The sequence below is a fragment of the Melanerpes formicivorus genome, unplaced genomic scaffold (assembly GCF_026170545.1).
Source record: "Melanerpes formicivorus ecotype bairdi unplaced genomic scaffold, bMelFor1.0.p_v2 SCAF_11, whole genome shotgun sequence".
In the NCBI taxonomy this organism is placed as follows: Eukaryota; Metazoa; Chordata; class Aves; order Piciformes; family Picidae; genus Melanerpes; species Melanerpes formicivorus.
Window position 1 is genome coordinate 20899467 of NW_027142363.1, and position 71708 is coordinate 20971174.

Here is a 71708-nt window from a genome sequence, read left to right on the forward strand (position 1 = left end):
TACAAGTATCAGTGAGAACACAAATACCTGTCTGATGCTCTTAATCAGGCATCACAACAAAGTCTTACTCCTTTCAAAACTCACATGCATCTCAGAGTTCAGTCAAGCTGGATATGTGAGTCAACAGTGTGCCCAGGTTGCCAAGAAAGCCAATGGCATCCTGGCTTGGATTAGAAACACTGTGGCCAGCAGGGACAGGGAGGTGATTCTCGCCCAGTTCTCAGCACTGGTGAGGCCACACCTAGGGTACTGTGTTCATTTCTGGGCCCCTCACTACAGGAAGGAGATTTGAGGGGCTGAATCTTGTCCAGAGAAGGGCCACGAGGATGAGCAGAGGGGCTGGAGCTCCTCTCCTATGGAAACAGACTGAGAGAGTTGGGGTTGTTCAGTCTGGAGAAGAGAAGGCTCCAAGGAGACCTAATTGTGTCCTTCCAGTATCTGAAAGGGGGCCTACAAGAAAGCTGGGGAGGGACTTTTTATGGTGTCAGGTAGTGATAGGACTAGAGGGAATGGATCCAAGCTAGAGAAGGGGAGATTTAGACTGGATGTTAGGAAAAAGTTCTTCACCATGAGGGTGGTGAGACACTGGAAGAGGTTGCCCAGGGAGGTGGTAGAAGCCTCATCCCTGTACATATTTAAGGCCAGGCTGGATGTGGCTCTGAGCAACTTATCTAGTGTGTTGTGTCCCTGCCCACAGCAGAGGGGTTGGAACGAGATGATCCTTAAGGTCCCTTCCAACCCTGACAACTCCGTGCTTCTGTATTACATGGTTACTATACATACCTATACCACTGCATGATTATTACAGTCTATTACTGAAAGCATTCTAGTGTCTTTATTTTTGCTATCAAGAAATTGCATTCTGATGTTTCTATCAGGACACACACACTGGTACGAGTGAGGTGCATGGTCAATTCTCATGACTTAACCACTCACGCAGCCACCATCTGGAGAATTCAGCATGTACCAGCACTTGCTGTGCAACACTGCTTGATACAAGTTACTGAGAAATAGGCAAAGATTTGTGTACTTGAGTAATGAACCTTATACTTACATTGTAAATGAAATCTTTGTTGAAGCTCTAACTTGCTTTCCCACTAAGCCCCTAGGCTGGAGCTTGAAGCCTTACAGGTCCCTTCCAACCCTAACAATTCTATGATTCTGTGATGCTAAGGACCAGAAGAGCAGTAGACTGTTCTGCAGGGTTTTGTTGTGCAGCTTGAAGAAGGGAGACAGAGCTGAGCAACACATGATGAATCATCCAGATTGCTTCTTCAGTAGTGATGCCACTATCACTTGATGTTGTAAGAGAGGAGGGTAAGGGGGAAACATTTATTATTCAGTTTCTAGGAGGCAGAAATTGGCTTCATGTTTTTATTTGTTTAGTCTAGAGTAACACCCTTTTTGAGAGGCAAAGTCTGTATTTGGATTGTAAATATTTTCCCTTTCAAGATTTTAATTTCCATCAGTTACCTTTTCATTTTATTCTCACTATCCCACTACACTGTCCATGCAGCCAGCACATTGCTCTTCTCAAGCTCAACAGAATCTAGCAAAAATGAAGAGGGCACATATGATAGAGAGGCATGAGGCAAAACTGGAAGCAAGATGCGCTTTCCAGGACATAAACCTGTGTTTCTTTGGGGAGTACTCATTAGCCAGGGTGCCCTACTTCAGTTCCTTGTTACCAGAGCATTTCTCCAGGCTGGTTTTGCAACTTTACATTCCTTTGCTTGACATTTATTAAAACACATGGTGTCTGCTACCTTCAACTAGTGCTTTCATTCTATGAGCATTTTCTTCCAAGAAGTAACACCAAATCTGAAGCATACTTAATCCTGAAGTGCACACAGCAAACTCTAGGATGCATTTCAGGAGTCCTTCACAATCACTACCATTTTGATAGTTTCACAGAATTGTCAGAGTTGGAAGGGACCTCAAAGATCATCTAGTTCCAACCCCTCTGCCATGGGCAGGGACACCTTCACTAGATCAGGCTGCCCACAGCCACATCCAGCCTGGCTTTAAAAACTTCCAGGGATGGGGCTTCCACCACCTCCTTGTACAACCTGTTCCACTGTTTCCTCCAGTGATTCCTTATAAGTTTAACATGCGTTATCACCTACAACGTCTCAAAACTTGAAGTTATTTGATTTTGCACAACTCCTCCACACTCCATGGAAGAGGGCTATGGCTGCCATAGTTGCACCTTACAGAGTAGGAACTGAAGGAGCACAGAGTAGTGGTGAACAGACTGGCATCGCCTTTAAACTTTTTTTTTTGGCACAGCATTTGAAACTACCTCTCCAGTCTCTTTAAATTAGTACAATATGGTGCTGGCACAGGTAAAAACCCAATGCTTTAGCTTGCCTTGGTAGTTTTACAGATGAGAAAAATGTCACAGTTCTCAAATGTGACTGAATAGGTTCTCACTTCTGTATGTGTGTAACAATACCCAGCATTATACAGGTATAGAAACTGGATGTTACAAATAGGAGTAAGCTTGATGAACACCAAGGGATGGCAATTTCATCAACTGAAAAGCCTGAGGCTTCTGTAGCTTCTATTGCTACAGAAGAATGAGAACATGAAGCAGGTAAATTGTATGCCTGGTCCCAGGCATTATCTCTGGAGGATACTGGATGGTTTCTATCCACAGCAGATGCATAAATCTCCAATAGTTAAGGCACTGGAAAATTGCTAACCCTTCTAGTTGCTTTAATGGACTCTGCCCTGCTCTGAACAAGGCTGTAAATCTGAAAGCATAGATTCCTACACTGGTTTAACAAGTTGAGCAAAACATACATTCTTGTAATTGATTTGTACTGTGGGAAAAGTAAAAATCTCCACACTGCAAAGCTATGACAAAACTAAAACTGAGCAACTGTGATAGTATTTTAAGACCTGTAACTTCTGCAAAGTGCAGCTGGCTGATTATTTGGGTGTTACAGAATCACAGAGTGTTAGGAGTTGGAAGGGACCTTGAAAGATTATCCAGTCCAACCCCCCTGCCAGAACAGGAGCACCTAGAGCAGGTCACACAGGAACACATCCAGGCAGGTTTTGAATGTTTTCAGAGGAGACTCCACAACCCCCCTGGGCAGCCTGTTCCAGTGTTCTGTCACCCCCACAGTGAAAAAAATTTTCCTCATGTTTCCACGGAACTTCCTATGCCTCAACTTCCACCCATTGCCCCTTGTGCTATCATTGGGCATCACTGAACAGAGCCTGGCTCCATCCTCTTGGCACACATCCTTTAGATTTTTATCAACATAAGGTCACTCCCTTAAACATTTCTGTGGCTCTGTGCTGGACTCTTTCAAGCAGTTCCCTGAGGTCTTTCTTAATCTGAGTGGCACCAGGGCAGAATAGAGGGGGAGGAGAACCTCTCTTGACCTACTTGACCCACAGCCCTTCTAATTCACCCCAGAATGCCACTTGTCTTCTTGGGCACAAGGGCACATTGCTGGCTCACGGTCAATCTTCCATCCACTAGGACCCCCATACTGAGATTTCTTTGGCTGGAGTATTTAGTTTATCTAACTTATGCAGAGGTCAGCCTCACTCTCCTTGTTTTCATGGAACAGTACCCAGCTAAATTCCATCTCTTTCAGAAATCAGCTAAAACATTTCTAGTAAGATTGTTAATTGGATCAGCTCCCAACTTTAAGACTACAAAAAGCCATTAAATTAAAAGCTGTAGTTCAGCTACTGACTACATGACTCTTCTTAGTGTTTTGGATGATCTGTCAGGAGAAACAATGAAGGGAAAGCTATTACTTGACAGTAAGTCTTCCTGATTTCAATAAATGAATTGAGACTCAGCAGGAGAAGAAATGTATTTTTAAAAGGCTTTGCATTCTGAAATAGCTTCCTTATAGCAAGTTAGAATAAGTTATTGGTATCAAGGTGCCACTTGTGTAAGATGAAAAAATATAAATCCTTGCAAAACTACCTGTGAGGGCCAGAGGCATAAAGCAAATCCCATGGAACATCTCAGCTGACCAAGATACCCAACCGACTAGGACTCCATCCTGGGAATAAATTAGCTAGGAGAGCTTTCTGAGAGATGCACAATGACAGCAAATTCTTGCTTTCCAGGAGTGAAAATGAAGGCCATCAGGGAAAGCACTTAGGCTGTGCTTTTGTGGTGTCACCACTACGAACACAACCCCGTGCATTTTGTATGGCTTTGGCAATCTGGGAAGGTAAACACAAGAGGAATACACCAACCACCTTGGATTTTCTCCCCTGAGACTATGGAAGCTAAAGATGAGGGAAATACTTGGTTTCAGTTGGCATTGTGCACATTTTTTCCCAAAGAAAGGATGGTCAGAAGTCAGAAAGTCTCATCAACAGTACTTAAATACACATAAACACATGCATAAGATGCACAGCTCACCACAGGAGATAAAGATTCTCACATAGAAATAATTATATGGTTGGTGTAACTCAGATCTGTGAGATGAGCCACAGAAAAGCAAAAACCAACCAAGATGCCTGAGGACACACTGAAATAGGTATGGGAAAGGAGGCTGCTGGTTTAGGCCAAAGACATATCTGTCTGCTAAAATGAAACAGAGCAATGAAAGGGTTAACTGTTGAATCCATCTATCCCATTGGAAAACAATCATTGTTTCAGCACCCAGCTGACACTGAGCAACACTTATTCATAATACAGGAGAGCTGTTACCAAGGGTGGCATCACTGGGAGACAATCTGACAAACATCAGATACACAGCAGGAAGAGTATTGTTTCAGTTCCTCAGGTACTGCATAGCATCAAGTCTAGAAGGCATGGTGCTTAGGTCATCATGATGTTTAAGGCTAGCATTCATTCCAATGGATAGATGATTATAAAGAGTCATTGGGTACTTAAACAGATCATGATGAGGTTTATTTCTACCTGTAAACATCACCTACAGCACCTTCAGTGTAACTAAAGCACTGAGTGTAAAATTGGGACGTCATAAAATCATAGAATTGTTAGGGTTGGAAGGGACCTCAAGTTCCAACCCCCCTGCCATGGGCAGGGACACCTCACACTAGATCAGGTTGCTCAGAGCCACATCCAGCCTGGCCTTAGAAACATCCAGGGATGGGGCCTCTACCACCTCCCTGGGCAACCTGTTCCAGTGTCTTGCCACCCTCATGGTGAGGAATTTCTTCCTAACATCCAATCTAAATCTACCCATTTCTATTTTTGTTCTAATCCCCCTGGTCCCATCATTACCTGACACCCTAAAAAGTCCCTCCCCAACTTTCTTGTAGGCCCTCTTCAGATACCGGAAGGCCACAAGAAGGTCTTCTTGAAGCCTTCTCTCCAGACTGAAGAGCCCCAACTCTCTCAGTCTGTCTTCATAGGAGAAGTCAGATAGTCCTAAGGAAAATGAGGAACTAAAGCTGTCCTTACATATATCCCCTGCCCGCTTGTATTGCCTATTGATGGGGGTCAGCACAAGGGACACAGACACCAAGTCAAAGGAGTAAGCTCATCTTTTACTTATGTAGAAGAACAAGCAATATAATAATACAGCAAGGATAAAATAACACAGCAAGGATCAAATACAGCAAGGTAATGCACCTAACCATTACTTCAAAAGGCTAACTATAATGATTAAGAAAGATGCATCACTAATTGCTTTAATACTTTACCATCATCCAGATCCACAGTGGCTGAGGAGCCCTGGCTACAGCAGGGGTTTGGAGAACCTTTCCTGGCAACTGGGAGATCCTGCGCAGTGCGTCCACTCATAGGTGAGGTCTCCAAAGTCACTGCAAGAGGGTCCAGTTTTTTTATATTGTTTAATAAACAAGTTGACATGATTTCAAATGTGGAAACATCTGATTTCATTCTCCACTTGGATTTCCCCCACATCCTGTCCAGGGCTCAGGTAGAAATCAAGTCTTTATCTGTTTGGCTTTGATCACCACCACACCCCCTCCCTGCAAGGCCAGGTATGGAGTTCATGGCCTTGATGATTTACCTCTGATGAGGGCATTTCATCCTCACTATATTTTGTCTAAGCTCCATCTTTTACCAATAATCATCCATATCTCATTAATAATAAGATACTAGCAAAATACCCTAATGACAATACCAATTCCTCTAATGATTAGATACCAATATTAGATAATGTTTGGTTGGGAGATTCATCTAGAGGTCAGCTTTGGTTCAGGGCCTATTGCTCAAGCCTCAATACATTGCCTGTACCTTGAAAGAATGAAAATTTTGCACATGCCAAGAAAACTGCCTCAGACAAGAAAGCACTTTGATTGACAGATGACAGTGAACCATTAGTAAGACTCAATACTCACCTGGAGAACTGTGTCCATCTCTGAGGCCCCCAACACAAGAGAGGCATGGACCTGCTCCACCAAGCCAATCAGAGGGCTGCAAAACCTCTCCTATGGGGACAGGCTGAAAGAATTTGGGCTGTTCAGCCTAGAAAACAGAAGGCTCTAGGGAGACCATAGGGCTACATTTCAATATGTAAAGGGGACCTACAGGAAGGCAGGAAAAGGAGTGTTTAGAAGGGCTTGTAGTGACAGGACAAGGAGAAATGGTTTGAAATGGGAGCAGGGAGATCTAGGCTGTACATCAAGAAGTTGTTCTTTACAATGAGAGCAGTGAAATACTGGAACAGGTTGCCCAGGGATATGGTTGAGGCCCCATCCCTGGAGATCAGACTCAATGTACCCTGGGCAGCCTGATCTAGTTGGAGGTGTCCCTGCTCACTGCAGGGAGGCTGGACTAGATGATCTTTGAGGGTCCCTTCCAACTCAATACAATCTGTGAATGGGCTAAAGGCTGGGTGAGAGTTCCCATGTCCATGAGGATGTTACAAACTCAAAAGGTACAGCACTAATACAGAATTTATGCAATACAAAGAGCAACAGCCTTCTTCTCATATTATGAAGCTGATGGAAATAGGAAAGAAAAAAACCACCAAACACAACCCCCCAAACTGCAACAAAAGGAGGCTATCTATTAAGAATTTAAAGTCAACAAGGGTGAACAACTTACACCAAAGAATCTGGAAGCAATTAAGTGAAAAAAAAACCCTTTGCCAAACGAATGTCAGTTTCGTATCACACAAACCAAGTGAACAGAGATGACTGAGCTGCTGCCAAAAAAATAAGGCTGCATATTCCAGGAAAGTGAAGAATTTTGTATCACAACCAGAATTAAAATGTGAGAGCTGTACTTAGTAAAAGAATGGAATTATTGTTGGAGATTCCTAATCAACTTCAAAGGTCCTAACAAGTCAGTCAAGTCAGCCAGCGTAGCACTGTGGAAGAAAGTTATTGCCAAGAATACAACCTGGCTTGTAGAGATGGAAAATTGAGATGGTGAACAAAAATAATACTAAAAAACACTTACAGAGTGAAAATATTGATGCCATCTTCTCTTCCACTCTATCACTCTTACTTTGAACTAAAAAATGGAGACAAATTACAATTAAAGGAGGCCCTTCCTCCCATTACGCATAGCACTGGGACCAGCACTAAGCCCTCAACACAGGAAGGACATGGACCCGATGGAGTGAGTCCAGAGGAGACAAAAACAATCAGGGGGCAGGCTGAGGGAGCTCTTCAGTCTGGAGGAGGTTCTGGGGAGAACTTAGTACCTGAAGGGGATGTACAAGAAGGCTGCAGAGGGACTGTTTGCAAAGGCCTGCAGCAATAGGATGAGGGGCAATGGTTTGAAATCAGAGGAGATTTAGATTGGATGTTAGGAATAAGTTCTGCACCACAAGTGTTGTGGACCACTGCAACAGGTTGCCCAGGGGGGTAACTGAGGTCCCATCCCCGGAGATCTTCAAAGTCAGGCTTGACAAGCTCCCCGCCGGTGACTTCCCTTCTCCAGGCCTTATACCCCCAGCTCCCTCAGCCTATGCTCACAGCAGAGGTGCTCCAGCTCTTGCATCATCTTTGTGGCTCTCCTCTGGACTCACTCCAACAGCTCTGTGTCCTTCTTGTGACGGGGACATCAGAACTGGACACAGTATTGGAGGTGGGGGGTCTCACCAGAGTGGAGCAAAAGGGCAGAATCTCCTCTCTTGCTTTGGGGACGACACTCCTCTTGATGCAGCCCAGCACACGATCTGCCTTCTGCATGAGCACACTGCCAGCTCATGGTGAGCTTCTCAGCAGCAAGTATTTGAAGAGTTCCTTATCCGAGTAAACTCTCAAGTCCCGTAGAAAGTACTCCAGGTCCCCCACGCTTTCAGCATTACAAAGTTTTACACAGGAGTGTTTAAAGATGAAAAATATTTTATTTACACTTTTCTTTATACACATTTTATACATTTTGTTTCTGCCTTTCTTTTGTTTTCAGTTTAAAACCCGAACAAAGCGCATATGTGAGTCTGAGCATACTGTATCCATAGCTGGGGAAAATTACTTTATGCCAAAAGGGGAAAAAAAAAAGCAAAAAGACATGAGAAAAGGCTTCAAAACAGTTAAAAAGAGGCAATTCTTAAATTATTCAGAAGTTTATAGCAGCCCTGGGGTAATAATTAGACAGTTAATCCAAACAGATGTGTGAGGTCATATATATATAGAGATGATTTTAATTTTCAATAGGCAATTTCCAATTGATAGACACAAACACAGCACAATTTGAAAATAACTTCTCCTGTTAACTTATAAAATTTATCAAATACATTCTTTTCAGATACAAACAATCTGATATTGTACACTGGAACTGGGTGGGATAATACCGTAGTGGAACTGCAATCGCCAGCGTAATTTGTTTTATAAAGATCTACAAAAATAACAGTATCTAGGGGGAAAAAAAGAGAAATATGTGAAATAAAGACATAGCTCATTCTTCCCTTCACCTGCTCCCAGAACTGACTTAAAAGTTAGGTGGGTCCCACTGAGGTAAATAAAAGCCCTATACATATAGCTAACTTTACAGCCCTAGGGAACACTGCATTTTCTAGGCTTACAGTTAAGGTTTTCCACCAGACACAAATGAAAACTGCTGTCTGCACACAGAAGTGGTTTTCCCCTCATTACCGACTTAATATGAACCCAAAGGTGTTTGAAATTGATCTTTGAAAGCAATTTTTTAAAAAAACATAGACATTGGAATTTGAGGAAGTGAAAAACAAAGTAAAATCGTAGAGGGAAGTCCAGAAAAGCTGTGCTCCAAACACATCAGCTTTGCTGCCACGTGCCAACTACGTTCCATGACGTTTACCCCATGAATGGAAACGGCCAAGTTACCAACTTGCAAAAATCAAATACAGATGCAAAAGCAGTCACTAGTTTTTATTTTAAGCAGCTTCAGACTGGTTGTATTACAAGCATTAAACTGTCAAAATTTTCGCTACAGGACCCCAGCAAGCTTTGTTTTAAGTAGATTCCATGTGCTTTCCAGTTTTGTTCTTTCCCACTCTTCTTTCAGTGCGCCACACTTACTCAAGTAACTTCACCAGCTAGATTTTTATTAATGGAAGAATAGTAGGACACTTGAGCACAGGTTTCATAACAGTTGTGCTTTTAGGTTTTAAGTACCTTACAGTCTTCTGTTTTCTTTATACTGGACTGGTCACATACTTCAAGTACATATTTAAAGTGTTAAAAGAATGAGGAGCCTGATTCACTACTTTTTCTTTTCTATCTTTTGGGGGTGAGGAAAAATATAATAAAAGACAAAATAAGCCCTACAAATTCAAGTTTTTCTAAAAAGACTTTGTCATATAAACACTGACACAAGCTTGAAGTTTAAAGAGCCTTTAGCATGTCCCCATAACACTATTCCTCCCTTCACAAATCAATGAAGGTAATCATAGAACGGCTGAGGTTGCAAGGGATTGCAGAACTCATCTACTCCAACCTCCCCACCATGAGCAGGGAGACTTCTCAACTAGACTCAGCTGCTCAAGGCCTCATCTAACCTGGCCTTGAACATCCCCAGGGAGGAGGCATCCCTGGACAACCTATTCCAGAGTCTCACCACCATCATACTGAAGAATTTCTTCCTAAGATCCAGGCTAAACCTACTCTCCCTCAGCTTCAAACCATTCCCCCTTATCCTATTGCTAGACACCCTTATGAAAAGTACCTCTCCAGCCTTCCTTTAGAATCTCTTCAGCTACTGGAAGGCAGCTCTAAGGTCCCCCCAGAGCCTTCTCTTCTCTAGGCTGAACACCCCCAGCTCCCTCAGCCTATCCTCATAGCAGAGGTGTTCCAGCCATTAGATCATCTTTGTGGCCCTCCTCTAGACTCTCTCCATCAGCTCCAATAAGTTAAGCAATGTTTCTCTTCTTCAACCAATTTGAACTTGTACCTGCTGAATTTTATTCTTTGATTCCTGAGTGACAAGTGATGCTTCCACCCTGATGCAGGTAGTTACCACATATCAACATGGAAAAAAGCAGCACTTGGGTTTGTAAGGCAGGAGGTCCTCAAGAAAAAAAATATATTGTTGCAAATTTCAGAAACCAAAGAAATATTAGTCAGAAACCCTTGGAACTAGTTATAAGAGGACTGCTATCAGGCAGCAGAAAAAGTAGGGCATCCTCACTTTTCAAAAGAGAGTAACATAAAAGCAGGTTGCCAGGTAGCTCATATGCTGCCACTACCCCCTCTTGCTATCAGGGCTTTCTGAAATAGCGGAGTCTTTGTCAAATCAAGAACTGCCTTTCTCCAGCTGAATCAATGGGGGAGGGGGGAAAAAGTCTTTTTTTTTTTTTTTTTTTCTCCCCCACCTAATACCTCCCACTGTGAAACTATCACCACTGACACTTTGTAGGGGGAAAAAAATTAGGGTTTGTTTTTTTTTTTTGCTTTGAAACAAATCCTCTGTCCCCTAAAAAGAGATACAGCAGCATGTGGAATGGGAGCTGGCAGTTTCTAACCTCTTTACAGAAGCACCATTTTTTTTTTTTTTGTCCATTCTGGCTCATTTAAAAATAAAATTTGCTTCTAGAGCTTGCTGCTAAATCAAGACATGAAGCTGATACATTTACAAGGACAAGTGTGGAGTCGTGCTGCTGGGAAAGAACAACCCTGTGAACCAGTACAGGTGGGGAACTGACCTGTTGGAGAGCAGCATACGGGAACGGGACCTGGGAATCCTGGTGGACCAAAGACTGACCATGAGCCAGCAATGTGCCCTTGTGCCCAAGAAGGCCAATGACATCCTGAGGTGGGTTAGAAGGGCTGTGGTTAGAAGGTCCAGAGAGGTTTTCCTCCCCCTCTACTCTGCCCTGGTCAGGCCACAGCTGGAATATTGTGTCCAGTTCTGGGCTCCTCAGGTCAAAAAGAACCTCAGGGAACTGCTTGAAAGAGTCCAGCACAGAACCACAAAGATGCTGAAGGCATCTTCCTGCTGAGGAAAGGCTGAGGGAGCTGAGGCTCTTTAGCTTGGAGGAGACTGAAATGGTGACCTCATTGATGTTTATAAAGATGTAAAGGGAAGCGTCAGGAGGACAGAGCCAGGCCCTGCTCAGTGATGTCCAATGATAGGACAAGGGGCAATGGGTGCAAGCTGGAGCAGAGGAGGTTCCATGTGAACAGAAGGAAAAACATTTTCACTGTGCAGGTGCCAGAGCCCTGGAGCAGGCTGCCCAGAGAGGCTGCGGAGTCTCCTCCTCTGGAGACATTCCAAACCTGCCTGGATGCATTCCTATGTGACCTGCTCTAGATGCTCCTATTCTGGCAGGGGGGTTGGACTGGATGATCTCCTGAGCTCCCTAGCAATCTGTGATTCTGTGAAATGTGAAAAAAACAACCCCTAGACTGTAACTCAGTATGTCTGCCTTTTTAAGAAAAGCCAAGTACTTGCTGTTCAAAAGCAGGTCAGGTGTTAAATAGGAGGGTGAGATTAAGAGCTGCTGCTATTCCATTATGGTAGGGGTGGGAACAGAAGATGAACCCCCTCCAAATTTAATAATCAAAGATTCTAACTTACCTTTCTCTTGACAAATCAGAGACATTTAAATGTTTTTAATGCTCATTCAGAAGAGTCGAAATTTGACAGGAACAGGCATTTCTTATTAGCTGGCTTAGTTTTGTTTTAAACTAAACACTAAATGTTCTGGAGCTAAATACTAAAACCAAGCACAGACAATTATTGCCAATTAAAAAACAATAAAATCTCTCTCTGATACATAAAGTAACAAAAGAAATGCCTCGAAAGTTCCTCTGTAATGGAAAAGAGGAGGTAAGCTAATTGTGCATTTCATGTCCGTAACAATAAAAGCACAGTGGAAATGTAAAGTAACAAAATGTTCTTGCACACCCCTGCACTAAACCCAAGCAAATTCCAATCATTCCCAAAGCTCGGTTAAAGCCAGCTTCTAGATAGACACACATCTTCAGGGAAGCTGAAACCAACAGTTCAAGTTAGAATTTCACAGAGTTACAGTTACAGCCCTGAACAAGGTATTTCAGAACTGGGTGTCTGATGATACACAGACATTTAAAAAGAGAGCACCTGAACTGATCTGGTTCTTCATGTTTCAAGTGTCAATACTCACCAGTCACTGTAGTGGCTGTTGCTTTGCACAACAAAACTTCAGAAGGTGCTTAAATGCAGACCCAAAAATGTAACTTTTAGACACTTATCATTATTATATTCTTGAAAAAGTCCTGGCCATGTCTCCTTACTACACCTGAATCATGGGAGACCAGATATCCAGAACCACATCCACACCCTAGATAAAGTACTTCATACTGCATAGAACACACCCACAAAAGCCTACTCAAGCAGGATTAGTTTGGGCTACCCCATAAACTTATCAAGACATTAGCTGGTAACAAAAAGAATTAAAACAATTTAAAAAACAAACAAAACACCAGACTTGGGGTTTTTTTTTTTGTGCCCCAATATTCCATGAACTATATACAGGAGAACCTTTTAACTTGCAGAGAGTCAGAATCTACTAGAGGCAGTTCATCTCTGCACCCATGCAGGGCAACGTCACACACGAGTCTCACAGTGAAACTGAGGTAAGCCACGCTGGCTTGAAGTTATACTATTAACAAAGTAAATTAGATTTCTAATTCAGTAAACTGTATTTTGATTAAAATAGACTTAAATTTAACTGTAAGTTAGTCTCCATCAGAAGGCTGAATATCAACATTTGGTCCAGTCACTACTGGTGTAAATAACTTACCACTACAGCTATGATGGCAGGGATTCTCTCTCGCTGTTAAAACACGTGGAATGAAAACTTTCTATCAATAAACCATTTCTAATTTAAGAAGAAAAATAAAAACCCTGCCAACATGCCATATAGCTCCAAACCTTCACATCTCAACCCAGAATGGAATTACTACAAAAATATCAAAATACAAGTATGAGGAGTTTTACACTTTAACTTCTATCAATTATTTCAAACTCAGTTTAGACAAGCAGTTGTTAACATAGGAAACTTCAGGTTATTTTGGTCCCTTTTGGTCCCTTTTTAAGTGCATTCTTTCGAACTCCCTGAGTACTGTACATTCCTTTTCTACAGTGATTTCTGACTGGAAGATGCTGAATAAAGTGGTTTTGCATTGCTGCATATAAAGTAAAGTCTATTGCTTAAAGTGCAACACAACAGCATCAAGATTTTACAAAATATGCAGGTGCAATGTTTCAGCATTTTGCCCCTATGCATCTGAACTAAGTGTGAGCCTTCAGCTTCTCCACCTTTCTCCTTTAGATTCTACAAGTGGCTAATGTCACATCATTAAAGATGATCAGAACGTAACTACTATCATTGCTTAGGTCTTGGCAGACAATTCTTACCAAGCTATTTGTCAGTAATATCTGCAAGTCTACACAATGGAGTTATTCAAAGCCCTCCTGGACCGCACATCTTGATTCAGGCACTCTGAGGTCAGTAGCTATAGCTGTGCAGGTTTTGTTTGTAGAAGAAACATAAATGGTACTAACTATCCAACCACCTAACCCCACATGTCCAAAACACAGTAGTTCATAGCAGTTGATAATTACTTCAACACAAGCACAAAAGAACTTGTAATGAAGCAGGAGTACAAGCAGAGTACTGAAAACAGACTCTGGTACTATCCAGTTCTGAAAATGACTGTGCTGAGCTTTTGCTTATTGACATTTTCCATTTTCATTAAAAAACCCCAAACAAGACAACTGGGCAGCACATTCAAACACAGAAGGAACTCTGCTAAGTTGTTGTTTTGGTTTTTTTCAAAAGTAAAGACAGTTTCTCAGTGATTTGTTATGTAGCATCAATACAAAGAGTTTAATGTAACTGAATCAATCAGTATAGACTAAAGATATTTTGATACCAAATTAGGCTTCCAGTTATTTAAGAATTCTGAATTACTTAGCTCATTAAAGGACAGTACTATACTTCAAATTCAACAGGTCTGGATGAATCTGTGCACTAGTTAGAGGATTGTAACTGCACATAAAAAGGTGTATTTCTATATATATAGTTTTTACAGTGTATGCATATTTTTTACTCACCAACAAACACAATGCAGACAATAGAAGGCAGCAAAGAAATAGTGTTTTGAATATAAAATAAAAATGGTTTGTTTTCAATTTAGTAGAAAATGTGTAATTTGAATTTTGGCAGACTTACTGGTACTACTATACAAAAGTAGGAAAAAGAACATGCAAAGGGGTTAAGATTATTCTTCAACATATATAAGGGAAAACAAAACCACCTAGTAGATTCAAGAATATTTTGCAATGAATGGGAAAAGCATCCAAAAGACCACACAAATTACAGAAGTGGTTCAGTTTTGTTGTTTTAGACCTGGTGGTACTCTCGTACAGGTGATGAGTTTTATTTTGATGCTCAATAAAAAATGAAAACAAAGTCTTTTTTCTTTTCTTTTCACAAATATTTTGTCAAACTCAACTGATTTCAGAAGCACAGTTGCATAATGGCCATTTAAAAAAAAGAAGAAGAAAGCATTATGGATATCAAATGTTACCCAAAAAAGGAAAACAGGGAAAGAAAAAAGCACACTTGAGAATTTTTTCCCCCTTCTTAGAATTATATTTGTTAAAAAGAAACAAAGACTTTACAATATCAGACCAACTTATTGGCTCTTCTGATGAACTTGGTAAGTACACTCCCTGTACATCCTGTTTCTCTCAAGCTTTTAGCAGTTGTTCTCACACACAAGGTAATGTCTCTGAAAGAACTGTTTGTATTTTTTAAACAAACTGGGTATAGCTTTTTGCATTTCACTGAGTTGTTTATTTTAGCTGCAACGTCTGACATGCTCCAAAACATATTCAGGAAAATGCAAGCTGCAGACTTGTAAGCCATCCAGCTTGCATGGCATCCTTGGATATTCATCTTCTTTCCACTTGTTTTCCTCTGGATCAAAGGTGAGAATAGAATCGCTGTAGTGACCGTTGTAACAAAGGCCTCCAAGAACCATTATCTGTTTGTCCAGCACAGCTACGCCATGACCACTCCTACCAATTGGCATAGAAGCCAATATAGTCCATTGATCGGTATCTGGGTCATAAACCTCTGTAGAAGGACATCCTTGAGATTCAAAGGAGGCCCTCAGGATCACACAGACGCCACCAAAGACATAAAGCTTACCATTGTAAGAAATCATTTTGTGAAAGCATCTTGCATAATTCATTTTGCATTTGTTCTCCCAACAGTTAGTGACCACTTGAGTTCTCCTTGTCCGCTGCTCTACTGTCCCTTCTTTACTGGGATCAAATACACACACTTGCTTAGAAGTTGAAGATGATGTAATTCCACCAGTGATATACAGCTTGTTACCAAGCACGGTCCCTTCATGTCCATACTTATTGACGGGATAGGGATCCACAAACTCCCATTTATCTTCCGTAATATCATACCGCTCAGTTGAGTAAAAGGTTTCGTCCCTGGTCCTCCCAGCCACTGCATAAACATACCTCCCAATAACTCCAACAGCAAACTCTGAACGTGGAACAGACATGTCTGCCATTCGTAACCAAGTGTTCTGTCTTGGGTCATATCTAAACACTTTGGATGATGCATGAAACTCACCATCTGGGCCCAGTTCTTCCCCACCTAATAGGAACACAAAGTTATTCACAATGGCAAGGCAGTCTGGTCGTAAAGGTACTTGAGGACCCTCTAGTTCCCACCAGACCCTTGGTTTGTGCAAGAGAAGAATTTTACTGTTCACCATACTGTGTCCTATCATTCCTCTAAATACTGCAGTCTGGGGTTTGGCAGAGCGAATTTTGTTCGATTTCATTTCCATCAAAGGCTGCTGGTGAACGCTATGAAAGTAATTCATGGCTTGGTCAACCTCATGTCGCAGCTGCCGGGAGTATCGATAAAACTCTGATGTTTTTACCTATGAATACATTTAAAATACATTAAAATTCTGACCAAGAGAAATGATCTAAGACATCTAAATGACTATGTGTCATCAGAAGATTATGTTACTTCATTTCATTCAGGCAATCTTGACAGCAATTGCATTTGTGCACAGAGGCTTAAGCTAATATACTGTTACCCAAAATCCAGAAGGCAATTTAGTGATTAACAGCAGTGACTAATGTTTTCAGAATACTCACATGCAGAAATTAAGCCAGAATTAGACACAACTGAAATCCCCAAGTCTAAGAATCATTATTCCTTCCCTTAAAAAAGCTTTCGTTCAACATCTCCTTAATCCAGGAAGCACATAAATGACAAATGGACTATTTTCCTGGTTTCGAAAGCACTCTACACACCTCTGCTGCATTTAAAGATCTACTGTAGTCTAATTACTGCTGAATTACCACAATCAAACCCAAGCTAGTGCTCCTGAATGTTAGGCTTGCTCATAGGACAGTTTACTTGGGGTGGAGTGGGAAGGGAAAGTACCCAACCCCCTTCCTTCAGAGTGCATGATTGCACTAACCACTTGTCATGATGGTTACCCTCACGGCTTCCCCTCTGAGAGTCTCCACATGTTAACAAATGCCTTTAACATGTGAAGAAAACACAGCAACCTCTAATATTTTGGTTGTATGTTTATTTGGTAAACTGTGGAGGGAGGTAGCTTTGAACTTCCACTTTCCAAGAGAGTTACAACTTTTGAATTAGCACACAAAAGTGAAGTGCTCCTTCTTGGTATGATCTCAACTTGAAAAGTGTTCTCCCTGATCAGTTTTATTGGAGTTGTGGGGGCAGACTGCAAGAACTTACCTTTCCAAGATCCCCTCCTCTTATCTAAACCAATTTAAGTTCTTGAGGCTGGTCCTGAAACAATACCAAAACCACATCCCTGTCTTGAATAGTTTAATAAATCTAGCTCCAGGCAGCCCTTGAGTCGCTATGTGATTCTCTTCAAAGAGGCTTCACTCTTCCTGTACAGTCTGGTCTAAACCAGCATTCTGAATTACATTTCTAAAAAACAGTATTGCCAAATCCACAAATTCTCTTATCAGATTTGATCCACATAAACCTGGACTGCTTTCAAACACTCTGAATGCCTTTAGTTCCCACCAGCTCCAAAGAAAAGAAGCAATGTTCTGAAGAAATGTCAGGACACTGGCATTTCAAAGCAGCCACAAGATATTATCAGGAGCTACTATTTTTTCAGTATCTGTTCCTCCACCTTCTTCTATTCCCCGTCCCAAAAGACAAAAGCCTGTACCACCACTTGCCTAAAGAGTGGTAGTAGAAGTTTTCACAGATATGAAAAATAATTTGGAAATGAGTAGTTTTTATACCATGTGAACAAAGTAGTTTCTTGTTCCATAAACATGTATCAATCAAATTTTGTTAGCCTTCTGTTCATCATTTCACTTTCTTGTATAGCAATTAAGATATTCTGCTGTTAGATGAAACGGTATTATTGGATATGATTCACACAGATTGTGAGATTGGTTTACAGATCAGATTTTCCAACCCCCTTGAGTACTAACCTACCATCATAAAGCACTGTATAGCTCAAGAGTTACAGTGATATGATTTCATTTACACTTTTTCTTTCCCTTACTTTGTTTTCACAAGTTTGATTTATCTTTGTTTGGAAAAAAAGAGTATGGTCATGTGAAGATTGTACATATTGGGGCAATATTCAACTTCTCTACTGTTTTTTGGTAACTCTGGAGCTCTCAACACAGGAAGAACATGGACCTGATGGAGCAAGTCCAGAGGAGGGCCACCAAAGATGACCAGGGTGCTGGAGCACCTCTCCTATGAGGACAGGCTGAGGGAGCTGGGGTTGTTCAGCCTGGAGAAGGCCCTGGGGGAGACCTCATAGGGGCCTTGCTGTACCAGAGTACCTACATGAAATCTGCAGAGGGACTGTTTACAAAGGCCTGCAGTGATAGGATGAGAGGCAACAGTTTGAAATTAGGGTAGATTTAGACTGATGTTAGGAACAAGTTCTTTAGCATGAGGGTGGTAGAACGCTGCAACAGGCTGCCCAGGGAGGCAGTTGAGGCCCTATCCCTGAAGCTATTCAAGGTCAGCCTTGAGAAGACTCTGAGCAACCTGATCTAGTAGAAGATGTCCCTGCTGAGTGCAGGGGGGTTAGACTAGATGACCTTTGGTGGTCTGTTTCAAACCAAATCATTCTATGATTTTTTACCAGTTTGCCAAAGACACAGAAAGCTTTGCTTAGGTGCAGTGCTTTACAAAACACACAGAGCAAACCCAACTCTTCTGGGGAATAACAGATCTATTTTCTTATTGCAAACAAAGACTATATCATACAAACATTTCTTTCCTGACTGAAAAGACTGAACAGAAATTCCAGAAAATATGCTGGGGGAGGGATGGTGGCGAGAACAGCACAGAAAAATGTTAAAGAAAGCCTTAAATGTTAAAAAAATTGGAAAAAAAATAAAATCAGAAGTTAAAATAACAAAGAAGCTTAGATAGGTTACTTTTAAGGACAAAGTAACTTTCTAATTCTAAAAGATCAGGACTATTTCATGCATTCCCAAATTGGTGCTATCACTTTTGGAATGAAATAAAAAGGTAATTTTTGTTCCACCTACATGCATTTCAAGTTTTCTTGGATGATTATGGAAGACAACAGGATCAACATACTTACAATGTGAAGCATGCCAGAAAAGCCTGGCACAGATGGAAAATGTTTTTTCTTTCCCCTCAGCATTTACAACTCTGTCTTTAGATCTAGAAATTGAAATGCCAGCCAGAAACTAGAATTAACATAAGCCTTATATATCCTCAACACTCTACTCCTTCGCATAGCCTAAATCTCACCCCTTGAGAGCATGCAAAGGAAACAAGGAAGATCTCTAATTCCAGAGACAGTCTCAAGACTAGTACTTGATGAAGGCATTAACAGCAAAGCAAAACCTCAGTCTTACCTAAAGACATCAAGAAGCAAATGCAACTACCAGATATAAACAGCTCTTCAGACTAAAGTTTCTGGGGAAACCATCTTCAAGCGCAACCCTGAAGAGATGAACATGGCAACATGCTAGTACTAGAAATTCTTAGAACATTCAGGAAAAAACAAACCACCTCTGCTTTACAAGAGCAGTACCTCTTATGAGGCTCAAATAATGGTCTATGACAAATGTTAGGATATGCCTGTATGAAAGTACACATGCTTCTAGGGAAGAGGACAAAGCAAATGTAAGTCAGTTTGCTCATTTTCACACACACACAGTGTCTGAGGGAAAGTGTTCAAAGTCCTATTCAGCTCACAGTAGAGGAAAACCCACCAAACACCTACACCTTCTCAATAATTTTCATAGAGTCATTCAGGTTGGAAAAGACCCCTGGGTTCACAAAATCCAACCACTGACCCTATTCTACAAAGTCCACCCCCATATCATATCTCCAAAACCCACATCCAAATGACCTTTAAACACACCCAGGGTTGGTGACTCAACCACCTCCCTGGGCAGCACATTCCAATGCTTGACCACTCTTCCTATGAAAGAATTTTTCCTCATGTCCAGTCTAAACCTACTCTGCTGCAGTTTGAGGCCATTCCCTCTTGTTCTATCACTAATTACCTGTGAGAAGAGACCAGCACCAACCTCTCTACATTGTCGTTTCAGGTAGGTGTAGAGAGTGAGGAGGTCTCCCTGTAGCTTTCCTCTTCCTCAAACTAAACAGCCCCAGCTCCTTCAGTCACTCTTCTGAGTTCTCCAGGCCCTTCACCAGCTTTGCCATCCCACTCTGCACTCACTCTACCAAGTGTGTATAACAAAAGAGAAACATTAAAACTTAGGTTTAAATATTACAACACAACTGCAAGTTGTGCATATATTTTATTAAAGAGCCTGAGCAAGCCTTTTGTGGGGGCTTCTGTCTGACACCCAAAATACACTGAAGGAAATCCCTCAGCCTTCAAAAGTAGATTTCTGACATTTACCTGTAAGCAGAAAGAAGCAGCTAACCAAAAAATGTCTAAGTGCTTACCAACAGACCAACTTCAAATTAGACCAATTTCAATTAAGTTCAAACGGAGAGGCTCTAGAAGGAACATGCAACTCATTACCACCACCCTTAGCTAGAGAAAATACTCACAAGTTTCTGCAAAACACATAAAACTGATGGAAACTGTGATGAACCTTCAAGCAAACCAGAAGTGTATTCTGGAGAGTACATCAGCAACTCTAGAACTGATAAAAAAATATAAATGCTTCACAGCACTTTCCAAGTTTAAAACCCAGACTATTCTGTTACCTTGCTGAAGGGTCTCAAGGAAAGTTTAAGTTGGTCTTCATCAGTTTTATTTTGAAAAAGGATTTAATTCAAGTATAAAGCTGTTCTTATAATCTTTCTATCACTGCTCTTCAGTTTTCTAGACAAAATCTTCTTACAGAAATACAGCACTAATGTAAGAGCTCCCCAAAGGATTATCTCATGAGAACTGTCTCACTGCATCACTTACCATTTACAGTGGTTCACAATCAGACAGAGAACAGAATGAAATCAAATGTGTCATTTCATTAAAAAAAAGAAAGAAAGTAAAACAGAACATCCACTCACTGCCTAGGTAATCAACACCAAAAACATCAAGGCTTCACAAAAATCACCACCATTCCTCCAGCCATAGTAAATTTGAGCTTGAATGCATTTTCCTTTCTTCATTTTGAATCAGTGAAACACTCCATAAAAAGTGCTGACTTTCCAAATTAGTGTAGCTATTAATCATTGCTTTTTTTTGTTTTTTGCTGTATAGCAATGCATGCTCTTCTAGTTGCAGGAGCCATGCAAGCTTCAAAATTTTCCATCTATGAAAAAGTAAAGTTAAAAATGTAAGCCCCATTGGTTCTAATTTGAAAAGAGATCCTCACAATACACATGATGTATCCCATAGTAATGTCTGTCATCTTCCCACCCCCTTAAAACAGTAAAGCTGCAGGAAGAACAATGAAATGTAAGATAAATGTTCTACAAAACAAGTCAGACTTCAGTACATAGCTTTTTTTTGCCCCCTTTTTTTCCCCATCATACAAATATTTCCACCCATTGTATTTTTGTTGCTTGGGCATTTAGGAAAGAGCTTTCAAAACCATGAAGAAAAGCCCTTCCCCCCACCACCACCCCTTTTTTCTTCAGTGCCCAAACTAAACACCTACTATTTGTACACCTAGCAACTAAATTTCTATGAGGTATACATGTATATGTTAATAACTGGTTATTATATGGGGTAGATACTAACTTGGTTATTTCTGTAGAACTGGTTAAAAAAAATACACAGAAAAAACCCTGGGTGGCTCATAATATGACTCTATCCAAAAATCACAGCATCATAGATTGCTTTGAGTTGGAAGGGACCTCCAAAGGCCATCCAGTCCAATCCCCCCTGGCCATCAGCAGGGCCATCCTCCATTAGATCAGGTTGCTCAGAGTCCTGTTGAGCCTGACCGTGAGTATGTCCAGTGATGGGACCTCAATTACCTCCTTGGGCAACCTGTTTCAGCACTCCACTACTCTCATGGCAAAGAGCTTCCTCCTAACCTCCAACCTGAATCATTACCTTTAGCTACATAAGCAGAGAAATACATCAAAGGTTATAAAATCCTTATGATTTTCTAATATCCTTATTATTTTCACATCTGCTTCTCTCTGGCCATATTCTAAACACAATGATAAGCCTGTCAGCAAACATTGCCAAATTATTAACAAATATATTCCACATAAAAATTCAGTTAAATAGAAAAATACACACATATGTCTCTAAACCAGCAGCAATCAAAATGACTTTGCAACCAAACACAGCATTGGACGAGCTGCTGTACTCAACTTTCCCTTTTTCTAGCATGGGGCATTACTTAGATACATCTCCTGGCCACCACAAAAACTGGTCAGTACCAGCACAGAACTTTGAGAGACTTTTCTGCAAGTGCTACAAAACACTTGCTGTTCTTCAGACTAATGACAGAAAGTCAAGATGACATAGCCTCTGTGCAGTAAGGACAATGCCCTCAAACTGAGTATTTTACTGTTCCTTTTTAGAAACTGGCAACAGAAATTACCACATATCAATCTAACTCTAACCTCTCAAAGTGAAGCAAACAACTTACATGCTAGAATTGAGATGCTCAGCTTAAATGGTATATTAAAGGAAATCATGACATGGTTGCTCCCAGTAACAGAGAGATGAATTCAAATGATACAGGAGAAATGCCCTCTCACTATTATCTCCAGGACTTAGTGATCCATGGATATGTTTCAATAAAGTGTAAAATGGATAGTGGAACTTGTGCTTCTACCCATACACTTTGCTTTTATTTCGTAACTATTTCACAAATCCTTGCTTCATTCATCTTTCCATTTTCCCCTCATACATCTCTATTTATTTTAAGGGCTGAGGAACAAAAAGGAGTATATATATACCCATACTTCAGAAGCAGCTTTGCCAGAACAGTTCAGAGTAAGCAAACAGGCTACACCTTCACCTCTGCACTCCAAACACATATCAGCCTCAAGGTCTAAGTCTAGAGTCACCACCTCATTTTTAATAGGACAAAGCCACCCAACTCAAACTGTAAATCTCTTTTAAAAAATTACATAAGAGTGGCTTGAGAGGCCAAAAGTATTCTTACTGTAACTTAAAAGGTTATGTAAGTTATTCATATACTACAATGACAGGCATCTTAGAAATGTGTATTAGAAAGATTACATAAGAGTACATATGACAAGCCAGACAGTGTACAGTGAATACAGAGTTTGCTGAACCAGAAGAGTCAACCTCAGATTGTATTTGGTACATTCATGCAGGCCTTCAGTATGTGCTGGCTTCAGGAAAAGGGTAAATTCTGCTTGTGAATCTCATTAAAAACATGAAGAAACATCCCTCCCAAAAACACCCCAAACCGAAACAAACCCAAAAACTAACCAACCAAACAAATCCCACAAAACCCAACCAAACCATTTAACCAACATTCCCCCTCTACACACAAAAGAGACTTTCCCTCGAGTTGCTTACAGAAGAATTGATAAGCTTTTTTTTTCCAGACAAACTCCATAGTATTTTAATGTTAGCTCCAACTGCACTTGTCCTTTGTAACCTGTCATACTGGATTACTCAGTGCTGTCTAGCCAAGGCAAAACACAAATACATTCCTGGCTACAGCAATGAATGACAGAGTTATTTAGCTGTATTGTCCTGCTTCAGAATCTGCACTAGCTTCTCCCTAGTCCCACCTACCATTAACGGGAAAGTTGCTCACAGATAAAGCTTTCACATGTGGGTGTATGAACTGGGATGCTGAAAATTACTTCTCTCCTTAAATTGGACTTATCTGGTCATCTGGTATTTGCCCAGGTAAAATATGAGAAACACTGTGTGCAGAATTTATACAACTGATACCAAAACCAGCTCCAGAAGTTACACCTAAACATGCTGAAAACCAACATGTATTCTTCACTCGTGCTTACAGAAATGTAACTGAAGACAGCTTGATGCTTGAACTTTTATCCCAAAGGCTCAAAGAGCTGAAGCAGGCTCTTTCACACCAGTCTTAAAATACCAGACTGTCCTTAAGAATACTCTGAGAATGATAGAATGGCTTAGGGTTGAAGTGACCTTAGAGATAATCTACTCCAACACCCCTGCCATGGGTGCCTTGCTTGCCCAAGGCCTCATCCAACCTGACCTTGAACACCTCCAGGGTGGAGGCATCCACAACTTCTCTGGACAATATATTCCAGAGTCTCACTGCCCTTGTACTGAAAAACTTCTTCCTAAGATCCAATCTAAACCTATTCTCCCTCAGCTTCAAATCATTCCCCCTAGTCCTATGACACCCTTATGAAAAGTCCCTTGCCAGCCTTCCTGTAGGATCCCTTCAGGTACTGGAAGGCAGCAGTAAGGTCCCCCAAGTTAAATCTAACAGTTTAACTGCTGAAGGGCTTTAGAAGATGTAATAAGGCAACAAACATCACAAAAAGCAAGACACTACACATTATCTTGCAGAGTTCAGCTCTTACTAGTTGGAAACATTTTAACCCAAGACAAACATTACTTTCTAAAACATGTTGTGTATTTGTCTATAAGCTAACATAGAACCATAAATATGCTTCATGTATTACTTCTATACTCAACCACACACGATCCAAAATATAAAAGCTTGCTAGACTCTGAAGTAATAGCTTATATCATTTAAAATATGAATAAGTGCAAGCATTACCACTTAAATGATTCAGTAGCCCTTAAAAACACCAAGAACAATGCACCCTTATCTGTATATTCACTAGGTACCAAAGTAAAACTACACAGGAAAGTAATTTGTAAGAAGCCCCACCAAAATCTCAGGGCTTTGAATCCTATTAATTCATTGAGGGGTGAAAAATACACAAATTAAAAATGTACCTTGTCACACAAGATTAACATTGTTAAAATAGCAGTTTAATTCCTACCCTAAACACTCTTACTGTTACTAGCAGCTTACTAAGGTTTGTAATTCTTAACTCAATACTCAAGAGATTCTCAGGAACTAGAAAGCAATGTTGGTTTTTTTCTGTTCTTCAATGGAAGAGTAGAAAAGGCAAGTTCTCTTTCAGCTTCTTAATACATACAATGATCAGCTGAACTTCAGGTCATCAGTTACAAAGATTCCTCTGACACAATAAACCATTACATTTTACACCATCCAGTAACTTTTGATTGCATTGCGTGCCTTGTGTAGAACCAAATGCACGTGTAACTTTGCAGTATCAGGGCTTGTTTCCAAGTGTCATGTAACAGCACAAGCACTGAAAATACAACAACAAAAACACCCTGCAGATTTAACAGCAGATGCTAGTTTTCACCCGTACCTAAACCACGTAACATCTAGTCTCTGTTTTGAATGTATCAATAATTATCGTGGCATGTGCCCTAAATACTATATGCCGCTCTAAAAGCTCTGGAAAGCAAGAAGCAACTTGTTGAAAACGGGAAGAATGACTGAAAGAAAACTTGTTACCAGTGACCTTACTTTAAAATGTCCTTTCCATATGAAGTAATCTAAAAACATGTATTGTAAACCTACCTGTTCTCCAGCCACTGTACATACTATTGTCTAATAACCAGTTGACAATATTTTTAGATGCCTGTCTTCTACAGATTTATCAGAAAAATAAATGCTATCTTTTTGCTTCTCCTAATAGGTTTGGAAATCTTACCTATTTAATGGCATGCTGCCCTAGCTAAAGGATGAATCCTGTCTATTGTTTTTCAAATGCACCAACCTTCTCAAAAACACTGGATGGTGTCATCAAACAAAACCTGATGTTCTGAATGATGGTGTCCGTATGCCTCCAGCGTCTTCTATCGTGGCGCAGCCAGGCCTGAACAGCTTCATACAGCTCTATCTCTGGAAACCTGCTCAGATGATCATTATCCAAGTAAGACATGAGCTTCTCAAAGCTCAGATACGATAGGAAGTCAGGTCTGGACATGAGTGGCACAAAATTCTCTAGAAGAAAGGAGTCCAATTTTTCCCTGACTCCTTCGATGTTTACACCAAAATCATCCAGAAGTCTCATAATTTCTGCACAGTTTTCTAAGCAGATTTTAGCTAAGAGAAAAGAGCAGCAAAATTTTACCACCTCTATAAGCTGGACATACATGGCAGCCTGAAGTATTTCATGAACAGTGTTCATACTCAGTTCAATAGTTCCATAGTACATGAATTGGAGGACGTGACTGAAGCCTGTAGCTGTCAGACCTTTCAAATGGATTTTGTCCTGATCTCGTTCCCGCATATCAGCTGTGAACATAATCCTGAAGTAATCACTCTGGGTGGCAAGCAGTGCTTTATGAGCCTGAAATTGGTGGTCTTCAATGACAAGTGTGACATCAAGAAGCAATCCCTCCTCATACAGTGCTCTGAATCCAGCAGAGACACTAGTGTCATGGATGGAGGAGCTAAACCCTTCCACGTCCCCTGCCATGAATCACCTGGGGGGAAGAAAACATAAATAAAAATAAATATATTTTTTCTAATAACACATCACAAACCCTTCCTAATCAGGTAAGAATTCAAAGTCTTCACCATCCTTTTTGTTTACTTTTCAGCTGAAAAATCAGCTTAAGAACCAATGTAGAACAAACTTTAGATACTCCCCCCCACAAACACATTTTAATGAGCAAAAGTAACTATGTGAAACTGCCAAACTGATTTCTTATTGCAAGCTACTTACTGGTCAGATAATTAATATGCAATGCTAAAAGGTTGTTAGTTTTCTTCCTCTCTCCCCCTCAATCTTTCTAAAGAATTTCTCTCAGGGAGCAACAAAACACCTACTCTTAAATACCAAAGGTTTCAGAAAAGAACCTGAACTTCCTTAACTTCAAAACAAGCTCCAGTAGATCTGTACAAGTTATAACCTAAAAAGAAATAAAGTCTCTTTAAAATATTCATCAATTTACTCAAAAGTTATTTCTAGGAAACTCAGTATTTTCAGAAATATTGTTTATGTGTTTCACTTCTGTAACAGCATAGTTCCTTTCCCCTGCTGTTTCTTGCTTTAGGGATTAATTGCTGATGAGATTCGTGAAGTGCAAAATACTGAGGCAACAGGAAGCACTGACAAGATTAGGTCACAAAATAATATTCTGTACACTAGGTATAGTGAACCTTAATTGCTTATTAAGTATTTGAGCATTTACAGATGCAGCATTACTCACATGCAAGCTACAGTCAAGCTGCAGAAGAAATTAAAGACTGGCAGGATCCCTGTTAGAGTTAAGGAAGATAACTATTCAATAAAAATATGCACCAGAAACTTTACATAGAGTAATTAAGGTCCAACCGTCAAGCCAATACCACTATGATCACTAAACCCTGTCCTGAAGTGCCAGGTCTACCTCTAGGGATGGTAACTCCACCACCTCCCTGAGCTGCAGTCTGTTCCAATGCCTCACCACTCTCAGGAAAGAATTTTTTTCTTAATATCCAATCTAAACTTCCCCTGGTGCAACTTGAAGCCATTTCCTCTTGTCTTATCAATAGTTACTTGAGAGAAGAGACCAACATCCACCTCATTACAACCTCCTCTCAGTTCTAAAGAGCAGTAAGGTCTCCCCTCAGTCTCCTCTTCTCCAAAAGCCAGGAATTTCCCACAATCTTGCTCATCTTCCCAGAGTTTAGGTATGATAAAATTGTACAAGGCAGCTTGAAACAAATTAGTCAAAGGACAATGGCCCACTCCATTCTCCCTCTCTGTCTTCATATAGGATCTGAGAACCTTCTGCCTACTTTCAGCCATTTCTGGGGCTCATTGAACTGCTCTGGAAAGCAAATTCAACCCATGAAACTGATAAACTAAATCAAAGGCAGAGGGGATGACACACACCACCACTCCTCAGCAGGCACACGTAAAACTTCAAAACCAGAGAGCTTTCTGCTTATCAGCGAGCTGACTTCTGACTTGACACTGCAGGAGGTATGGCAGAAGAACCAACCCAATGAAGAGGGGACAAGACATCACATTTGAGCAGGAGCAAGGAAAAAGAATAACATCTTCCCCTTCCGGCATTTTGGTTTGCTTTATCCCTCCTCAAGTTACACTGCAACAGACATTCAGTTCTTTGTGCAATTACCTCTGAATTTCCTGTAACAAAGAAGGTTAACATTTTGGTACTGGTAACCTACACATCGTACCCACACATTCTGTAAAACCTGATTTTCCAGGTTACTTTACAGCAGTATATGAACCTAGAAGACTCTAGGTTAGCCCACGCCTCACAACATCAGAGGGTAGTTAAGTTACTCCCACTTCCTCAAGCACCACATCCTCGCTGCTACTGTAACTACAATCTATTGTATTAGACGCTATCAATAGTCACCTCCTCTCCTTAATTCAACACCACACATCCTGTAAAACAAAGTTGGAGATACTTTTTGGTCTATGCAAAACTAAAACCTTGAGTGGGTGTTTGTAGCCACACCTCATGGAATTAGTGCCACGCCCACAATGTTGAAGCCTTCTGACGGGTTCTGGGCACAATAGAGTCAATACTGGGAGTGTTCACATGACATTTAAGGCCCTATGACAAAATTCAAATTCCTGAAAGCAAGAGCAGCAGCAAGAGAACAAAGATGACAAGCCAGTCACTTTCTCACCAATATCCATGGATAGCACATTGCCCTCAATGTCACTGAAGAGAGAGGAAAAAATGCAAACTGCTCTGGAGCTTCATATTGTGTCTCTCTTATCCTGAACGCAGCACGTACCTACCAGAAAGAAAAATTACCACCAGACATTCTTCTCAGATGTTGTCAATTCTTACACAAAAGCAGGCATGCAAAGAATTACTTTACTAACTCTTCCCACCTCAAAAGAAGCAACAAACTGAAGAGAAGGCATAAAGCCTAACTTTACAGGATTTTGTTTGCAATTGCATTTCTGTTATGAAGTTAAAAGGTAAATTCTAATACTAGCTTTTATTACTCTTTCAGTAGGGCACTTACAACACAGAACCCCTTTTCCCCAGTTCTCTGAGGTTCAATAATAGTTGAGCTCATAGTTCACTCTTCCCTCTAAGAGATTAAATGGTCACTTGCCTTTAAATGGGCCAACCATTCTTTTAAAATACACAGCAACTTGAAAGAGCTCTCTCAAATTTGTTTGAAATTGGCCAAGATGTTTAAAGGCTACTAGGATTCTCAGACAGCACAACCATGCAAGTTACAGAGGCCTCTTTCTACCAACCAAGAGGCACAGCTCAGCCACTGACCAATGGAAAAAACAGGACAGGACACTAGGAATTTGCAAATGCAAGACATGAACAAGATAACACAAAATATATTGGGGGAACAAAAAAGGTCAGAAATGAAGCAACATGTATTAATCTAAAAATAATGGGATCTGCCATCATATAGGCTCATGAAGGCAACAATCTCTGGGAAAGAATCTCTGTAAAACAGTACATACATTACTGCACACATGAACAACATAGCCATAGCAGTAAGTTCCAAATACATTTTCCTTCAGTGTGAGAAAGATAATTACATTATAGGTATGCTTTAAAAGGCCTCTTTCACCACCCTTAAAGAAACAAAAAAGCAAAGGCTGACAAGTGAAGGTAAGCAGAGACAAATGCACCAAACCCAGAGAGGCATCTAAAGTCTTCTTTTTAAGGATCAAAACAAGTAATACACAACATCTCTCTAAAAAAGAAAATAAATTGCATCAGAGACAGTCCTGAGCAACCAGCTCTAGGTGGCCCTGCTGAGCATGGGGCCAAGTCCAAGTGACCTCCAAAAGTCCTTTCCGACCACCCCCAGTTTGTGATTCTGTTAGGAAGTCACTTTTTCCTTTCTGTTGTTGTTGTTTTCCCAACCATCCTTTTAACTGTGATTTAACAGAAATAAGACACAAACACACAAAATAAGACATAAAGGGCTATACTTTTAAGTCTATAAAAAAATAAAGTGGTAGTAATCATCAAAAAAACATTTTAACCCCCCTGCATTTAAGAGGCATGTTTTAGGGTTTCAGTTTTCATATCACCCTAAAAATGTGTATTTCATAACAATATATTAAAACCAGAAGTAAACCACACAACTCTGCAACAGTTACAAAGTGGTCAAAACTCTGAAGTTATTATTTCAGAATGCTTTTAAAATGGAGGGGTTTGTGTCACTTAATCCTTCTTTTCACATCCCTGATTACACTATTTTTAGCAAATCTACAGTTTTCATCTCAAATCATATTTTTCCTCCCAAACACCACACAGCATTTAATGGATTATGAGACAAAACCAGTAAAACTTCTCCATAACACCATCTAAAGAAGCTTCAGAATTCTGTCATAAAATCATTTTGGTTAAAAAAGACCTTTAAGATCGAGTGCAACCATTATCTGACTCTACCAGTCTGGTGCTGTGAGTGAAAAGCGAAGGATTACTTGTCTTCCTGCATGAAATAAAAGGAGTAAATACCCTTTTTTTTGGCATAGAGCCATTGACAGTGTCAGTAGAAATATTTTCCTTTACAACACAAAAATGTACTGGCCAGTCCAAATACACAAGAGGTTTAAAAAAAAAGCACAGAAACCATGAAAGGAGACTATTAAATACATCTGATGATCAAGTCTCGAAAAATCTTCATTTCTATAGCTAATATCCTCAGCCACAAGCAAATAGCAATGCAGTAGTTCAAATATTAAAAAGGTAATACAAAATACTCTCAAATGAAGTCATTTTTCTAAAGCATAGCTATGCCATTCCTCCTACACACACACACACTTGCAATCTTAGATGTAATTCTATGCACTATTCAAATGCTGCAGCTTATTTCCCAGAGGACAATAACGTAATGATTTTTTCCCCCCTCTATTTTCAATAAAAATGCACAATTCAGAGTTCGATTTTCCTCATGCATGCAAATCACAATAGCACACTTAATCCAAAGGAAGGCACGTAGCCTACAGTAGTCTGTAAGAAAACTGGAACAAAAAATCTCAATGTATAAAGATAAAAGGGGGGAAAAAATATTAGAAAAAATATCGAAGTTAACCTTCTGCATTGTTCTGCGCAGTATAATGCAGCACAGGAACTAACATTCTCTGCTGAAAAGCCGAAAGAGAAATACACTTAACCTTACTAGCTTTGTCCTGACATTTCTTCCTCTTTTAGCACATAATGCATTACAGAGTCTACTCTGCTGTGACTGTAAAAGCACTTACTTGGAACACTGATTTCTCATCTTTATTCTGCAGCTGTAATAAAAGTCTGAAAACGCTGTTCCAGACTGCTTTTTCCTGCTAAACAAGGAGAACCTTCTTTCCTCAGGGTGTCTGAGGCTCTTAGTCACAAGAAGAAGAAATGAAGTCCAAATGCACAATGCTATTAAGAAGGAACTTCTGGAATACCCTCTTTTGGGCTCATGCCTTGTTTGTTTTAAAAATCTCTACAAAAGCAGATCTTCCTGAAAAATTAGCCTTTAAATAGGTGTGCTGTTTATGTAATATGCAAGCTTATGTTGACTTTCCAGGCAGAGAAATGTATTATTCTAGACAAGTACTGACAATACCAACTTTAGCACACCAGTTGAAAGGCAGATCTCTGCTTTGCTGCTGTTCCTTAATAACTCATTTGAGATGCTAAGACAGAAGAAAGAACAAGCAAGTTCCTTTGTTTAGAGATTATGAAGTACTTGTTCATTCACCCTACCTCATAGAAATTCTGATAAAGCACCTATGTGAACACAGCTGAACAAGGAATTTTCACATAAAACACTCTATGAGTTCCATGAAAAGGTATTTCACCAGACATACAGAACCATACTTTTGTTACCAAGTACTGAAATAAAGCTTAAAATCCAATCTATCCTGTTCCTTGAATCCATCAAATGCACGTGTTTAAGTGGAAATTTTAAAGCCATTACCTATGTTTTATATAGTAAGGTACATAGCAAAGACTTCGTTGAGTTGAACTCACAGTATCACAGTATAACTAAGGTTGGAAGAGACCTCGAGGATCGAGTCCAACCTGTCACCACAGACCCCATGACTAGACCATGGCACCAAGTGCCACGTCCAATCTCCTCTTGAACACCTCCAGGGATGGTGACTCCACCACCTCCCTGGGCAGCACATTCCAATGGCGAATGACTCGCTCGGTGAAGAACTTTCTCCTCACCTCGAGTCTAAACCTCCCCTGGCGCAGCTTGAGACTGTGTCCCCTTGTTCTGGTGCTGGTTGCCTGGGAGAAGAGACCAACCCCTACCTGGCTACAATTGTAGAGGGCAATGAGGTCACCCCTGAGCCTCCTCTTCTCCAGGCTAAACAATCCCAGCTCCCTCAGCCTCTCCCCATAGGGCTTGTGTTCAAGGCCTCTCCCCAGCCTTGTTGCCCTTCTCTGGACACGTTCAAGTGTCTCAATGTCCTTCTTAAACTGAGGGGCCCAGAACTGGACACAGGACTCAAGGTGCGGCCTAACCAATGCAGAGTACAGGGGCACAATGACCTCTTCAACTCTAATTTTGTTGAAACACTTTCCTGCACAAAAGGGTATTTCACCATAGTAAAATGTTATACACGGGTATGAAAATACAATACATACAGGTGTTTGCACAGATATGTAAAACTTTCACAACTGTACATACTCATCACTAAAAGATGGGTCTTTGAATACAGTGTACTGAACGAGTGAGAATAGGAGTGCACAAACACACAGTGTGAATATTTTATCCCCAAAATGAAACCTTTGTTTACACGCTTGGACACCAAACCCATTAAATCTTGTAGCAACTTCCATTTCTCCTCATGATGCCCCACTGACATCAACAGAACAAATGAACTAAAAATAAGATAGATCGATAATGAGTGGATATCAAAACTATCCAGCTGTGAGTGAGCGAAACAAAGAAACGCATGAAGATCAAAACTATCCAATTGCTAATTGTGAGAAACAAAGAAACACACAGAGCTCATATGTATTTTATCTAAAATCCTTTGTAATTAATATGCTAAGTCAGGGAAACAATTTCTCTTAAACCCATCAGTAGCTTCACACTAAGGACTTCCTGCGATCCCTGCTGAGAATTACTGAATTGCTGGGTTACTTCAGACACAAGGAGGACCTTACCGATCAATGTCAAGTCAGGGGAATCAGACTGCTAGAACTCTTGAAATGAAAACTTGGGGACTCCTGAAAATTGTCCACGCTCCGTGAAAAAATTGATAGGGACATGCATCTGACCATGACAGCTCCTCTCACTCACTGCCCATGTTGCTACCTCTGTCTGCATCAGTTCATAACGAGTGGCACCTTTACAACACAATTGCTTCCAAGGTCATTATGGTTATGCTGGAAGCATTACTGGAACTTGCTATAACCAATCATACTGTAACTCAGTATGCATCATGTCTCAGCTCAGTATGTTTATATGTCATTCTCTTAAGTATGCTAGGACCTTACTGAGTAGTCTTTAGCCGCCTTCACAGAGTACAGTATGAAGAGAGAGTGTCCTGTTGCTTACTTTTGGATAAACCTCCAGTTCAAGCTGCAGTGTTGGTGCTCTCATATGCACATATTCATAATGGATAGTTTTTGCAGGTCATATTGCTCTCTATTCCTAAAAAATTATACTATAAACCAACTTAGTCTTTCCGCAAAGAAGGATGCAAACGTTACAAGAACATACACAAAAGGTCACAACAATGTTTTTAAAATCCTGTGGAAGAGTATAGCTCTCAATGTACTTGATGCAGATGATATCTGATATAGAGGATCACTAATCAATGATATAATACGTCAGAAACTTCCTTTTACAATACTAGCTACCAGAGGGAAAATATGCTCTCCAGCTCAGCCCATAAATCAAGCCTAGGATGACAATCAAAAAGATTTTAAGGCTGTCAGATACATTCATCTGCTGTAGTTACTTGACCAGTTTAACTTCACCTAACCGAATCCAAACTCAGTTTCTGTCTCATGAATTAACATCAATGAGATATTCATTAGTTTCTCATCATACAAGTCCATTTCTGTGGACAATGTAACAGCACTTCACAGACATGAAGATAAACTGGCTAAAAGATCATTGCAGCACCACATCTGTACAGAAAAACACACTCCTGAATGTAGAGCCAAGCTCAGATCAATGCTCTCCCAATTACACTTACTGATAACAGGCGCCCCGTATAAAATATTTTTCATATATCCATGAGAACTGTCTTTAGCTAGAAAAAATGGTATCACTAATACCTAAAAGTAAAATGACTGCAGTGGTGAAAAGCACCAAATTGCCACTGCTCTCAAAGTGGACAGGACTACACTGCCAACATTTCTTTCTTTGGTGGCTTCTAGAAGGATTAAATTTTCCAAAGGTAAGAAAAGGGTATTAATAACGAGTGAAGATATTTCTCAAGAAAGTCATGGCGTATTTATACAGAAAAGTAGGAGGTTAAGAATTTCCTGGTTGCAAAATTATATCCCTACTGGTTTTGACTTGTCACAAAGTTCTAGCATAAGAAAAAAAAAACAAAAAGCCATGATCTACAAGGAGTATTTGAACTATATCTGCAGAAATAATTTTCATCTCAATTAAGGTAGTTTAACTACCCCTTACAATTCTCTTTTTGTTATCTGTACATGTACTGCTAACTTAGTTAATACTTTTGGCATCTTCTGAAAAAAAAATTATTAATGAGATTGCCCCTTTGGTTCAAGACACAAAGCTTTTGATCTCATTGCCAAATGTCAGCTTCATTTGTCGGACAGACTGAAATCTCAAGCAAATTAAGTTTTTACAGTTTCCCCCAAATTGGCAGTAAAATAAATGAAAAAGATCCGGTGTCTCCAGTGTGAGCTCAAGAGTATCCATACTGCTTTGCTTGCTGAAAGGCAAATCAACACGTGTAGATTCTAACCAGCCATAGGCTATAATTAAGGAGAGTGAAAGGAGATGAGTGACAGTGGGAAAGTTTATAGGACATGGTAGAAATTAAACATGTTGGCTAGGTGTTGGAAGGACAATGACAGAAAGGAAGTTGATGCATGCTATGGGGTTCAGAATGTGAACTGGGGCAATGGTGGTGAAAAAGCTGGGTTATTATATTTGGGGCAAACAAGTCAACAGGAAGCCAGACTTCAGAAGTTCTGCCTTTTTCTGGAGTAATAGCTTTATAGTTCCCGTATTCTTCTAAAGGTAAAAAACCAAACAGCAACACAACAATCAAACGAAAGAGACCCAACCAAACCACAAAACCCCCACCATAAAGACAGCCCACCCCCGAAAAACGAGTAACTTTACATTTTTAAGGGATATGTAAGTATTTACCAAATTGGTCAACGCGCCAGTACCAGTCCTGGGCGGCAGCTTCACCCTTCAGCTCACAGACATTTTTTTCTCTCCCAATATCGCTCATCGCGAAATACCCATTTTCAGGGTAGGAACTCAGACGACCTACTTCAGCTTGTCGGTTTGACACGTTTAGCACTGCTCTGCCGTGAGAGCACACGGGCCGAGCTCCCCGGCGAATGGGGGAGGCGGACCCAGAGTTAGAGACGCACCGCCTCAGGAGACCGCGGCGCCCAGCTCTGGGCCGCAGCCGCCCCATCAGGGGCCTCCTTGTGACGGTCCGCCCCGCGGGCGCGCAAAGGCTGTCGCCGGTGCCCGCCCGCCGCAAAACGGCCGTGCCCGTCGCCGCCGCTTCCATTCCCGCCGCCGCGGTTTCCATTCCCGCCGCCCGTGGGCACCCGGCCCGCCATCCCCGCTGCTCCGGCCAGCACAGCCGGGGAAGGAGGATCCCCGAAGGCCAGGAGTAGATCCGGGCTGCCCTCAGTAGGGTACGCAGCGGCGTGAGGGCCCAGGGAACCCCGACGGAGGCTTCACCTACCTCTCGGCAGCGGCGGAGCTGAAGACGCGGCTCCTCCCGCTGGAACGGCGGAGAGGGGGGCCTCGGTGTAACATAAAGCCGGGGGCGGCGGCGGCAGAGGGAGGCGCCGGGGGGCTGAAGAGAGGGGCAATGGCTGAGGCAAAGCCGGGAGGAGGAGGCGGAGGAAGGGGGGGATCCTGGGCTCCCTCCTCCTCGCGGTCCGTGCTCTTGGGGAGGTTGGAAGCCGTACCGCGCCGCCCGGGCACCGGCGTTCCCGGCCCTGCCTGATCTGGCCTCGCCCCCGGGGTCCGTACCGCTCCCGCCCGCCCCCCGTCTTTCACACTTGTTTACCTTCTGCGATGCCTAGCACGGCCGCAGGCGCCATCTTCCCCCGCGACAGGCACCCCGCGCCGGCCGTCACTTCCGCCGCCACCTGCGGGCCCGGCCGGGGGGGGCTGCCCGGGGCGGCAAACTGCCACCGCCTCGCGGCGGCCCGGCCCCGCTCACCAGCCTCCGCCCCGCGCCCGCCAGCGTGCCCAGTCCCACCAGCACCTCCCTGCCCCTTGCTGTGTCAGCCAGGAGCAGGCTCGAGCCTACCGCCGCCAGCCCGCACCGGCACCCGCGGGACGACCAGGCACGCCCTGGGAGAGCAGTCCCTCACCGGTGCCTAGCGGAGGCCGCGCATGGCTGAGGCTTGAGAAGGAGACACCAAGAAGCATGGTCTGCGTCAGGGTCCTGAGGACGCTCATCCGCAGGCAGCCACTTTTGGTGGCTCAGAGCTGTGCCTTCCACTCCTCCGCATCCAGGCCGGGTCTCGGCCCGCAGGTGGTGCGGGCTGGTCCCAGCTCCCGACTCGCCACGGGCGGCCTTCCCAGCTAGCGTGGGAACCAGGTCAGGAGAGCCTAGCGGGTTAGGGCTGCCAGCCACGGGCGCTCAGTGAAGCTGCCCTCCAGCAGCAAACCGCAGGCAGTCCAGCGCAGGGTGTACAGATCTTTGCCTCTGCACAGACATCACCTCCTTGCTTTCTCTATCTTGCCTTTACCTGTGAAACTCTTACTTTAAGAAGTGAACTAAACTGCATGATCGTTGGGTTGCCATTACCACCCCACAACCATTTGTGGTTACGTACCTCCCCATCACCTTCTATGTCACTCACTGCTTTAAATAGCAGGCCACAGGCTGCCATCCTCTCCCCGTTAAAATGCTGTTCCCATCCCCTTCACTGCCTATTTTCAGACTCTCATTACCACCCCCACCATACTCCTGATTTATAAAACAGGAGTGTACATCCTCTATAGCTGCCACCTCCAAAGCTCAACATCTTTCCCACCTTGCACAGCTTCACACAATAATGAACCAGCTATTCCATGCATCCTCCACAAAAGACTTCCCACTGCTATTCTCACCCTGGCCCCTTACGGCTCCCACTTATTCCATGCTACAACCAACCTGCTCCCATTCACTCCCTCGTTCCAACAGCCTGGCCCCTCTCAACTTGGCAAACTATACACTATTCCACCGTACCGGCTCACACAGCAAATTTACCCTGTCTTCCCAGTCACTGTTTAAAAACCTGTTACTTGTGTACTTGGAGTGCAACAACCACCTCTCACATACGGACTCTGCCAAGACAGCTACAGTTCCTGCTGCCTAAGTCTCAAACTACAACGTCCTCTCCTTTATTTATAGGATATGTCTGCTGCTGCACAAGCACATACCCACTCACACGTCATGCTTCAGCAGAGAAGAAAACAAGTTTCTCATATACAGAAATGATCCAAACAAAACTCCTTCTGCTCTTTTCAGACTTTTAACTTTCATTGGCCAGCAAGAACAGAAGAAACTCAGCAGGACTGTTAGGACTGGTTTGGTTTTACCTGACTGTCATCTTGCTGTTTGCAGTTTGTGGCAAGCTGAGGCACAAGATGATCTTCAGGTCTCTCCTCCACACTGCCACAGAAGATGACCTCAAACCTGGCCAAAACAATGACAACAAAAAAGCCCAACAGCTTTGATATACTTATTCTCAACATATAAAAGCACACACCACCCCCTCCCTCCATCCCTTTCACACAGGGCAATTTGTCTATACAAAAAAAAAATACATTAAAAATCAAAATATCACAGAAATATTCAGGTTGGAAAAGACCCTCAGGATCACCAAGTCCAAGGGATAACCCTACTCTACAAGATTCACCCCTAAACCATATTCCCAAGCACCACATCCAAAATATGTTAATAATACCCCAGTTCCAATCTCCCAAATAAAAAATGTGAAACTGTTACATTTGGGGCCTCAGCAATGGCCAGCAGTATCAACATTACATCAGTTAACTTACAGAGAGATTTGGGGTGACCTATACAAAGCATCTCTACAAAGTTGGTTACTAAGTAGTACCCACTGGCATTGAGGCTTGCAATGAATAAAATTCGGGACATAGTGTTTTAATGTAACTCCAAAATGTTATTTACCATCGTATCGGAGTAATTTTAAACTTTAGTTCATTTATACTTGCATGCACTCAGCAACTCATGTAAATGTTTTGACCTACTTTAATTAGACATTTGCAGTCTTTCAACTCTTCTGGTTTTGCTTCATACTACAAATATTTCCAAATACAGTGACCAGACTATTTCAGAACATGTAAAATTTATCACCTCATTGTTAAAATAGAAGCAAGAGTTTGTGGTTTTGGTTTTTTTTCTTTTCAGATTCCTGACAGGGTTCTTGGCAAAGATTAAATCCTTTCTCAAGGCTGCTGCAAAAGTGACAACAAAAACTGTTTCCATAATTTTAAACTGCAATGCGTTCTTGCATAATTTAAATGGCTAACTAGAGAGTCTAGTATTTTCAGTTCATTTAAGAGTGATTATACATGCCTGGATGTCGAGGCAACCACAACCAAGTATTGCATCATGTTCCCACTACACTTGGTGTATCTCGGTCTATTATTTTTGCCAGAAGTGTGGTATTTTATACACAATGGAAAACATCACATGGCTGGATGGAAGATTAGATATGCAAATTTATCTTCCAGACTAATGTTCAAAAAATACTAGGTTGCAAAACAAAATGCATGCTGTCATTTGCAACACCATTATACATCCTGTAATGTTTCTCACCATGTTCCTGTTAATGTATTCAAAACGAGCACGTTGGGTATGTGTTTACTATAGGGATATTCAACAGAATTCACTAATTCTTCTATCAGGAAAGAATGGAAATAGTAGCATTTGTGAAAGTGAGGAGTTACTAGCATTGCTAAACCAAACACACCAGTTTCACAGATTTCCATCATTGGATTTCAATCATATTGTTGCCTGTGCCAAACCGGGTTTTTTTTGACTCAAGCAGTTTGCCAGGTAAGATCTGAAAACCATTGCTTTTTCCAGCAGACAAAGCCACTGCTGATGAATGTCCATGTATTTGACATAACTGGTTACTTAAACCTGCTTCTCTGATCCTAGAAGAAATCCTATTAGTAGCATCACAGTTTCCATGAGGAGAAGATAACTTGATTTCCCACAAAGAAGCGCTGTGAATTTGGCCTTTGGTCACATGTATGTTGTGCCCAGCTCTGTTTGGTGGAGTTTTTAAGCTGTTTGGTACAAAAGCTGTTCCTATCCTAGGGCATGGATTTATATCCACATAGTTTCCCTAACTAACTAAGCACTAAAACCCCTACAAAAGACAGGTTGAAATTCAAAATCTTATCAGACTGATGGGTAACAAAGATTACTAACATATATAGTGACATGCTACCGTTCAAGCAGGTAAGCTGATTAGGTATCAAGTTAGAGATGTCAATTGGAAGTAAGCACATACAAGCATTATCTTTTAATTTTACCCTAATCTTCCTTTCTGCATCACTCCCACTCTCTGCCACAAATAAGACTACAGTGCCTTGCTGTTAGACGCACATAAATCATAAACACAGGACCAGTCTTCCCTATTTGGCGTATCCCTGCACCAAACTAGGTCCCCGTGCTGATCCCCCTACGGAAGCCATGGTAGTATTTTACACAGGTAGTACGCACAGCACTCCTACACAGTAACCGCGGGCCCAGCCGGCTGTCGGAAAAAGACAATTCCCGTTCCACATGAACGCTCAAGAGCGCGGATTCCCCACACAATCGTTCCTGCAGCGGTAACTGACAGCTGTGTGTAAGACCACCCACACGGGCTCCCCAGCGGTAAGGTTTAACAGGCGCATCCTCCACCCCGGGACGCCCCTTCAGCAGCCCCTCACCACCCTCGGCCCTCGACCGTTACCCGCCAGCGGGCGCGAGGCGCAGGCGCACCGCGCGCTCCTGCCGCCGCCGCTCCGGCCCGCGCACGCGCACCGCGGTCACTTCCCTGGCGGCGCCGGCGCACGCGGAACGGCTCCTGCACCAGGCCCGGTTGCATCACCCGGCGTGAGGGCCACGAGGGTCCTTCTGTGGGCTGCCCCGCGACGTGCCTGAGCCGCACCTAGCCCTTCGGTGGGGCTGGTGGCGGCCTCGAGCCGCTCTGCGCGGCGAGTCCCCGAGCTGGACGTCTGCTCGCCCGCCGGCGAGTGCCGGGCTTCGCGCCAGGGCCGGCGGTGCCGAGCGGAGCCGGGGGTCAGGCGACCGCGCGGGCTTCCTCGCTTCCTCTTCGGGCCAAGATGGCGGGGGATGAGGCGGGAGTGACTCTGGGGCAGCCGCACCTCAGCCGGCAGGACCTTGCTACCTTGGTGAGACTCGCCCGCCGGGCGCCCAGTGGACGGGGGCAGGTGGCCGCGGGTGGGGGCGCCTAGAAGCAGTGGATGCGGGGGCCGGCTGGGCGGACCAGCCATTGAGGGATGGCGGGGGGGGAGGTGGTGGCGGCGGCGTCTGGAGGCAAAGGGGATCCGTGCCTTCCTCCATGCCCGCCGTGGCCGTTGGAGCTGGTGAGGTCTAAGACGCCGCTGAAGGCGGCGGTGCTTCCGGGGAGCTGGGTTGCAGCACGGCGGGGCTAAAGGAGAGCATAGATGGAGGTAGGCGCCGAGCAGAGCGGCGGCGCTGGGAGCAGGTTAGGCTGGTCGTAGCGTGTTTGAGTTGGCTGGATGAGGCGCTTGGCTTGTTAGTGAGGGGAGTCTGCGGCTCGATCGGCTGGCGTCCCGGCTTTTAGAGTAAAGCTTTTCTGTGACAGTGCCGGAGACAGGGAGTTTTCTCCTTGTAAGGGCTGTCTTGCTTAGTACTATTCAAGGCTCTTTCCGCTCCGAAGTAGAACCATTCATTGGCTTTCTGTTTCCCCAACAGCTTAGATGAGTTGGTTGCCACCCCTATCTTGTTTGGGCTACCAAGAAATTTTGATTACCCAGAAAAATCACTTGTCTTCCTGTGGTAGTCTTCCCTTTTAATGTCTCCCCTGGGCTGTCTCACTTATTACACATAGATGTAGACAAAACCAGTTGAAAATCCTATTCCTGCTTCCCTGGTGTTCACCAAACTAGATATTCTTGGGGTTTGAGCCCAAAAGTTCTTTTTGTGTAGCAGCTAAGCATGGTGATATTCACTGGTGAGGGACATTAGTGATTTCACAAAGTTTCCTTACTTGCTTTTATTGTTGACCATGGCATTAGCCAGTTGGAAAGAGATAAGCCTACTTGAGAGGTCGGTAGGAGTTGCCTTTTAAGGCCTATTTTGTAGTTTTTCAGTTGGCTCTTTAATGCATGGAATTTTATAGTTGAACTTAGCCTTATACCAATCTTGAGAGGAAAAATTGCATGTGTGCACAATTGTGTGCACCTGGAACAATCATCTTGATGACAGGAGCTGCATCATGCTTACATGCCTGTCACCCTGCTACAGGGTGCCATCTGCAGGTCGTTGACTCCGGTGCTTGTAGTAATTAAGATAAGTTAATTAAGATATAGAAGAAACAGAAATTGAATTGCCTGTGGAACAAAACCTGGGTTTGTATTGGATGTGAGCATTCTGTTCATGTAATGCTTCAGAATAGAACGTGTGAGCTTTCATTATTACAGAGATGAGTTTGATTGTCAATCTCAGTGCTTGTTATGGCATAAACAATACATGATTTAATGTACATTTGTGTCTGTGTGTTAGCTCTATATTAGCAAACTGTTTGTATCCTGTCCTGCACTTAGGACTCTGTAGTCATTATCTTCACTTGAACTGAGCAGCTCAGCCATATGATTTCAGTGCAGGATGAAAATCTCAGTGTGAATTGTTTCAAAAGCAGTGCAGAGGAGCATTTCAGTGGATTTCAACATTTGTCCAATAACTGGACAAACAGCTTTAGAAAAACACCAAAACAACTCTTCAAGTCCAGTATCTATGGTTGCAATAATGGTACTTGGGGAAAAAGTAGCTGCTAAAAAAAGAAGAAAAAGAAACACCACAAAACCAAACCCACAACCCTAAATTACATTCATGGCACTAATGAAAGCTCTTCACTTACTGACTCCAAAGTGTTAGCTGTAATTATGTATTGAATATAGTGGAACCTTATACAAATTAAACTACTGTTTATTGACAAGCCTTTGGGTTTGAAACATAGTTGCAGCTCACTCTGTAGCCCATGGAAAGTTCATTTGAATTTGCCTGTTACATGAAATTTAAAGTTAGGGGTAGGTAAGGAGTTTTGTGTGTGTGTGAGAGCTTCTTTTGAGGGTTTTTGGTTTGTTTACTTCCATCCTTCACACCTTGCAGCCTATACCACTTTACAATCAGTGTTTTGATTTGCAAGCTATGCTGATGTGCAATCACAATTTTATTCACTTTTTGTCCTATCTCATATACTTAAAAGACAGGAATGCACATCTATAATTATTTGATTGAGCTTAGTTGGATTCTGCTGAACAGAATTACTGGGTAATTGCTAAGAAAATATTTGTAGTGCTTTGTAAACATTTAGATGCAAGTTAATGATATTTTTTGTTGTCCCTCATACAGGATGTTACCAAGTTGACGCCTCTCTCACCAGAAGTCATCAGCAGACAAGCAACAATTAATATAGGTAAAAATAAACTCCTGAAAAAGAGGGGTGCATCAGTGTGCCTCTGGTGCTCATGCAGTAGCATATGGTGCCTACACAAGAACGTTTTAGATGCTTATTTTACTGAAACAGACAGTAACAATAGTGGGTTTACTACAAATTTTATCAAGGTAAGGGAATACTTAAGCTGGAGAGTTGGGCAGGGAGAAATTTAATGAAATTCAGCAAGGGCAAGTACAGAGTCTTGCACCTGGGAAAGAACAAACCCCTGGACCAGTATAGGTTGGAGACTGGCCTGTTGGAGAGCAGTGAAGGGCAAAGGGACCTGGGGGTCCTAGTGAATGGAAGGTTGACCATAAGCCAGCAATGTGCTCTTGTGGCCACAAAGGCTAATGGCATTCTGGGTTGGATTAGAACAGCTGTCATTAGTAGGTCAAGAGAGGTTCTCTTCCCACTCTACTCTGCCCTGGTAAGGCTGCAGCTGGAATATTGTGTCCAGTTCTGGGCCCCTCAGTTCACGAAGGACTTCAGGGAACTGCTTGAAAAAGTCCAGTGCAGAGTCACAAAAATGATTAAGGGAGTGGAATATCTTCCTTATGGGGAGAGACTGAGAGAGGTGAGGCTCTTCATCTTGGAGAGGAGGGGACTAAGGGTCCCATTCATGTTTATAAATATGTAAAGGGTGATGGAGTCAGGCTCTGCTTGGTGATGCCCAGTGACAGGACAAGGGACAATGGTTGGAAGTTGAGGCATAGGAAGTTCCATGGAAACATGAGGAGAAATTTTTCACTGTGAGGGTGCCAGAGCCCTGAAAGAGGCTGCCTGAATGCATTCCTGTGTGACCTACTCTAGGTGCTCCTGCTCTGGCAGGGGGATTGGACTGGATGATCATTTGAGGTCCCTTCCAACCCCTGTGATTCTGTGAAGAAACTTGTCAAAGCCTTTTAACTTGAAAAGCACCAATTTTACAACTTGAAGAACACTATTGAATGAAGTGGGGAATAGTTGCTAAAGCAAAGTTTATTTTACCTTAAACATTGAAATTGAAATGAGTTTGGTGAAATTGCAAAGATCTGTCCATTTGGAGCTCAATTTAGGATCTTGTTTGTTTAAACAAAAACGTTCATGAAACCCATGCACCCTTCTGGACTTTGTGTTTACAGAGAGTACTTGGGGTAATTAGGTGTTGATCTGATTGGAATGTTGCACAAAATGAAACAGTGGTTTATTGACAAATGCTTGCTTTTGAAACATAGGTACAATTGGTCATGTAGCCCATGGGAAGTCGACAGTAGTCAAAGCTATTTCTGGAGTTCACACTGTCAGATTTAAAAATGAACTGGAAAGAAATATCACAATCAAGCTGGGTTATGCTAATGCGAAGGTGAGTCATTACCAGAATCTAGCAAGTATGTTGTTAATGTATTTCAAGGTGCATGTGTAGCTTACAGGTCACTAATCCTTGCTGACTTAATTTTCTATTCTATTTTTTTCCCCTCAATTTGTAAAACTTACAGATTTACAAGTTGGATGACCCAAGCTGTTCCCGGCCAGAGTGTTACCGATCCTGTGGAAGTAGCACCCCAGATGAGTTCCCTACAGATATTCCTGGCACTAAAGGGAACTTTAAACTAGTCAGGTAACTGCTGTGAAATTAATGGTATAGTTGTGGGGGCTTTGAAACATCCTTTTACAAACTGAAGATAGTCAAAGCTGAGCTGTGAGCAGAACTATTGTTATGGCACCCCTGATCTAAGGTATCATCTAAACTGCCTTGGTGTTAGTTGCGACACACAGTCTGTGGCAGAGCACAGCTGTGTCTCCTGCCCTCTGGCATTTGCAGGACTCCAAAATGACATTTTTCTGCTATTAATACAAGTCTATTTTAAAGCCACTGGAATGAGAACTAATGTGAACCTCACAAACACATCTTTAAAATTCCTTCCTGGAGAGTTAGTTCTGTTAATCTTTTTCTTCCTAGAGACAGAAGAGTTTTCCAAGTTCTTAAGCATATGAAAGCCTGATGCCTAATGTGAGATCAGGACTCCCTGGACTCTGGAGGCCATATGTTCTTTATATACTTTTTTTAATAAGCATAGCATGGTCATTATGCAGGCATACTAACTACAACAGTTGTTGCATAGGTCTTCACAGTGGTTGTTCAAATGAGAGTAGTCACAGAGACTCTTGTATGAGATTCCTGCTTTATATGTGTACAATGTGTGTGTACACAGGCAACTCAGTGCTGTAACCACAGATTTCCCTTCCTCAGATTCCAAGTAAAGCACTTGTTCTAGCAACTTCTGGGTTGTGACAGGCAGTCATGAAGCCATTATTACTGATAAAAAGTTTTAGATTCTTTATCTTACTGTTTATTTGCTTCTAGTAGATTTGTAACATTGTCAGCAGAGCAGCAGATTAGTTCCTTGCTTTTTGGTGGCATTGCTTGGGTGAATCAAGGATTCCACAGTGAATAGGTTTAGGCAGAAATGTAGAGAATCAGCTGTTATGGTCTGCACAACAAGAATTTGGAATGAGGAGCTGTAACATTCACAGATTCATAGAATGCCAGGTTGGAAGGGACCTCAAGGATCACTTAGTTCACCCTATCAGGATAAGAATATAGTTTAAGTGAGATGGCCCAGGACCCTGTCAAGCTGGGCCTTGAAACTGTCAAGTGTAGATAAATCTTTGAAGTCAAGTGCAATTACAGCCTTGTAATTAAAGGTGCATCATTTTCTAACATAGGAGAAATAGACACATCCTTTACAAGAGATAAATCTTGTGAGGTTTGTGTATGTTGGAGGTTTTCTTTGCTCGCTTGGGTTTTATTTTGCATTTAAATGTAGTCTACTTTACATTTGTGAAATATTAAAGCAGTACCTAATACAGATATATGGCATCAAATCTTAAAACTCAGAAACTATTCAGGGACCATTCAGTAGACTGTTGTCTTGGCTGAACTGGAGTTAATTGTACTAACTCCATCTTTCTAGTGTTATGTTTTGCAGTGATGTAGCTGGGTGTTGATAACAAAGCAGTTTTTTGGCTGGTGCTGAGCCAAGCACCAAGGCTGTGCTTTTCCAAAAATCCCCTGCACCAAGAGTATGCTGAGGGGTGGGCAAGATTTTGGGAGGGCACACAGCCGGGCTAGCTAACCCAAACTGACCAAAGGGGTATTCCATGCCATGTGACTTTAAAGCTGTAACTTCTCAGCAGCTGTCTTGAAATGATTCTCATTTGAAGGATGCTTTTAACTTCTGTGTCTGCCTAACCATTCACATAAATTGGTCAGAGAAGCTGTTGATAACTGGCTTTTTGGACTTTCTTGTAACCTTTTTCTACAACAGGCATGTCTCTTTTGTGGATTGTCCTGGCCATGATATTTTGATGGCTACTATGTTGAACGGTGCAGCAGTAATGGATGCAGCTTTACTGTTGATAGGTAATGATTGCTACACAAAACCAGAAATCTGGGGTTTGGGGTTTTGGGGTTTTTTATATCATGAAGCAACTTTATATGGGCTTTAAAATTTAGTGGTGTGAGGTGACTATTTAAAACAAGTGAATTCTTTTGATGTGTTTAAGGAAATAAAGTGATGCTACAGTACAAATGTACCCTAACAAGCTGGGTTTTTTAAAACCTCACTAGTACTCATTAGTTTGGTAACTGGCTTGACTGATAGGAGATCAGTTAGGTAAAGTGAAACCTTGTAGGTGATATAATACTGTAAAATTTATATCAGCTCTATGGAAATCAGTTACCTACAGGTACATTTTGAATTCCTCTGAAGCTTCAGTTTGCTTTAAATACATATCTGCCTTTGCCAGGCAGGAGAGTCCACAAACATCAGTAATCCCAGATGAACACAGGCAAAGTCAGGGTGCAGGAGACTTACTTTGGTGGGGTCAATTTTTGTTCCTATTTGCAACCACCAGGGAGTGAGTAAAACTGATTTTTGTCTGCCAGTAGAATATAGTGGTCTGCAGTGATAATAGCAATTATCTTACCTGTGTAAAGCACGTCAACAAACAAGAAAAACAGCTTCAGTAGTCTGAGATAGCTGTGAGAAGTTGTTCCTGCTGGCTGTTTGAATCTAGAAAGTGCAACGGACCAAACTTCAAGTGAGATAAACAACCGTAATGGCACATCAGCCAAAAAGCTGGGTTCTTGGATGGCAGGAATCCAAACCATGCTGAAAGCTTCCCTGTTCTCTTACTTGATATATTTAGTGTGCTACAGAGTTTGAGAATCTAGGCATTTCTGTGGCTTCAGTGAGAACAGAATAGCAAAGGATTGCAAAATGTTGCTTGAAAGGTGAATTGCAGTCAGTACTTCAATGTTTGAAGAGCTAAAGGATGGAATAAGTCAAGCAGATACAAGTTAACTGTCAGCATCTTTGGAATTTTTAAATGTGTCTCAACTGGGAGCAAAAATGAGGAAACCACTCTGTCATCCTCTCATCTGTCATATATTGTGTGGGTGCTACAGCTAGTAGTTCAGGGGAGGACTAGGTGCTTATTAATTTGGATGCTTCGTGTGCTTACTAATTTGGATGCTTCACATGTAGTTCAGTGAGAGGTGACTGTCTTTTTGAATAAAGATGCAGTGGAAAGTAGATATTCTAACTGCAAGAGTTTTGTCTACCTTTATAGTTTCTATATTGTAGTCACTTTTCTTCTTTCAGCTGGTAATGAATCATGCCCTCAACCCCAGACCTCAGAACATCTAGCTGCTATAGAAATCATGAAACTGAAACACATTTTGATTCTACAGAATAAGATAGATTTGGTGAAAGAGAGCCAGGCTAAAGAACAATATGAACAGATTCTTGCTTTTGTACAAGGTAAGTTTTCATCAGCAGAAATCCAATTAGTGGTGGAGATGTGGTTTTCTGTATGTTTGGAGAAGAGCTTCTCTTGTTCAGGTGATTGTAACAGATGAGTCTGGTAATCTTAAAAATGGACCATTGGAGTTGTGCCTCTTGGTAGTTTCAGACAACTTGGGTACAACACTCTTGAGGCTGTTGATGGGAGCTCTGCATGTAAAATGAATAGCAATGGCTCTTATCTACTAGTTTTCACTGATTTTGAGGTTTCTTAGAATCATAGAATTGGTTTGTGTGGAAAAGCCCTCTAAGCTCATCAAGTCACGCCAACACCACCATGGCCATTGAACTATGTCCCAAAGTGCCATGTCTACACAATTTTTTTTAACACCTCCAGGCACCTCCTTGGGCAGCCTATTCCAATTTCTGACCACTCTTTCCATAAAGAACTTTTTCCTAACATCCAATCTAAACCTTCCCTTGCACGGTTTCAGGCTGTTTCCTCTCATCCCGTCACCAGGGACAAGAGGCTGACCTCCACCTCAGTACAACCTCCCTTCAGGTAGTTGGAGGGAGCAGTGAGGTCTCCCCTCAGCCTTCTTTTCTCCAAACTAAACAATCTCAGTTCCCTCAGCTGCTCCTCATTAGGCTTGTTCTTGGGATTATTTGTTCTTGGCTTGTTTCTTTGATGGAGATTGTACTGTGATTTTACTGGAGTGCAGGAGAGGATAAAGCAGTACTTGTTAGGGGCACCTTGTAAATATGGTAGCTTACCTAACCACACAAGACTGGGCTTTCATCCCTCTCTGTAAGTCCAGATCAGGCAGTGTTATCCTACCCTCTAAAGCTCTGCTCAGTGTTAGTCTAGTGCTTTGAGGTCCATCTTTACTAGGAGATTATTTAACCTGCTTCAGCTGGTGTATGTGAAAAGCTGTGGAGCTGGATTGTCACCATCAAAAGTCATTGATGGTTCTTTCTGTTGGGTTTTTGTTGTTGTTTTTTCTAGTTGTTTCCTTGCACAAGCCATTCACAACAGTTATATGAGGATGGCTTGATGTATAAATTTGGAGTTTGAGAACTGAAACTACATGAGAAATATTAATAATACTTACCAAGCCTTCCATAACATTAGGATTGTTCTCAAAGACTTGTAGTGCAACACTTAGAAAATATAGCTGATTAGAATGATAGGAATTTTAGTCAGGGAAATATAACTGTAAAATAAATGCTGATGTATCAGACACTGAGCTGTCTGAGGAGATTATCTTAAGAATATTTCAGATCTTAAGAATACTTCACAATGTAGGACGTGAATTCTCCCTTAGAAAACAAGATTATCTTGCACAGTGTTCAGAGAGCAACAGTAAAGCTTCCTCAGTACGCAGTTACCCAGAGGCAATATGAGGGTTGTTTCAGAAAGCCTCCAAAAGTAGGTCTGAGTGGTTTGAGTTAAAATGTTGAAGGAAAGAGTGAATGCTCTGGTAGTTACCACTTTGGGAAATACACAGAAATTGTGACTTGAAATTTCTAAGTATTTGTACCAATGACAGAACACTTGGTCACATTGCTGTGAGTACTGTGTTAAGGCTTGATGTTGAACTTGATTTTGGTTTAGGTACAGTTGCAGAAGGAGCTCCAATAATTCCAATCTCAGCACAGCTGAAATACAACATCGAGGTAGTTTGTGAGTATATAGTGAAGAAAATCCCAGTTCCTTTGCGAGACTTCACATCTGAACCAAGGCTTATTGGTATGTAAATGCTTAGGTCTGGGCTTTTGTAGCTAACCACTGAATACCTGTGTCTGCACTTAAAATAGCATGTTGCTGAGTGCTCTAAAAAGAGGTAGATTTAAAAGAAGCATTTAGTGTGCTCATATTTTAAAAGTTGCCATGTTTTTTTCATTCCAATATCGTTTGTTCATAGTTAAATCTATAGTTAAATCTCTTCATGGTAATTACTGGCTTTTGCACGTACTCTGTCTATATGACAGCACAGAAATGGAATAGACTTGATATTTATTTGTCTGAAAAATATTCCTAAGTTGCTGTGAATTTAAGTTTGATTTAACAAAGTACTGACAAACCACTGAATCTGAAAATTAAATTATTTCCATGAAAATCTTACAGGTAGCCTGGTTAGATTTTCTGTATTAGTCTCTTCTCTCCTGGATATAATCATCAAAGTCATTAGTCGTGTCCAGCACATTGTGAAATTCAGGTGCCTGAGGATGAAACCATTTGTTTGCCCTTTTCATAGAATTGTCAGGGTTGGAAGGGACCTCAAGGGTCAGCCAGTTCCAATACCCCCCTGCCGTGGGCAGGGACACCTCACACTAATCCGGTTGCTCAGAGCCACATCCAGCCTAGGGATGAGGCTTCTACCACCTCCCTGGGCAACCTGTTCCAGTGTCTCACCACCCTCATGGGGAAGAACTTCTTCCTAACATCCAATCTTAATCTACCCATTTCTAGTTTTGCTCCATTTCCCCTAGTCCTAAAAAGTCCCTCCCCAGCTTTCTTGTATCCCCTTTCAGATACTGGAAGGCCACAATAAGGTCTCCTTGGAGCATTCTCTTCTCCAGACTGCACAACCCCAACTCTCTCAGCCTGTCCTCATAGGAGAGGAGTTCCAGGCCTCTGATCATCCGCATGGCCCAACTCTGGACATGTTCCAGCACGTCCGCATCTTTCTTGTAGCAGGGGCTCCAGAACTGGATGCAGTAAGCTAGGTGGGGTCTCATCAGAGTGGAGCAGAGGGGGAGAATCGCCTTCCTCGACCTGCTGGCCATGCTTCTCATGATGCAGCCCAGGATATGATTGGCTTTCATGGCTGCAAGTGCATACATAAAGCATGGGAGACCTACAGAATATGTTCAGAATACATAGAAACTGATCACTTTTATTAAAAACAAGGTCAAACTGCTTTACAAAACCACTTCCGATATTCACGATTGACTTGGTTTCTTTTTCGGCTACTGATCTTGAACTTAATTTCTGCTATGTAAAAACAGTTTGAAAAGACATTTATGCTTAGGAGCAGCTTAAGTGGTTTTGAGAACAAAATCAACCATGTTCTTAAAAATCTAGAATAAAATATTTTTCAGGTTTTGGTCTTCTGGCTTATGTTGTTGTAATATTTAGGAGTATTTGTCTGCCTTCATAAGAACAGGGAAGCACTCAAAGTTCCTACAGGAAGACACTACTACTTTGAAAACCTGGTCTTAAATACAAGCCTGATTATGGTTTACTCTTTGTAGTAATTAGATCTTTTGATGTCAACAAGCCTGGCTGTGAAGTTGATGACCTTAAGGGAGGTGTAGCTGGTGGCAGTATTCTAAAGGGTGTCTTAAAGGTAACCTTTTCCCTTCATTATCTCCAGATTTGTAATAATAATTATTAGAGGTTTTCCTTGCTTAATGCAAAATTAATCTCTAATTGATTTGTATAAGTCCTCTCTGCCTGTACCTCATTTTTAGTTTCCTTCTCTAAAATACCAGAACAAGTAACCCTGACTTTTTTAGGTTTTTTTAATCAATTTTTGTTACTCAGATCTTAACTTCTACTTATGGCAATACTGATTTCATTGATTACAAAAATTGAGGGAGCTGCTTTTTTTGGGTTTTGGTGTTTTGGGGTTTTTGTTTGTTTGTTTGGTTTTTGTACAACTTAATTCCTGAATTACTGGGGGGAAGAGGAGAGGAAAAGAGTTTTGAAGGCACCTTGGAAGTGTGTGGGGGTTCCCACAAGTCCCGCTTCCCTGTTTAGCTATTCTCTCTCTTTTGATCTTCATTTTGATTCTGTGATACTGTCAATAAATGGAAACATGAAAAGTTTCTCTGCTAGACTGGAAAGAAAACCACATCTTCAAACATTTATCTCTGCTAGACTGGAAAGAAAACCACACCTTCAAACATTTATACAACCTGTATCTCATTTATCGATGCTGGTCACTTACCCTGGTCAAATTAACTCCATTTTTCTCAGTGCTGCAACATTTCTAAATGAAATCTTCTTTTTAAATTAAATTAATTTCTAAATATTGGAATTATTGCTGATAAAGAGCCTTTGCTAAAGGAGTTTTATGAGTAGTTTTGAAAAGCAAATCCCTTGGTGCATTGGCTATAAGAAACAGAGCTTTGTCATTCAGTTTGCAGTAAACAAGGGCAAGAGAGCCCAAGAAGCTCTACAGCAGCCCAGAGCCAAAAACTTGTATGAATGGTAGGTCTTGTCTGTGACTAGTAGTTAGTTTTATGTTGCTCTGAAACAATCAGTTAATCACTTTATCACTTTTTTAATTAGGTGGGCCAGGAAATTGAGGTCCGGCCTGGTATTGTATCCAAGGACAGTGAAGGAAAACTCATGTGCAAGCCAATCTTCTCCAAAATAGTGTCACTCTTTGCTGAACACAATGATCTGCAATATGCTGCTCCAGGAGGTCTTATAGGTAAGAACATTCTCCTATGGAAATAGTTACTTATTTAGGCATATTACAATCACTTGGTTACATTCAACAATGTATTTCACCGTGGAAAACAAAAAGCCTAGGAAAAATTTAAAGTATTATATGTGGAGAGATACAACATGAGCATGAAAAGTAGATGTTTAATAAATAAGATGTATTTCTGAGTGTTACTGGCCAGTGCAGATCAGCTTGCATTGTTAGCTACCAGCTTTAACAGTAGAATGTTTTTCCATCACAGACCTTACAGTCTTGCTGACATTCTGAATCACAGAATGTTAGGGGTTGGAAGGGACCCTGAAAGATTATCCAGTCCAACCCCCCTGCCAGAGCAGGAGCACCTAAAGTAGGTTATACAGGAATGTATCCAGGCAGATTTGGAATGTCTTGAGAAAAGGAGACTCCACAACCTCTCTGGGCAGCCTGTTCCAGGGCTCTGGCACCCTCACAGTGCAGTTCAGGTAGGGGGATTCCCAGTACACACTCAGATTGTGGGGTTTAGATCTCCGTCAAGTCTTTTAACGCACAAACGCACAATCTACCTTTCTGTTACTCCTTGTGACTTTTCCTTACTGTGTTTTAGGTGTTGGAACTAAGATTGATCCAACTTTGTGTCGGGCTGACCGAATGGTAGGCCAAGTTCTTGGTGCAGTTGGAGCACTGCCAGAAATATTTACAGAGCTAGAAATTTCCTATTTCTTGCTGAGACGACTATTAGGTGTTCGCACTGAAGGAGACAAGAAAGCTGCAAAGGTCTGTACTCCTTTTTTTGTTGTTTGTTTTTCCCCTGATTTCTCTTCTTGTGCTAAGTTTTACTAGTATATACACTTTTGATCTTATGCAGTGATTCACAGAATGTTAGGGGTTGAAAGGGCCCTCAAAAGATCATCCAGTCCAACCCCCCTGTCAGAGCAGGAGCACCTAGAGCAGATCACACAGGAGCACATCCAGGCAGGTCTTGAGTATCTCCAGAGGAGACTTCACACTCCCCCTGGGCAGCCTATTCCAGTGTTCTGTCACCCTCACAGTGAAAAATATTTTCTTCATGTTTACATGTCTGTCTGTTCATATATGTTTGTCCCTAAACTTACCTGCTTACTCAGAATCACCATAGAATGGTTTCAGTTAGAAGGGATTTCCAAAGCTCATCCAGTCCAACCCCACTGCAGTCAGCAGGGACATCCTCCACTGGATCAGGTTGCCTAGAGCCTTGTTGAGCCTGACCTTGAAGATGTCCAGGGAGGCACTTGAGGCCACATCCCTGGCCAACCTGTTGCAGTGTTTCACCACCCTCACAGTGAAGAGCTTGTTCCTAGCATCCAGTCTATATCTACTCTTTAATTTCAAACCATTGCCCCTTGTCCTATCACTGCAGGCCTTTGTAAACAGTCCCTCTGCAGCCTTCTTGTAGGTCCCTTCCAGGTACTGGAAGGCCACTGTCAGGTCTCCCTGGAGCCTTCTTTTCTCCAGGCTGAGCAAGCCTAGCACCTTCAGCCTGTCCTTGATCATCTCCATGGCCCTCTGCTGACCCACTTCATCATGTTCTTCTTGAGTTGAGGGTTCCAGAGCTGGGTGCCATATTTAGTACTACAGAAGAGTGCTTTTCAGAGGAGGGGAGTAGGAATTAATATCAGTGCAGTTTAAAGCAGCATAAAGTGTTTGTGTCTCCGTGTTAGATAGTCTCCTAAACGTGCTGATGGTAGTTTTGCTATATTATAGGCTGGTCCATGTATGCAATAATTTGCTTTATACATAAACTGATCTACTTCCTACTCACATGCTTTTTGTACATTCTCTTTCTGAAGAACTTTTTAAGGTTAACTATTTTGGAAACACTGTAGTTGAAAAGAAACAAAACTTTGTTTGTGGTCTATATTGTACAAATTAAACTAAAAGACCATAGATTTTTCCCTGCTAGTGTTGAAATCTAGAAACTGCTTCATGCACCGGTGAATTAAAGTGCTTCAGTGCTCTTTTTAGCCTGTGAAAGGGATTATTTTGTTGAGAAGTCATTTTGCTGCGTGTATGCATAAGGGAAATGAGAGAATATCCAGATGATTTAAAAGAATGAGGTTAACATTCTGATTTGCAGCAGTATCTGAGACTGTTAACACTTTCTAACCCAGGATGTGCAATCATTAGGGTGTTTTATATGAGTTCTTGGGCTCTCTCTCTGTTTTCTATCATACCAAGAACCTGCAGAACTACAGGTGCAAGATATATACAGATTTGTCCTTTCACACGCAAACTTTACCCACTGACACTGTTGTGTGTGGATTGTGTGGGTGGGTATTTATAGTTTTTACATACCTCAGCTATTTCTGTCTTTTGTGGCAGATGGGTACAGCAGATACTCAATATTGGCTGTGGGCTTGGGGCTGGGAGAGTTGTGGTCTTGTTTTGTTAGGGTTTTTTAATACTAAAGCATCTATTTCAGAGTTCTGTATGTCTGTCTTCAGGTGCAAAAATTATCAAAGAATGAAGTTTTAATGGTGAACATAGGATCCTTATCCACTGGAGGGAGAGTCAGTGCAGTTAAAGCTGACTTGGGGAAGATTGTGCTTACTAACCCAGTATGCACAGAAGTGGGAGAAAAAATTGCCCTGAGTCGAAGAGTTGAGAAACACTGGCGGTAAGTTACCTTAACTAGGTAGAGTACCTGGCTATGAGATGGGTAACAAAAAAGTATGCAACTGATTTTTTCTTCACAGATTGCACTGGGTTGGAAGGGACCCTCAAAGGCCATCTTGTCCAACTCCCCTGTAGTCAGCAGGGACACCTCCACCTAGATCAGGCCACCCAGGGCCACATCGAGTCTGATCTTGAATGTCTCCAGGCACAGGGCCTTAACCACATCCCTGGCCAGCCTGCTCTAGGATTTTACCATTCTGATTGTAAAGAACTTCTTCCTTATGTCCAGCCTAAATTTACCTTTCTCTAGTTTCAAACCATTGCTCATTATCCTATCACTTCAATCCTTTCTAAACAGTCCTTCCCGAGCCTTCCTGTAGGTCCCCTTCAGATACCGAAGTGTAGCTGTTGAAATGTAGTTATTTTGTCCTAGAACTAAGTGAGTGTATTCTGGTTTAAAGTTCCTCTGGATTCTTTCAACTGATGGACACTGTTATTGTGAAATGCTTAATTTCATTACTAGACACTTGAAAAAAAGGAAGCTTTATAACTGGGTGGGTAGCTACTGGTAACAGACAAGGAAGGTTCGTGGTTTGTTGCCAAAACTGCTGTGCTCTAAGTTGAGCTAACAGTGGGCAATCTTGGTAGAGCAGTTTGGAAATTCAGGTGATGTTAAGTCACGTCTTTATCCTGTCTTTATCCTCACCTAAATCAGTGCAGCTCTGCCTGTGGACCTGTGTGTGATTTCTAGTGCAACCTTTAAGTAATAGCAAGGGAACGGAGAAAAGACATTCTGAGGTTTGAGTGGTTTATATACTGTGAATAGAGAGGAAATAAAAAAACTGCCAACTAGATTGACCCATTCAAATTACATAAAATGTCTGACTGCACAGAAACATCAAGAGGCTGAAAATGACAAGCAGAGTTGTTTGATGATTCACTTTAAACTCAGTGCCCATACCCCTTTCTAAATGATTATGCATCCTGTGCTTGTTGTGTTCCGTAAGACTTAGGAAGAATCCTACATCTGGGAAGGAAGAATAAACTGCACCAGTACGGGTTAGGAGGTGATCTGCTGGAGAGCAGCCCTGTGGAGAAGGACCTGGGAGTCCTGGTGGATAAGTTGTGCATGGGACAGCAATGTGCCCTTGCGGCCAAGAAAGCCAATGGGATCCTGGGGTGCATTAAGAAAAGTGTGTCCAGCAGATCCAGGGAGGTTCTCCTCCCACTCCACTCTGCCCTAGTGAGGCCCCACCTAGAATATTGCATCCAGTTTGGGGCCAGTTCAGGAGGGACACAAATCTACTCGAGGGAGTCCAACAGAGGGCTACAAGGATGCTGAAAGGACTGGAGCACTGCCTGATGAGGAGAGCCTGAGAGACTTGGGGCTGTTGACATTGGAAAGGAGAAGACTGAGAGGGAGGCTGAGATACCTCGGGCTGTTCAGTCTGGCAAGAAGACTCAGAGGGGATCTAACCAATGTCTATGAATATCTGAGGGCTGGGGGTCAGAAAGGAAGGGACAGGCTCTGCTCAGTTGCACCCTGGGATAGGACAAGGGGCAACGGATGGAAACTGCAGCACAGGAAGTTCCAGCTCAACATGAGGAAGAGCTTCTTTATTGTAAGGGTCATGGAGCACTGGAATAGGCTCCCCAGGGAGGTTGTGGAGTCTCCTTGTCTGGGGACTTTCAAGACCTCTCTATATGTGTAATTGTGTGACCTGTGCTGGATTCTGTGGTTCTGCTCTGGCAAGGGGGTTGGGCTTGAAGATCTCCAGAGGTCCCTTCCAAGCCTTAACATCCTGTGATCCCATGAATATTATAACAGCATAAGGGTATTTAGATTCACTGACTCTGCACAGGTCTTGTAGTATAAGGGAACATGGCCATTATTACAAGCAGTGCTTACTGTATTGAAAAGAACCAAGCTGTAAATTAAAACCCATAGAGGCATGTTTTTTTTTCTGATCAACAAGAAAGCTTAGAATTTAGTTCCTGCTCTCTCAGAACTAGCTGACAAATTAGGGAAGAGATTATTCCCTGGGGGAAAAAAAAAGAAACAAGAAAAAAGACAATGTGTCTTGAACAGGAGGGAAAAAAGTAATTAAAAAAAAAAAAGAAGGCAGAACCCAAATTACATCAGGGAAAGCAGAAGGAAGAGGAGAAGAGAGGAAATTTATACTGGAAACTACTGAGATTTTTTGAACTGATAGTCTGTGCAAATTGTGAGTTTTGTTTCTGCTGTAGGTTACTCCCCACTTGAAAAACATGAACTAATTTTGCCAAGAAGTCCACCTGTCTGTGGATTATAGGGTGGGCAAGTAGTGGCAGCCTGCTATAAAGATCCTGCTATTAAAAAGTTGCCTTCTGTGCTATATTAAAAGGACAAAGAACCAACATCAGGAAGCAAGGTTGAGAAAAAGTTAAGGAGCAGCTTAATAAAATCCAGTTGGAGTAAAGATCATGTACAGCTGGTACTGTGAAAAGGAGCTTGTAGTCTGAGACAGTGGAGTACTGGAAAGATGGAAGAAAGAGACAAAGAGGACGTGTTAAATGGAAAGCAGGTATATAGAGGTATAGAGGTTAAGCAGCAAATGGCCACACAAACAGGATACACTTGATGGCAAGGAACCATAAATTCAAAGGTGGACTAGTTACAACCTAAGGATATGGTGCTGAAACCTGGTAAGTGCTGGGGGGACATATTTCAGTTTCTCTTTTGTTTTCCAGAGACAGGCTTTACTGCTCAGCAAATAAAATGGAGAGGCACTTGTGCTTCCTGTGTATCTCCTTGCCAGAATCTGGAAGTATTTTAAAGGCAGTTATATTAATAATGTGGACTGCCTGCTGACTGAGGAAATGGACATCATCTTACATTTCTTTTTAGAAGTGCATTTTTCTGATGCAGCAGTGGCCTATAAAAGGGACTTTCATTTTACTGACTATAGTAGAGCTTAGCGGAGGACCGAGTTGCCTTTAGGGGTCACATGTTCATTGAGAGTTACTCTGGTTATAATCTTAACTGTTGTCTTGTCTGAATTCTCCCATTTTCATTGCTGTTTGAAATCAGGCATAGGTAAAAGAGATGGAGCTGTGAATAGATTTGTAGTCTACCAGGGCAATGTAAGTTACAACATAGTTTATTGTTCAGAGGTACATCATTAGCTGATTACAAACACACAAATGTTCTGTCTCTTGTCCTTTTTTCTTCTGTTTCCACTAACCAGTCTTAGATCTGGGTTGGATGAGGCCTTCCACAACCTGGTCTGGTGGAAGGTGTCTTCCCCTCATGGCAAGGGGGGTGGAACTAGATGATCTTCAAGGTCATAGAATTGTCAGGGTTGGAAGGGACCCCAAGCATCATCTAGTTCCAACCCCCCTGCCATGGGCAGGGACACCTCAGACTACATCAGGTTGCCCAGAGCCACATCCTTGAAAACATCCAGGGGTGAGGCTTCCACCACCTCCCTGGGCAACTTGTTCCAGTGTCTCACCACCCTCATGATGAAGAACTACTTCCTAACATCTAATCTAAATTTCCCCTCCTCTAGCTTGGATCTGTTCTCCCCAGTCCTATCACTACCTGACACCCTAAAAAGTACCCAATCAGCTTTCTTGTAGGCCCCCTTCAGATACTGGAAGGTCCCTTCCAACCTAAGCCATTCAGTGAATCTTGTAGGATGTTTTGGGTGGGAGACAAGTGGAGAAAATGCAAAATGTGAAAACTGAAGGCTGAATAAAGAGATGTTGATTTATCCAGGAGATTGCTGCCTGCCATTTAAAAGTAATCTAAACTGTTTGTTTTTCTTTTTGCAGTTTAATTGGTTGGGGTCAGATCAGAAGAGGAGTGACAATCAAGCCAACTGTTGATGACGACTGAAAAACAAGAGAGTGCTTCATTTTTACAGATGAAGTGCCTATTTCTATTTTGGAGGGGGTCTATTTTCCCAGTGGAATTGGAAGCTGTGCAAACAATATCTTGGGAGTTGTATGGCTGTCCTTGTGCATTTTATTGAATTTTACCCCTCTTACTAAAATACTAGTCACTATCACCATTAAAAGCATACAAGAATTGGCATAGAAGTGGGTTTAATTATCCACATTTTAGCAGAAATTAATTGTACATGTCTCCTGGCATGTCTAATTTATCTTACTTTGTGTTTCAGACATATCTGTTCAATATCAGCCAAGCCAGCCCCAGTGTAACAAGCAAACCATAAATCTGGTCTTGAAATAAAATGTTGCTATTTTCATGAATCCATACCATTTTTCTGAGTGACAAAAGACTGCAGTGATTGTCCAACTAATGCAAGAGCTAAAAGGAAAAAAAACCAAACCTACCTACTAAACTCTTCTTGAAGACTACTGCCCTTTCAGCACAACATCTTTTGCTGAGACAGCTGTTTACAGCAAATACCTTCCTGCTTTGTATGGTTCTGACTTTAGGATTCTACTTGTATTACACTTTGTAATTAGGATGGCAGCATTGACTGACTTACATTTGTCTCTTCCAGTATTATGAGTTTTGGTTCAACTTCCAAACAAAAAAACTACAAGTAAACTGGATCTGAACTGGCAGTACTGGTTTTGATCTTATTTTAGAATGAATTTACAAAAACAATGTGGTTAATTTTGAAGTGTAGCTGTTTGTCACCATGGATCACTGTGTGGGTGACCTGGGAGCTCTTTATACAGTAGGAGTAAACTGCTTATTTCGAAGTTCCATGGAGCAAATATTAGGTGTGATCTTGAAGTATAAAATACCTGGAAAAGGCTGTAAAAAGTGGGGAGTCATGGTGGGGAAAGGGGAGGTGGAATTCAGAATGAGATGAGGAAAAAAAGGTATAAACCCACTTTTGCTTAACTAGCCTGAACCACACTCCTCAGGAGAAAGTATGTAATAAACTTAGTGTAGAGTGCTAATAGCTTTGTCCATTTAGGCTTAACTTCATTTGGCCTAATGTACATAGTTTTAGACATTTTCTACAGTAGACTATTGAGCAAGTCATGTTACTTCCCATATTTTTATACAAAGCACTGTGTTAATTTTCAAAGCCCACTTTCAGTTGTATTTAATATCTTCAAGGGTATCCTAAAGGTAAGTAATATTTAGAATAGAATAGAAATAGACTTTGCTGAAGCAGCTTGAGTCTTATTCCTGATTTCACTTTGTATTTTGTGCTCCCTTTTCCCATCTACATTCCTGTTTCTCCATTTGTAAAGTACTTCTACCTCACTTGGTGTTGAGAGTAAATGCATTGATTTTTGTGTAGTGCTTTTTCCAACTTGGGAGAGATATGGGGGTATTGGTTGATAGTCTGAACTGAACATGAGTCAGCAGTGTGCCCAGATGACCAAGAAAGCCACGGGCATCCTGGCTTGGACTAGGAACACTGTGGCCAGGAGAAACAGGAAGGTGATCATCCCCTTGTACTCAGCACTGGTGAGGCCATATCTCAGGTGTTGTGTTCAGTTCTGAGTTCCTCACTACAGGAGGGACATAGAGGGACTGAAGCACATCCAGAGAAGGGCAGTGAGCCTGGAGAAGGACCTGGAGCACCTGGCCTACAAATTGGATCTGAGGGAGCTGGGGTTGTTCAGTCTGGAGAAGAGGAGGCTGAAGGGAGACCTCATTGCCCTCTACAACTACCTGAAGGGAGGCTGGAGCAAGGAGGGGGCAGCCTCTTCTTGGTGGAAAGTGACAGGACCAGAAGACATAGTTTCAAGCTGCACCAGTGGAGGTTCAGGCTGGATATTAGGAAATATTTTTTCCCTGAAAAGTTTATCAAATATAGGAATGGTCTGCCCAGAGCAGTGGTGGAGTCACCATCCCTGGGGGTGTTCAAGCAGTGTGCGGGCCTAGTGGACGGGGACCTGGTTTAGTGTTGCCCCTTCAATGCTGGGTTGAGGGTTGGACTGGATGAGCTTGGAAGTCTCTTCCAACCAGATATATTCTGTGATTCCTTTTTAAAAGAAAGGAGGTTAGCTGTAATTCTAATTATTCTAGTACTTGACCAGTATAGAGTTTTCAACATTTCTGTTTCAAATGTTATCTCCTGTGCTTTGGAAGCAGTATGCAGTTTCATTTCCAATGGGCTGGCTAGCTAGGGCATGTGTGGAATTGGCAGCTGTCACACTTCCTACATTCTGGAGATGGACAGATCAGGGCATCTTGGATGGCATCAGTACCTACACTTGTAACTGAATGCCTTGCAATAATCTGTCAGAACGTAGTCATTGGGTTTAGGGGAGTGCTACCATATACTAGAAAATACATCACTTCAAATATTTTGCAAAATACTTCTGCTGTCTGAGAAACCAGATTAGTGGAAGTGAACTGAACTGCTACCTGGTTTGTTTGGTTTGATCTGTGATTGGTTCTGTATTTAAACAAGTAAGAAATGCTGGCTGTCATACCAAGGAGCTGAAATGAAATTAAGATAAGCAGTTCTCCATCATGTTTATTCCCATCACCAATACTGCCACTGCCCTGCAACCCACTCACAGGTAAAATACAGGTTGGGTACTTAGCTCAAGTATAAGAAATGAGATTTTAAGGAAGTGAAGGTGAACAGAACTTGAGGTTCAGTAAGGCAAAGTGTAAGGTCCTGCACCTAGGTGAAGATAATCCTAGATATCAATCCAGGCTCAGGGATGATGAAGTTGAGAGCAGCCCTGCAGAAAAGGAACTGGAGGTGCTGGTGGATGAAAAGCTGAACATGAGCCAGCAGGGTGTGCTTGCAGCCCAGAAGGCCAATGGCACCATGGGCTGCAGGATACAGCTCTGTATCTGTGATGCAGACAAGATAAAGCAAAGAGTTTATACTTCTGCATGATGATTTGAAGGTTTGTTCTCTGAAGAAACAGCTATAAAACACTGAACAAGTCATAAAGTCTCCAAAAAATGAGTGTGCTTAGACAGGACAAAAGTGTAGGATGCTGTTCTATGTTGTGGTATGGTATACCTTAAGGTTTTAGAAGTTGGTTTGCAGTTGTACCTATAAAGGCAAAAAGACATTGCTGCTTTAACCACCTTGGCTCTAGCATACACTAGTTCCTAAAAGTAGAAGTTTAAGCCATATGAAATCACCAGAGCCCTGTGGTTATATACTGACGTTTAAACTTTGCTGTTGTAGGGGTTAAATATATACCTCATGGTGGGACAGGTAGCTGTTTGGGTAAGAGGGTGGTGTCATAGTTCATTTTCTGAATAGCGCTCTCATGGAACCACAGAACGTTGGGGATTGGAAGGGACCTTGATCCAACCCCGCTGCCAGAGCAGAAGCACCCAGAGTAGGTCACACAGGAACAAATCCAGGTGGGTTTTGAGTATCTCCAGAGGAGACTCCACAGCCCCCCTGGGCAGCCTGTTACAGTATTCCATCACCTTCACAGTGAAAAACTTTTTCCTCATATCTACATGAAACTTCCTCTGTCTCAACTTCCACCCATTGCCCCCTGTCCTGGCACTGGGCATCACTGCGAAGAGCCTCTTGGCACTCACCCTTTACATCTTTATAAACATTAATGAGGTCACCCCTTAGTCTCCTCCAAGTTAAAGAGCCTCAGCTCTCTCAGTCTCTCCTCATAAGGAAGATGTTCCACTTCCTTAATCATTTTTTGGCTCTGCACTGGACTCCCTCAAGCAGTTCCCCAAGGTCCTTCTTACAGTGAGGGGCCCAGAACTGAGCACAACACTCCAGTAGAGGCAGAGGCAAACCTCTCCCCAGTGTCTTACAGGGAACTCCTTTAAACAAATAAAATGGGGGAGAGAGGGAAAAATAAGAGTGAATGGTGGTTCTGCCAGTTTAACAGTCATTACATCACTTTCTGTCTCAGCCTGGTGTTGTGCTTGAGGCACTGAGTGGTTTTGAACAATGTAAGAAGGAAGGAGGCTTGCCCCATCCTACAGTACTTTTTATTGGCACGAGTTGAACTGAAGCATTGTTGAAGGATACAATGCTGAGTGAAGCCATTGCTGTGCCAGCCTGCATTGCTTCAGTGTTTAAGAGGGCTGCACGGTGTAACACATTGTGCTTCCCTAACACAAATAAGGAGGTATCTTGTGCAATGGTACAAAGCTGAGGAGCTGGGGCAGTAAGGATTTCTGTGACCACTATGCATTAGGAAAATGCTACTTCAAGCCAAATCTCAGATTTGCCTTTTTCCTGAAGGGCTGAGGGAGGCATCAATTTTCAATTCACATTTTTGCTAATTTTTTGTTCCAGTATATACAAAATAAACCTAAACAATAAATAAATACATAAATATGGTTTTGTATGAGTTTTGTAGCACTTTCTAAAGTGCTTCTGGAAAAGAAATTCACTGGAAGAGGAGCTTACTGTAAGGGTCACAGAGCACTGGAACAGGCTGCCCACAGAGGTTGTGGAGTCTCCTTCTCTGGAGACTTTCCAGCCCTGTCTGGATGTGTTCTTGTGTGACCTGTGACAGATTCTATGCTCCTGCTCTGGCAGGGGGGTTGGACTTGAAAATCTTCAGAGGTCCCTTCCAACTCCTAACATCCTGTGAGTGTCTCCCGGTTTTCCATGCTAAGTCATCTTGGCGAGGGCCTTGGCATTGCCTATGTGAGAGATTGAATCCTCTATCCCCATCCTGTTCACATGCCAGTTTCCCATCAGTGCTTCCACCAGCTCGATGCCCTGGCTACATCATGCCCCTGCAGTTCTGGGTCACTTCTTGCTGCAAGGCCGAAGCTAAACATTTACAAAGCTTCAAAGAGGTGCCTAACAACAGCAACAACATTGTACAAGCTGCTGCTTTCCAGCACGTCACCTGCTGACCATACGATGGCGCTTGTGCATGCCTATCTTCAGTTGCCTTTTCACTGCAACCCCCTGACTCGACCGACAGAAGTTGTTATTCATCAGTTCTTTCACTGCCATCATTATTTTGGCACCGCTGCCGTTTGGCTTAGTAGCCGATAGTCACTTACCACGATGCTGAAGTTACAAATGTGCTCTGGCTTCGTGTTGCTGCTCTTGTTTCTGTAAGCTGCATCTACTCAGTGCTGTCCAATGAGAGGGCAAGGGGCAGTGGGTCCAAGCTGGAGCAGAGGAGGTTCCACATGAACATAAGGAAAAACTTTATCCCTCTGAGAGTGCCAGAGCCCTGGAACAGGCTGCCCAGAGAGGTTATGGAGTCTCCTTCTCTGGAGACATTCCAAACCCACCTGGATTCGTTCCTGTGTAACCTATTCTAGCTTCTCCAGCTCTGGCAGGGGGGTTGGACTGGATTATCTTTTGAGGTCCTTTCCAACCCCTAACATTCTGTGTGATTTTGTGATCTATATGCACACCCCATTTTCTATACATCTCCATTCCGTCTTGCTGGCATAGCAAAAGTTCTTGTTTCACATCCCAGTAGGAATAAACATTTTTGAGTTTTTGGCATGCAGTGAGTAATAATTCAACTGTGGCAGTCAAAACCTGTATCTAAGTCATACAAGTATGTAAGAAAGTTCTCTGCCTTTCTTACCCTGAAAGAATGAAAACCCAAACAAATAAACAAATCTAACATGGGCAGTGTGCCACGAAGAAGGAGTAGGCAAGAGAATTTTGGTGCCAAGGAACAAACATCTTGTTGAAGGAATTATGCTCAACAAGACCAAGTGCAGGGTCCTAAACAATCCTCATTATCAATATAGGCTGGGGGATGAGGTGATACACAGCAGCCTTTCAGGAAAGACTTGGGAGTTCAGGGGAATGAGAAGCTGGACATGAGCCAACAATGTGCACTTGCAGCCCAGAAGGCCTGAATCTGCTTGCTTACTGAGTGGAGAAAATAATATTTCAAGTTCTTAGTGTTAATACCTAATTAAATGGAGGCACAAGGTCTGTGAGGACAGGCTGAGGGAGCTGGGGTTGTTCAGCCTGGAGAAGAGAAGGCTCTGGGGAGACCTATGAGCAGCCTTCCAGTACCTGAAGGGGCCTACAAGAAGGCTGCAGAGGAACTGTTTACAAAGACCTACAGTGATAAGACAAGGGGCAGTGGTTTGAAATTAGAGGAGATTTAGATTGGATGTTAGGAACAAGTTCTTTACCATAAGGGTGGTAGAACACTGCAACAGGTTGCTCAGGGAGATCTTCAAGGTCAGGCTCAAAAAGACTCTGAGCAAGGTGATGTAGTGGAGGATGTCCCTGCTGACTGCAGGGTGGGTTGGACTAGATGACGTTTGGAGAGCCCTTCCAACCCAAAGTCCTTCTCTGCAGGGCTGCTCTCAATGTCATCATCCCCCTCATTTCAGTTTGTTTAGTTTATGATGAAGACCTGAAAAACATTTTCTCCTGCAAATGTGCCTTAAGGTTGCCTGATTCAATTTCCCCCCCTTCTTTTTACTTCATCATGTTTGATTACACCATCTATTGAGAACCTCAAAGTACTTCATTTGCAGCACTGTCCTAACCACTTCATATATAAAGTTACAACTTTTGCAAGTTTTCATTAATGAAGCAGCTTCTTTTTTTCCTCAGTGACTAGTACAGCAGTAGGATACTTTTTCTTTTGTGCCTTTTCCTGGCTAAAGTCAAAACACTGTTGGCAACATGGAGTTTAGCAAAAAGTATTTTTCTTTCCTTCAATTTTCTCTCATTTACAGTAATTGTATACAATGTAATCCTTTCTAAATTTAACATGGAGCCATGCTTTTCATCAACAATGAAAAAAAAAGGTATGAGAGTGTAATTAGTCCTTGCACAGCAATCACAAGCATTCATGTATTCTCCATATGGTTTTGGCCTCTTACCTCTCTCCTCCTTGCCTGCCAATCCGTGTGTTAAAACACGCTGAGCCAGCGGGCACGGGTACAGCCCTGCAAACCAGGTACCTGTAGGCACACAAATTGTCCTGTTAACACCAGTGGCACCATTATGCACTTAAAGGTAAGCTTGTGCTCTAAGTGTTTTGGAAACTGTGATCTTAAATGACTTCCATTTTCCCAAAGGCCTAATTCTTCCTTTACCTTCCTGCTTCGTGCTGTTGCTGTTCCACCGATTTGTGTGCTCACGCTGGGAATATATTTTTGCAGTGAAAAGTTCAAATTTGCCTTTGAAAGGATCTTGAGCTTTCTAGAAAAGTGTCTGTTTTGACAGGTCATGTCCCAGCTGTACTTCCCAATGCAACCTGGCAGTCTGTGGACTGCTGGAAAGCTGCTCCACAGACAAACGGGTCACAAACCTCCTATCAGACTTGACACCTCAACTCAAGTGAGGACAGGAAGAGGTGAGTAACTTCTTCAGACATCTCTTTACTTTTTAAATGTAATTATATTTTGCTTCCTACCTTTACTCCATTCTTGAGTCCCAGAGCTATGAGAGCTGGGCAAAGAGGAATCTAATGAAGTTCAACAAGGCTAATTGCAGAGTCCTGCACCTGGGAAGGAAGAATAAACTGCACCAGTACAGGCTGGGAGGTGATCTGCTAGAGAGCAGCCCTGTGGAGGACCTGGGAGTCCTGGTGGACAAGAAGTTCTGCATGGGACAGCAATGTGCCCTGGTGGCCAAGAAGGCTAATGGAATTCTGGGGTGCATTAAGAGCATGTCCAGAAGATCCAGGGAGGTTCTCCTTCCCCTCTACTCTGCCCCAGTGAAACCTCACCTGGAACACTGCATCCATTTCAGGGTCCTCAGTTCAGGAGGAACAGGGATCTACTCGAGAGAGTCCAACAGAGGGGTATTAGGATGCTGAAGGGACTGGAGCACTGCCTGATGAGGAGAGCCTGAGAGACTTGGGACTGTTGAGACTGGAGAGGAGAAGACTGAGAGGGGATTTAATCAATGTCTATGAATATCTGAGAGCTGGGGGTCAGGAAGGAAGGGACAGCCTCTGCTCAGTTGCACCCTGGGATAGGACAAGGGGCAATGGGTATAAACTACAGCACAGGAGGTTCCACCTCAACATGAGAAAGAACTTCTTTACTGTGAAGTTCACAGAGCACTGGAACAGGCTCCCTAGAGAGGCTGTGGAGTCTCCTTCTCTGGAGACTTTCAAGACCCACCTGGTGCATTCCTGTGCAACCTGCACTGGATTCTATGGTCCTGCTCTAGCAGTGGGGGTGAACTTGATGAGCTCCTGAGGTCCCTTCAACCCCTAACATACTGGGATCCTGTGATTAGGAGAGATTGCTCCTATCTGAGTTGGAGCAGCTCAATTTTCAGTGTCACACAGGATCTTTCACCTGAGGATTTCAAAGTATCCTTGTAGCTCACCCTCAGCACAGCTGGAAGTAGCACTGGAAGACTTTTGCCGGAAAGAGAGTAAATAACACAGCTGTGAACTGACAAATACAACCCTAAAAAGCAGTGTTGTCTTTACTCCTACTCTAGCAGCAGATTTTGTTCCTATGAAAGCCTCACTGAAAAGGGGGTTTGTCCCTCAGTGTAATGATTTGTTTTGCAATGCAGCAGTGTCTCCTTAAAGTATTTATTAGAGAAACAGGGAGGGGCTGGCACAGTCCTATTTCAAAATACAGAGCTTATGTAGTCACTGAAGCAGACAGCCCTCAGGGCCATCTACAACTTTATTAGCCAGAAAGGAAAAAAAATAAAATATAGAAGTACCTTTTAACTTCTGGAATCTTTTCTAGCCTTTCTTTTTCAAGACCTGACTTCCAGCAGTGCACTGAGTTGAATATTTACTAATTGTTTACATTTATTACATGTACTCACCATCAGCTCTGGAGGTGGTTATCTTTGCTTCATGCATAAATAAGGCAAATTAAATGGGAACTTAGAGAATCCTTGGCTTTTTTGTTGTTTTTTTTTTTTAACCTTCCCCCCACTAAAACCAGGAGAGTTTAAACTAAGAGGAAGTCATCTGCCATTGTAGAACAAATAATTAACTTCCCTACCCAATTTAAAATTCCTTTAAGCTTGCACAGCACTTAAAATGGAGGTAGAGTTGCCTATGAAACCCTACCTTTAGCAGCCACATATTAAGCAGCCTACTAGGTATTTGTGAAGGAAGTCATCTCTAAGATTTTAATGCAGCCAAGTAACTTTGTCAGCTCTCCAGAGGATGCTAGGGACTCCTGTGCAACAAAAGGACAACTCTGCTAGTTAAATGTAAAAGATTTTTTCCATCTTGCTTCTTTAACTTTTAAATAAACAAATAAAACATCTTTTTTAACATATCTTTTGGCTGGTTGGTTGGTTTGGGGTTTGTTTGTTGGTTTTGTTTGGGGTTTTGTTTTGGGGGGTTGTTTTGTTTGGGTTTTTCTTTTTGCTTTGGTTTTTTTTTTCCTAACAAGAGCGGTTTGCATTTTTAACAACCTCATTTTGATCTCAGGCAGCTGAAAAAACTCTGTCTGGAATCTTCACACACACACACACACACACAAAATCAGTTTGAGGCCAACACCCCTCATGGAAAATTTCAGAGTTGTGAAAGCTGGCAAAAGTTTTCTGAGCAACTAAAAGCCTGTATAATGTAAAATGTCAGGCAGCTTCAAAATAAGTGATGCTGCTCTGCAAATCTCAAAGTGGCTGTGGGGGGGGAAGGGTCTTTGCTCAGGAGCTTGTGGGGCTCACTGACAGAGATTTAAAAGCAGATCTGAAGTGGGACTGAGTTAATATCAGGCTTGCTGGTGACAAGCTGTGGCATGACACACCGTGGTTAGGAGGATGGTGTATTAATGAGCGCCCTCAGCCTGTTGCTCTGGTGCGCTGAGGACAATGCAGCAGGCTTGAAGTGTTACTGAGAAGAGCCAGGGGCTCTGGAGATAACTGCAGCCAACAGGGAAACACCAGTGAAATACCTCACAGGAATTAAGGTGAGCTCCTCCAAGAAGGAAATGTGGCCAACAACCCAGCTGAAGTGCTTTGACACCAGTGCACACACCATTGGCAAAAAAACTCAGGAGTTAGTAGCCACTGTGCTGCTAGAAAGCTACAACCTGCTTGCTGCTCCTGAAACTTGGTAGGATGAATCCCATGGCTGCAGTGCAGCTATCGATGGCTACAGGCTGTTCAGAAGGGACAGGTGTGGAAGGAGAGGTGGAGGCACTGCCCTCTAGGTCAAGAAAGGGATAAAAAGTGAAGAACTGTCCCTGAAGAATAGCCACAAGCAGGTCCAAAGACTACAGGTAAGAATGAGAGACCAAGGCAGAAAAGGGAACCTTGTGGTTGGTGTCTACTACAAGCTGGAGCCTATTCATGAATCCTTCTTATTCCAGATACAGCAGACTTTGTGTTTGCAGGCTCTCATCCTGCTAGGGGACCTCAACCTCTGCTGCAAAAGCTCTAGGTGAGCTCCAGGCAATCCAGGAAACTCCTGTCTTAAGCCAGACAATAGCCCCACCAGAGGAGATGCAGTACTGGACCTGCTGGTCACCATCACAACAATGAAGCCAAGACTGGAGGCAGCCTGGGCTGCAGTGATCACTCTGTGATGGAGTTCACAGTCCTGAGGAATACAGGTCAGGCAAAAAGTTAGGACTTTGACTTTTAGAAAAGCAAAATTCCAGCTGTTAGGAGTTAGTCACGAGGAGTTAGTCACCAGGACCCCTTGGGAAATGTCCTCAGAGACAAGGGAGTAGAACAGAGCTGGCAGAGCTTGAAGGATACTTTCCATGCAGCACAAGAGCTCTTGATCCCTAGGTGTAAGAAATCAGGAAAGGAAGACAAGAGACCAGCATGGTTGAGTGAAGATCTGAGTGAAGACTGCATCCTAAGGGGCAAGAAGAAACTGCACAGGCTGTGGAAGCAGGGATAGGTGTCCTAGAAAGAGTATAACACTGTCCAAATGGGAAGGAATGGGGTCTGGAATACCAAGGCACAGCTGGAACTGAACTTTTGGTTTATTTGATAATTTGGTATTTCTTCAGTGTTGTGTACTGACACATGATTGCTCAAGCCAAGCTTTGTTTCATTACTTCACTCATTGCAAATAGCTTTGTCAATAAAAGAAAGCATTTCTTACAGCTTCATTCATCTTCCTTTGCATCTGAGTCTTTGTCTCCCAAGCATCTGTATGCATGGGCAGTTCAGGGAGCATCACAGCTCTGGTTGGTTCCATTTGCTCTAGATTTGGAGACTGACAGATATCATCAAACTGGATCATGCTGATGAATAAAACAGGAGGGTACTTATGGCTTAAAGGTGATTACCAAGCTACACCCCAGGGTGACTCACTATCCCCAAGTGCATAGAATCACAGATCTTCTTGGAAGAGACCTCCAAGCTCATCCAGTCCAACCTTTGACCCAGCGCTGAAGGGACAACACTAAACCATGTCCATAAGCACCAGCTCCACAGGCTGCTTGCAGACCCCCAGGGATGGTGACTCCAGCACTGCCCTGGGCAGACCATTCCAGTGTTTGACAACCCCTTCAGAAAGAAATATGTCCTAATAACCAGCCTAAACCTCCCCTAGTGCAGCTTGAAACCATTTCCTCGGGTCCTGCCACCTGTCATAAAGGAAATGTAGTCAGAGAGAGCAATGAGGTCTCCCCTCAGCCTCCTCTTCTCCAGACTTTTGTCCCTAGCTTCATTGGGTTCAAGTGAGCTGGTGGCCTTGAGCTGCATGTGTTAGTATGGGCTGTAATGTGCCTGCCTCACTGGCCCAGTCATTAGTTCTGACAAACATCAGACCAGATACTATCTGAAACCCAGGCACTGTGGCAGCCTGGGCACCTTTCCAGGCCAAGTTGCGCCTTCCAAGCCTTGTTTCCCAGAACCTATGCAAAGCTTCCTGCCAATACTAAGCCAGTTCTCTCTTCAGGTCTCTCAGGGAACACCCAGTAGACCAGCAGTGACTGGAAAAGTGCAACTGGAGAGGTTAATGCCCTTTCACAACCTCTCAGAGGAGGGTGATGGGCAGCATTTAGCTGGGGCTTGTGATCCATGGTGAGGATACTGCCTGGTGGGAGCAGGTCATGTAGCAAACGCAGCTCTGCTAGTTGCTAAAGCTAAGGGATATGGCAGGTGGCTGTCCTGGATTTCTGTGCTGATTTTATCCTGCCTCTAGTAAGGCAGGTAACTAGTAACAGCCACTCGGAGAACAGAGAAACCTCTACTTGTGAGTGGCCTCTGACCAGTTTAGTGCCAAAGTCAAACTGTTTGACCCACGCCTTGGGAGATGAACGCAACTCTATAAACCACTTGCCCTTTGGTGTCTATGGATGACATATGCATTGTGAGACCTGGGGAGTTTTATAGGCTTGTGATCCCCTATCTGCAAGAAAGATTTATCACAGACACTTCTCTTATCCTTGTCCAGCAGGAATGTCAATCCCTCACTCCTCACAACTTCACACCTTCAAGTGCTTTGTGTCCTTTTTGTCTGACTGCATCTGTCCTGCGCTGTGCTTTTGTTGGATCTGATGATGCTGGTTCCTTGGCCATAGTATGATTCAATGCTTCACAGTGTGGATAAGACCAGATGGCTTGAGCTTTCTGTAGGCACTTTCAAGGGACTTTCCTCCATTGAGATTTTGTGCATAGCCATATGCCTCTGTCACAGCAAACAGCAATGATCAGCACTGCATTGCTTTAGGACTTTGCAGCAACTGTTTCCTTGCCAGGATTTTTTTCCCCAAGCAGGAGTTAAGAAACCTCCTCTCCATGCCCATTTTTGGGCATGGTGGCTGAGATCACATAATGTCTGACAGATTTCCTTCTCTGTGTGACAGCCTATTCTTCACTGGATGTTTGCAGGTCCTACATGGAAACCCTTGAGACCATCTAGCCTGGGACAATTTTGGTGAGGAACAAGTGGTTGCCAGGAGGTAATGAGGGACTGGTGATGGCACTGTGGTGGCAATGTTCTCTTGTGGCGGCCACAGAAAGACCATGTCCTGTAGCAGTCAGCAAAGACCATCATATCCATGTCCTTCCTGTGTTGGGGGCTCCAGAGCTGGATGCAGTACTCCAGGTGAGGTCTCACCAGAGCAGAGCCAAGTGCCAGAATCACCTCAATCTGCTGGCTACACTTCTTTTGATGCAGCCCAGGATGTGATTGGCCTTCTGGGCTGCAAGTGCACACTGTTGGCTGATGTCCAGCTTCTCATCCACCAGCACCCCCAAGTTCTTTTCCACAGGGCTGCTATCACTTGTATTGATAATGAGGATTGTACCAACCCAGGTACAGGACCCTGCATCTGGTC

The 71708-nt window shown here is 42.5% G+C and overlaps 2 protein-coding genes across 13 annotated transcripts; one reads left to right on the forward strand and one right to left on the reverse strand.

The window, feature by feature from the left end:
• Positions 1 to 8259: 8259 nt before the first annotated feature.
• KLHL15 (kelch like family member 15) lies at positions 8260 to 40084 on the reverse strand. 12 transcript variants are annotated; one of them, XM_068144796.1, is made up of 5 exons: positions 39744 to 39932; positions 37583 to 37679; positions 28502 to 28612; positions 25623 to 26334; positions 8260 to 16311 (listed from the first exon to the last, which is right to left on the reverse strand). In XM_068144796.1, exons 4-5 carry the CDS (start codon positions 26325 to 26327, stop codon positions 15202 to 15204), a joined length of 1815 nt encoding a protein of 604 aa, XP_068000897.1. In that variant the 5' UTR covers positions 26328 to 26334; positions 28502 to 28612; positions 37583 to 37679; positions 39744 to 39932; the 3' UTR covers positions 8260 to 15201. The 12 variants fall into 12 exon arrangements, with proteins under 12 accessions (XP_068000897.1, XP_068000900.1, XP_068000898.1 ...); XM_068144799.1 differs by lacking the exons at positions 37583 to 37679; positions 39744 to 39932 and adding exons at positions 35727 to 35840; positions 36057 to 36112; XM_068144797.1 differs by lacking the exons at positions 28502 to 28612; positions 39744 to 39932 and adding an exon at positions 39979 to 40084.
• A 235-nt stretch (positions 40085 to 40319) lies between these two features.
• On the forward strand, positions 40320 to 58846 carry EIF2S3 (eukaryotic translation initiation factor 2 subunit gamma). The gene is made up of 12 exons (XM_068144808.1): positions 40320 to 40420; positions 42627 to 42690; positions 43926 to 44053; positions 44187 to 44308; positions 46020 to 46114; positions 47358 to 47516; positions 49114 to 49248; positions 50757 to 50851; positions 51799 to 51943; positions 52542 to 52711; positions 54418 to 54590; positions 58406 to 58846. Exons 1-12 carry the CDS (start codon positions 40352 to 40354, stop codon positions 58467 to 58469), a joined length of 1419 nt encoding a protein of 472 aa, XP_068000909.1. The 5' UTR covers positions 40320 to 40351; the 3' UTR covers positions 58470 to 58846.
• The last annotated feature ends 12862 nt before the right edge of the window (positions 58847 to 71708 follow it).

Bases quoted from the DNA above. Each gene is read 5' to 3' on its own strand.
- KLHL15 (XM_068144797.1), bottom strand. From the start codon at position 26,327: ATGGCAGGGGACGTGGAAGGGTTTAGCTCCTCCATCCATGACACTAGT. The intron at 16,312-25,622 runs GTTGGTGCATTT...ATGTATTCATAG, and splicing joins CATCCAGTGTTTTTGAGAAG to GTAAAAACATCAGAGTTTTA.
- EIF2S3 (XM_068144808.1), top strand. From the start codon at position 40,352: ATGGCGGGGGATGAGGCGGGAGTGACTCTGGGGCAGCCGCACCTCAGC. The intron at 49,249-50,756 runs GTATGTAAATGC...TACTCTTTGTAG, and splicing joins ATCTGAACCAAGGCTTATTG to TAATTAGATCTTTTGATGTC. The intron at 52,712-54,417 runs GTCTGTACTCCT...GTCTGTCTTCAG, and splicing joins GAGACAAGAAAGCTGCAAAG to GTGCAAAAATTATCAAAGAA.